The following is a 72,089-nucleotide window of genomic DNA, read 5'->3' as shown; positions in this document are numbered from 1 at the left end:
TCTCGCCGGCGCCTGGGATCGAACCCAGGACCACAGGATCACAAGTCCAGTGTGCTGTCCGCTCGGCCGACCGGCTCCCTGGAAGTGGACATACACGTGCTGGTGTGGACATACACGTGCTGGTGTGGACATACACGGTGCTGGTGTGGACATACACGTGCTGGTGTGGTCATACACGGTGCTAGTGTGGACATACACGGTGCTGGTGTGGACATACACGGTGCTGGTGTGGACATACACGGTGCTGGTGTGGACATACACGTGCTGGTGTGGACATACACGGTGCTGGTGTGGACATACACGTGCTGGTGTGGACATACACGTGCTGGTGTGGACATACACGTGCTGGTGTGGACATACACGGTGCTGGTGTGGACATACACGGTGCTGGTGTGGACATACACGGTGCTAGTGTGGACATACACGTGGTGCGGGTATTCTGGGTGATTATGTTGTTGCATCTGTGGGCCAGTTATCATCTGGTGTGGGACGTTGCCACTGAACTCGCTGGGCGAAATAAACAGCACATGACAAGTACTTTTGTCTTCGTCCTCGTCCTCGTCGTCGGTCTCAAGGCCGTTCTCGTCGACGTCGGTGGTGGAGAGCCTCCTGGCGTCGGTTGGTACCACATGATTGATGAAGATTAAGCCACCCAAGAGGTGGCACGGGCATGAATAGCCCCGTAAGGTCCCACATGATTGATGATTGATGAAGATTAAGCCACCCAAGAGGTGGCACGGGCATGAATAGCCCGTAAGTGGTGGCCCTTTCGAGCCATTACCAGTATCATAAGATGATACTGGAGATCTGTGGAGGCGCAACTGCACCCTGCGTGACGGGAGATGTCTCCCGGACCAAGTGTGGCGTCCCACATGATGACATGAGGCGTTATGTTGGTCTGGCCTGCATTGTGAAGGTGAGGTGGCTGCAAGGGTGAGCCACACTGTTATTGACGAGGGTGTGGTCTAGTCAACATGTCAAATGTGTGGTGGTGGGGCCGGCCAGTCAGTCTTCGTAATAGCACGTCGCATTTTGACGTACACTCTACCTTAGGCCAAAAAAATCACAGTTATTTGAAAATGGTAGCGGGTCGCGAAATTGACTAAATATCCCGTTTTCTTCTCTTGGGTTCTCTGGTAGGTTAGGATAAGGCACTTTAATACGACTTTCTGGACGCTGGGGACGCTCGCGAGGACAACCTGGACCCACACCTTGCCCAATAGGTGTCGTGTGTCGCCATAATTGGCCTTCCATATCCTGGTTCACATGGTTCTTCACTATGCAGTGGTCTGATCTGGAGGAAAACAAAATAAATTTTCCTGAATTGCCTTTCACCGGAGTATACCCTCGAGACGTGCTCTTGTGCCAACTCATCTCTGTCCATCCACTTGGGCTGGACGGTAGAGCAACGGTCTCCCTTCATGCTGGTCGGCGTTCAATCCCCGACCGTCCACAAGTGCTTGGGCACCATACCTTCCCCCCCCGTCCCATCCCAAATCCTTTTCCTGACTCCTTCAAAGTGCTATATAGTCGTAATGGCTTGGCGATTTCCCCTGATAGCTTCCCTTCGTCTCTGTCTGGACCCCCTTTACCTGTGGTCCCGTTAATCCAACTACAGGAAGCAGGACACATGGCCCCTAAACCTAATTCGTTACTCATCCCGAAGTTTCTTGTACTTGAAAGGCATGACAGACTTTCTTGCTTCTGTTTTGATGACCAGAGTGTTTTTGTCTAGCGACTCCTCCTGTGCGCTGCTCTCTCCTTCAATTTCAACTTTGGCCAAACTCGACGTACTTGTAAATAGCTGCAGTCTGCTGACAGCCTCTCCCGGTGGCTCACAAATAATGTCTTACTCTGATTCTCAAAATGGCTGTCTGCGTACAGATCGGAGATGACACAACCAGATGCTGGCGGGGGGGAGGGAGGGGAGTTTACAGCTTTATCTTTCTGTCTGTCTGTCTCTTTCTGCTTGTCTGTCTGTCGTTCTCTATACTCTCTCTCTTTATCTTCAAGCTTAACATTAACTCTTTGCATTTACATGCTTGTTTAAACAGTTAATGCCTCCATTATCAACTAGTAACTCTTTCGATGGTGGGGCACGCGAGAATTCATGCTCACACACACAAGAAAGAAGTGTAATAGTGGAGGCTGACTCCATACACAGTTTCACATGTAGATGTGATGGAGCTCCAGAAGCTCTAGAATCTGTACACCAGTGTATTGACTGTTGAGAGGCAGGACCAAAGAGCCAGAGCTCAACCACCACAAGCACAACTAGATGAGTACACACACACACACACAAACACATACGTAGAGGCTCGTAGAGCATCTGGAGGGAAACAGCTTTGTAACAAACCACCAGCATGGATTCAGAGATGGTAAATCGTGCCTCACAGGTTTAATGGAATCCTATGACCAAGCAACAAAAATTAGGCAAGTAAGAGAAGGGTGGGTAGACTGCATTGTCTTGAATTGTCAGAAAGCCTTTGACACAGTACCCCATAAAAGGCTGTTACAAAAGTTGGAGCAACAGCCAGGAGTAAAACGTAAGTTGCTCCAGTGGATAAGGGAGAATCTAAGCAACAGGAAACAGCGAGTAACGGTGAGGGGGAAGACATCAGAGTGGCGAGATGTCACCAGCAGAGTCCCACAGGGCTCTGTACTTGGACTCATCTTGTTTCTAATATATATGTAAACGATCTTCCAGAGGGTATAGATTTATTCCTCTCAATGTTTGCTGATGACGCAAAAATTATGAGAAGAATCAAGACAGATGAAGAAAGATGGAGACTACAGGACGACCTGGACAAACTGTATGAATGGTCTAGAAAATGGCAACTAAAGTTCAACTCAGTAAAGTGTAAAGTAAAGTTCAACTCAGTAAAGTGTAAAGTAAAGTTCAACTCAGTAAAGTGTAATGAAATTAGGCGAAGGGAGCAGAAGGGTGAACACAAGGTACCATCTGAGAGGTGAAATCCTGCAAGAGTCAAATAGAGAGAAGGATCTGGGGGTTGATATCACACCTAACCTGTCCCCGGAGGCAAACATCAAAAGAATATCATCAGCGGCATATGCTAGACTGGCCAACATAAGAACTACCTTTAGAAACTTGTGTAAGGAATCGTTCAGGACCTATATACCATTTATGTCAGACCAATCCTGTAGTATGCAGCTCTAGCCTGGAGTCTATACCTAGTTAAACACACGACAAAGTTAGAGAAGATTCAGCGGTATGCCACCAGACTCGTCCCAGAACTAAGAGGTATGAGCTACGAGGAAAGGGTAAAGGAGTTGAACCTCACGTCCCTGGAAAACAGGAAAGTAAGGGGAGACATGATAACCACCTACAAAATTCTCAGAGGAATTGACAGGGTGGACAAAGACAAACTCTTTAGCATGGGCGGGACACGAACAAGGGGACACAGGTGGAAACTTAGTACCCAAATGAGCCTCAGAGACATTAGAAAGATTTTTTCAGTGTCAGAGTAGTTAACAAATGGAATGCACTAGGGAGTGATGTGGTGGAGGCTGACTCCATTAACACTTTCAAATGTAGATATGATAAGGCCCAATAGGCTCAGGAACCTGAACATCAGTTGATTGACAGTTGAGAGACGGGACCAAAGAGCCGTAGCTCAACCTCCGCAAGCACAACTAGGTAATTACACACAAAGTTAGTTAGTAGTTAGTGACAGTTGAGAGGTGGACAGAAGGAGCATAGCTCAACCCCCACAAGCACAACTAGGTCAACTAGGTGAATACACACACACACACACACACACACACACACACACACACACACACACACACACACACACACACACACACACACACGCACACACACACACACACACACACACACACAGACACACACACACACACACACACACACACACACACACACACACACACACACACACACACACACACACACACACACACGCACACGCACACACACACACACACACACACACACACACACAGTTAATTGACAGATGAGAGGCGGGACCAAAGAGCCAAAGCTTAACCCCCGGCAAGCACAACTAAGTGAGTACACACAATCGATTCACTTTATAGCACTGGCGAACAGGAACAAGGGGACAAAGGTGGAAACTTTGTACCCAAATGGGCCTCAGAGACGCGAGGGGAAACAATTTTCCCCGTGTCAGAGTAGTTAACAAATGGAATGCATTCGCAAGCGATGTGGTGGAGGCTGACTCCATGAACGGTTTCAAATGTAGATATCACTGAACCCAAAAGGCTCAGACGCACCAATTGGTTGGCGGTTGAGCGGCGGGATCAAAGAGCTAAAGATCAACCTCTGAACGTACAACTTGGTGAGTATACCACACAGGCACAGTTTACCGGGGGGATACCAAGTAATAAAGGAAAGAAAGGATACAGAGAGGGGAAGGGAGAGAGGCACTCCTAATAAAGCGAAAGTGGAAGTTTTAGGAACTGGAAAATTGAAGACCAAACGGATGCACTGGCTCCGTTATTTGGACTCTGACAGCAGATTGTGGTCCTGGTAATTTACACTCCCCCACCAAACAATAGAATAATAATAATAATTATTATTATTATTATTATTATTTACAAAAAGGTACAATGGATTTGTGAGATTACATAAGATTGGTATTTTTACATTCTGAATTTACCTGCATTTACTTGAGGGGCCATTAATACTAGAGGCTCGACGAGGACAGGAAGCTGGTGGCTTGTCAGTGGTCCCCATTTTGCCCTGATGATCTTTTCTAGCTGTACAGTATTTGAAAACTCAGAAGAGTTTTGGCGTTTACGGCTTCGGCGGGTAGGCGGTTCCATGGCTTTACAACCCAGTGGGTGAAAAAGCATCTGCAGGCGATGAGTCACAATAACGTGGCTGAAGTATGTTGACCAGACCACACACTAGAAGTTGAAGGGACGACGACGTTTCGGTCCGTCCTGGACCATTCTCAAGTCGATTGAGAATGGTCCACAATCAACTTGAGAATGGTCCAGGACGGACCGAAACGTCGTCGTCCCTTCAACTTCTATTGTGTGGTCTGGTCAAAAAGCATCTCCTGTTTTCTGTTCTACATTGTGGCTTGTTGAGCTTGAACCCGTTGCTCCTTGTTCGTGTTACATCTGACCTTTTGAAGAAACTGTCCGGATCGACATTGTCCAAATTGTTCACTATTTTAAAGGTTTCGATGAGATCCGCCCTGTCATGTAGTGTTGTTAGACCTGTGGCCCTCAACCGTTCCTGATATGAGAGATGACTAAGCTCTGGGATGATTTTGTTGCCCGGTGTTGCACCTTCTCCAGAGCAGCTATGTCTTTCTGAAGATGAGGTCTCCAGGCCTGGACGCAATAATCCAGGTGGGGGCGCACCAGAGACTTATATAATTGAACCACTACTTGCTTGAAGGAAAAGGTATGCTTGATTATTTCCAGGATTTGGTTCGCTTTTTACTGCCGCTCCCGCTTGTTGTGCAACATTTAGTTCTGACTCCACGGTCCTTTTCTTCATCTATCTGTTGTAAGGTAGTACCAATTTGGTAGTTGTGACGGGGATTGTTATGCCCCATATGCAAAGTCTTGCATTTAACGACATTAAAAAGCATTTGCTAGTCATCTGACCATATGTGGAGTTCATGCAGATCTCTTTGTAAGGTCCCAATATCTCTTTCGCTTCCCACTTTACCGTAGATCTTAAGGTCATCTGCAAATTTGATGATTATTCTCATCCATGTCATTGATGTATATGACAAAAAGGGTTGGCCCCAAAATGGACCCCTGAGGCACCCCACTTAGCACATTTCTCCAATCAGATTCATTCCCATTTGACACGACTCTTTTTTTCTATGATTTAATCATTGTTTTATCCATTCACGTGGTACCTTGTCAAGAGCATTTTTGAAAAGCCACTGTTACGCATAGCGTTTCGCACAGGTTAGGAAGAAGGTCCTGACTGGAGTATAACGACAACAACAAGGCATGTATAGATGAAATGCAGAGGGCAGCAACAACAGTTCACAGAATTATAAAGAAACTGCTGCTCATGGGGGACCTAAACCACAGAGAGGTGGTCTGGCAGTGAGTCTTCCTTCTATGGTGGGGAAGGAACATTGGGAACAAAATTAGTGGAAGTTATAGACAGGAATCTTGTAATATGTGAAGGAAGACACAGGGTAAAGAAGAGGAGGATACACTAAGTCAATTAGACTTCATTTCCACCCAGAATGAAAAAGACATTACGAATCTGAAACATGAAATACCACAAGGAGCCAGTGGCCATTGTGTCCTAGTCTTCGACTATATGATCGAGCTTAAAACTGTGACCACGGGACAAAAGGTCTGAGAAAGGAGAATTGACTACAGGAGAAGAAGATTACAGGAGAATAAAAGAATATCTGGAAGTGCACTGGGAAGAACCTAGAGGAAAAATAGTAAAAGATATGATGGACCTAGTCGTCTGGAAATGCAAGGAGGCCAGAGAGAGTTTTATACTAACAGTAAGGTGAAAAAAATTAGGAGGGGAAACCCATGGTTTAATAGACAGTGTCAAGAAGTAATAAAGGGAAAGCGGGAGTGGAGGAAGTACAGAGAACAAGGGACAAAGGAAACTAGGAATAGATGTCAAAGAGCTGGGAACGAATACTTAAATATAAGAAGAGTATGGGAAAGAAATTACGAGAACGATATTACTATCAAAGCAAAAAAGCAACGTGAATTACTAGTCATATAAGAAAGAAAATGTCGGTGAATGATCAAGTGACGGGAGTAAGGAAAACAAAAGGTATATACAGAAAGCAACAAGGAAATCTACAAAGTACCGAATGCCAATTTCCATGGAACGTTCACAAGCGAGCCTGAATAGATACCATTGGTAGAGGAGGAGATGACCTAAGATGAGAAAATATTTGATATAGAAGTGACAGCAGAAGAGGCATTGAAACAGGTAACAACACTGGATGAAACTAAAGCAGTTGGACCAGACAAAGTATCACCGTGGATGTTAAAAGAGGCAGCGCAGGCCCTCAGAGTGCCTCTGGCAAGGATCTATAATGAGTCACTTATAACGAGTGTGAAGGGATGAGTTTACACCAGCTAAACCTTCTCCTCCGCGTGACGCTCGCAGAACATCGGTCACGTAAATGCACTCTGACTAGATTTGGTAACCCGTACTCGAAACATCCCGTATTTAGGCTCGCTGGAGAGCCTGGGTCATCAGCATGCCAAATATGTTACAAAGGCCGGTGTAGCGTATTTGAGGAAATAGTTAGAGCGTGTAGCAGTTTTAACTGTAAGAGTGAAGGAGACAGAAGCGAGAGGAGGGAAGCAGGGAAGCGGTGACGCAGCCAGCCGCCGCCGGTCCCATAGCAAGCCAGACAGAGCCTGGGGAGACGCCACAATTGGCGTCCGTCCCTGGGGGACAATCACAGCTCAATCCCTGCACGAAGCAGAGAGAGCTGTAATTGGTCAAGAGGTATTGGCCAAGGTGCGCTTCTCTCTGATTGGCTAGTTTGAGAAGGACCGATGAAAGCTGGTATCTTGCCGCCCGGGGCACCCTGGCGTCATTCTGCCCTAGTCACTTGACTTGCAGGACGTGGATTTCACTGGGTCGGCAAGCCAAGTGACACCACTGTTTCTAGTGGATTCTAGTACATCTTCATATCTACGCAACATCAACGTGGGTCTGCAGGGAACATAGCAGAATCATGGAACTCGTCGTATTTGCGGGTGATAGCAAGGAAGTATATTAACGGACAGTGCGAAGTGGGTAATTCATACGAGCAGAATGCAACAGACTGTCGAATATCCCCATCTCCAGTTATCAATCAGACTTCATCTGATCTGCTAGTGTCATTTAGCAGTCGAGAGACCTGGGAATATCTTGCAAGTGTTCAGGGCAGTTTTCCCATTGAAATTCGTGGGAATTTTGGTAGACAGAGACACTCAGTGTTTGCCGCCATTTTAAACGAATGCCACGCTTCGCCCTGAGTCAGGTGATGCGAAGCCGTCCAGGTGAGGGAGGGTAAGAATGGAGCCAAGCAGGGCGAGACTCCACCCGAGCTACTCACAGACTAGCCAAGCCTCCCTGCAGCCCGTCCTCCAAACAAAGATCCAAAAGTGATTCCATGCACCCGCCAAACCCCCTGTTTATGAATGAAAAGCGGTTTACACACGACTCACAACTGCTAACGTTCGAACATATCCGGAACAAGTGCTTCACTGACGAATTTTGTTCGAATCACAACGCTATAAATGCTTCACCCACGTACTACAAATACAAATAATCGCCAACAGAACCTAAACACCTAACCTAACCTATCCTATGCCTATATATACACAATATGCTGATATATTATAATATTAATTTATACTTGCGAAAATTCCCGTTTTGAATGAACAGCATGTTAAAATTGATGAATGCGTCTGTGGGGTTGACCGCTGAATGTAATGGACTTGAGTCGAGGACGTGTTGCTCCCTGAGGGCGTGGCCACCCACTACAAGTATTGCAGCAGTGTGTGTGTGCATGGTAGGAAGTGTGTAAGAGAGGCCGGCCATATAATTGAGTAAGTACCACCTGTGTTGTATTGGTGATATATATCTCTAAGCCTGAATTCGAGGTCAGGTGATCCGCCCGCATTGTCCTTATTAGAACCTGCTAGGTGAAGGGAAGCGCGGGCGCATTAGATTTTCACCCTTATCTACGTCTTGTCAGTCAAGGAGAGGACATGGACTGTTGTGTGCAGACGTTCGTGTGTGTGTGTGTGTGTGTGTGTGTGTGTGTGTGTGTGTGTGTGTGTGTGTGTGTGTGTGTGTGTGTGTGTGTGTGTGGACACGCGGGAAACACGCAGAGCATATTTAGGACGAGGACCGTAAGGGCCGTCCTAGAGTGTTTTATACTCCATTCTGGTGAGAATTTGATTTGTTAAATATCTGGGTGAATTATGCATGTCATGTCCCATGTCCATATGTCCATATGAGTAGTCGTTTGCAGGAGAGGAGGTCCCGAGCCAGTCGTCATTATTTTTACAGTAGAGTGACAGAGTTGTAACACCGGAGATTTCCTGGCATTTGATTATGGTGGTGTGATACCAGTGTGTGTTTTTATACAAGTGTTGTGTTTTCTAAGGCTGTGGTAAAGTGGAATTATATATATATATATATATATATATATATATATATATATATATATATATATATATATATATATATATATATTTTAGCAGCACCCGGCCACGCGTTGCTGTGGCCGGGTGCAACCATAGCACCCTTCCCTGTCCCCCAGTCCTCCCCATCATTTCCCCCTCCCCCGTCTCCTCGGCCTCCCGACCATTCCCCACTTCCCTGTCCTTTTGTCCTCCCGACCTTTCTTTATTCCCCCATCCCTTCGTCACCTCCATCCCAAACTCTCCCGTCCCTTCGTCCCTCCCCACCATCTCTCACTTCCGTTCCCTCGTCCTCCCCACCATTCCCTACTCCCTCGTCCAATGCCTTCCCAAATGGTCTGATGTTCCCATCAGAAAATTGGGAGCATCAAGTGATCTGATGTTCCCATCACTGAAATATCAGAAAAACAGTTAAAAATGAAATGAAAATATGAAAAAAATATAAAAATAAACTATACCACGAAATAAATGGTCTGGTAAACAACACAGCTCAATTCCAATGCAATTCACACAAAATAATTAAATCAAAATGAAAATAAATCAAAATCTATGAAAATTCAATTTATCAATGCAATCAGAAAGATTGAAATGGAATTGTAACATATCTTTTGTATCATGTGTGTGTTGCTCTTACATGCAACAGATGGCGCTGTTTTTCAAGAAAAGCATAGTTTTACCTGTCACAGATGTGGCATCTATACTTAGCTAAGAGAAAGAGGAAATGGAAGCAGCTTTCGGACGAGGAGGGACGGTGGACCGATGTGCAGCAGGCGCCGAAGAAAACTGCTATCGAGGCTTTACCACTTGCTTCTACCAGCAAGGCAGCAGACGTAATGGACCTAGAGAGGACAGCATCAGTCACACACCAGCCAGTGTCAGTCAATGCTTCTCTGTCCACAACACAGCCACAGGACGACAGTATGAGTCAGGAGAGGACACCACCTGTTTCACACCAGCCAGTGTCAGACAATGTACCTCTCTCGATAGCCCAACCACAGGACAACAGTATGAGACAGGTGAGGCCACCACCAGTCTCACACCAGACATCGCCAGCCTCTGCACATCTTCCAAAATTCAAGATAATGCAGACAGACCACTTTCCTACAGCATATGGAGTAGTAACGGCAATGGAAAAAGAACAACCTGAGCTCAAACTTTCCATTACAGTCAACCTGAAAGGAGAAATAATAATGACACCACAAGACCAACAGACTGCAAATTACTTAGAAAAAGTAAGAGTCCTGCAAGGGAAACCTGTATGCTTGGTAAAGCTGGACCCTTCAGAAAGACGCACACGAGTCGTGCTTTTGGGATACCCAATCGACTTTCCCCTGGATCCAGTACTAGAACACAAGCAAATCCTGAATGCGGAACGATGCCGCACAAACGTAGACAAGGCAGCGACACGTCAGGTTCTGGTGACCGTCATGGGACATGTGCCAGAAACATTCAGTCTTGGAAATTGGGGAACATACCGACAGAGGCCATACGTCCCGGAACCTCTACGCTGCTTCAGGTGTCAGAAATACGGCCACCATCAATCACGCTGCACCGGACAGGAGAGATGCGGAGTGTGCAGCCTGAGACATCCAACCAAAGACTGTATTGCCAAGCACAAGGCAAACCAGACCACAACAGCCAAATGTCCAAATTGTGGAGGCAAACATCATGCCTGGAGCACAACCTGCTCTGCACGGAAAAAAATGTGCAGTCAGCTCAGGCCAGGATCAACACACTGACCAGCAATACATACACCAACACCAACGTCTGGAACACTCGTGCACAGCCACAACAGACACCCACTCTCACAGAGCAAAATTTCCCGAATCTGTTAATTCCAAATCAGAAAATACACAAAAGTGTTGCAGAAATACAGCAAATGCAAAAGAGCAGAAAACGATTACTTTCGGAATCAACACACCAGATATACAGTTTTACCGAGGTCCAGCTGAAAAACATCGTGAAGATCATGGCAGAGACCATTATCAATTGCTTACAGATGACGCAGAACGCCCCACAACAACAGACTCAAGAAATCACTTGTGTGATAATGGACAAGATCGTGCAGCAGATCACAGTTACACAAGACATAGACAGTCTGAGACAAGACGGAGCACAAGAGGACAAACAACGCAACATGGACATGCAGACTACCAACAACAGTCGGGTAGTCAACACACCAGAACATCAACATTCACAAACGCAACTGCAAGAAGCAGTGACCACCCAAGATTAACAGAATCTTCCAACACAAGAGACAGACAACAACAGCCAATGCAGTCTAATATGCAGCAACGCCAACAAAGACGTATTGAACAGCAGAGATGCACAGGTTCCACCAACACATGAAACGGCCACGAGCAATCAATGCAGTCCGACATGCGGCAATACCAACAACAAAGTGATGGACCACAGTTATGCACAGATTCCAACAACGTCGGGGATGACCACGAACTATCAATGCAGTCCGATTTGCAGCGATACGACTTGCGAGGCGGAGAATATAGAGGTCGATTCCGAGGAGGAGTTCAAGTAGAACAAGCAACACCAACCGAACCCGTCGTCTGGCCATTACGAATTCTGCAGTGGAACATACAAGGTCTTGGAAATAAAAAACACACACTTCAGGAGGCTGCAATCAGCACGAAAGCAGATATAATCGTTTTGGAAAAAACTCTTTTCCCGGCCACGAAATCCTTCAGATTAGCTGGATATCAGCACTATGTTCTACCGTATGAGCAGGGGAGACTAAGAGGATTAATGACCCTAGTCAGAAACACCATACCCAGCAAGAAAATAGACTCAGTTTCATGTGGGGATGGAGTAGAGGTATTAGCAGTTACAGTGAATATGGCTAATTTTGAGCTTCTCATATACAACGTCTACAAGCCCCCTAGACGTAAACTAGAAGCAGAGGCAGTGCTTGCCTTGGCCACGCAGGAAAACTTAATTATTGCTGGAGATTTTAATGCTCATCATCCAGAGTTAGGTGCAACTGGGCCAGCCAATGCAGATGGGCGCCATTTAGCTGCAGCTCTGCGAGAAGTACCTGAAATTACACTTCTCAACACTGGGGAACCCACTCACATTCTAGGAGGTTCCCTTGATCTTACATTCATCTCAACAGCACTCCAGCACCAGGCGAAGTGGGAAGTAGACCCGGTGATCACCAGTGACCACTATGCTACTGTCACGACACTCAACCTGGCACGACCTCCTACACCTCCTGCGCAGCCTCGGTGGAATTTAGGAAAGGCCAATTGGAATGTATACCAGGAAGAACTTGAAAAATGGTATGCAACGTACACGCCACCTGAGGATTTGAACATTCACGAGACCAATCTGCAGGAAGCCGTTGCAGCTGCTGCGAACACAGCTATTCCAATCATTATCACAGGTAACACGAAACGAAAGAACTATTGGTTCTATAGTAATGACGTTAAAGAACAGAACCACAGAGTCAATATCTTCAGAAAACATCTAAAGAGAAACCCCACACCAGAAGGTAGAACTCTGCTACGAGCGGTGATATCTGAAGCAAGGCGAGTTTCTAGAGAAGTAAAGGAGGCAAGATGGTTTGAGTGGTGTCAAACTCTAAATGAACATAGTAGTCTTGGCAAGATATGGGGTCAGATTAAAACTATATCAGGTCGACCAGCCCGGCCACAGGCATGTATTCAACCATTGCAGGAGGCTGAGAGACTTGCTCTCCAATTTGCAGAAAGAACAGCTTCATATCAGCTTCCTGCAATGGTCCGAAGGCAGCAAGAACACTTAAAACAAGAGAGGATGACAGTCATTCATGAGGGCATAGCTATAAATGACGAATGTGACTGTCCCTTCACCGAACAGGAACTAAGCAGAGCCAAAAAAGGTGGTATGGACACTGCACCAAGTGCTGATAACATTACATACTCAATGATCGCACATGCAGGTCCTGCTGGAGAACAAGGAATATTGGACGTCATCAATGCATCTTGGCAGCAAGGCAAACTACCAACCTCTTGGAAGAAAGCAGACATCATACCGATTCCTAAGCCGAAAGAACCTGGCAATTACAGACCCATTTCATTAACATCATGCATTAGTAAAACTGCAGAACGGATGGTCTTAAATAGGCTACTGTGGAAGACTGGAGACCTTCATAAACACATATTTGGCTTCACTAGAGGAGTGGGTACTGCCAACTGCATAGCAACATTACTAGGAACAGTTAACTCGGGTCCAGCTATAGTGATCTTCCTTGATCTAGAAAAAGCATTTGAACTTGCAAGCCCGCAAGCAATATTACACACCTTAGTTAAAAAAGGTGTGAGGGGGAAAATGCTAGCATGGATTCAAGATTACCTAAGTCACAGGTATGCCAGAGTAAAGTTGCAAGGACAAGTGTCGGACTACCACTTGCACGAGAATGGGACTCCACAAGGAGGAGTCCTCAGTCCTAGTCTTTTTAACATCGTTGTGGAAAACCTTGTTACCATGACATTTACAGAAGGGGTTAAATTGCTAAGCTATGCTGATGATATAGCATTAGTCATTACAGGTCCTTCACTTCTAAATAAAGCTCAAGGTGCTTTAGATAAAGTAACATCTGAATGCAGTGTTTTAGGGCTAAAAATATCTGCACAGAAGTCTAAGGCAATGAGACTAGGTGGCAACACTCCAGACAGGCACCTACGCATTCAAGACATTAACCTTCAGTGGGTTACACAATATCGATATCTCGAAGTGTGGATTGATTTTAAAATGACATTCAATAAGCAAATTCAATATCTAAAGGAGAAAGCAAAATTACGAATAAATATAATGAGAGCAATCACAGGGCCCCGTCTAGGAGCGGGACACAGAGTGTTGAGAATGTTTTACATACACGCCGTTCGTTCCCTAGTTGATTATGCAGCGCCTGCCTTACTCACTCTTTCTCCTGGTCAGTAGGCAAACGTTGAGGCTCTTCAAAATGATGCATTGCGAATCATAACAGGAGCTCCCAGATGGACTAAAATACTGAACCTAAGACTAGAAACAAAGCTAACGTTGATTGAAATAAGGGTAAAAGGGATTGCTGCGTGCATGCTGACCAAGATATTGACTTGACCTAGAATCAGTTCACTTAAAGATATAATCACTGGAGCACTAACTCTGGACAGAAGAGCCTCCAATAGCAACAGGTGGACCCATTGTGCGATAAACACCTTCAATACATTCGATATGACAAACACAGTCACTGAAAGGGGTGTCGACGAAATACATGCAGACTTTGTTATGCTAGCCCCTTGGGAATCTCTGCCAGCAGACTTTAAGATTATGGCTCTTGAAGGAAAGAAGAACCAGACAAATCCTCATCTGCTACGTAACATTGCCCAGATGCATATAGAAGCAAACATGGCATCCGACAGCTTCACTTACTTCACAGATGGATCAGTAGACCAGCAGGGACAAGAAACCGGAGCTGCAGTTAAAGCAGGAAACTCTGTAAATAGTTGGAGGCTCTCAAATGGGTGTTCGACTTTACAAACAGAGATGCTAGCCATTCAAAAGGCTTTGGAACATGCTCTTGCTGAACACCGACAACATGTTATCATACATACAGATTCGAGAACCGCCATTGAAACCTTGCAACAAGACCACATATGTGATAACATCCATCTGATCACAAATGTCTTATCATTCATGCACACACTCAAACGACAAGGCCGACGGGTACTTATCAACTGGGTGCCAAGTCATGTGAGAATAATAGGAAATGACATTGCAGACGAAGCTGCAAAACTTGCTACTAAGAGGAGAAATGTAGACATTTACATGCTACAGAGTCTGTCACAGATGAAGAAAGTAATTCGACACAGAGCAATGCAAAAGATGTACAGTGACCACAACACAGCAGTTGCAACATCAGGATCTGCGGGTTGGTACAAGAATTCAACCAACTACGAACCACTTAGTTTGATGAAAGAGGGCAGTAGAACAACAGAAGTGCACTTACATCGCATCAGGCTTGGATACCCATGTGCATGGGAAATAGGCTTACAGGTTCCGGAAGATGAGAGGAAATGTCAACACTGTGGAGAAATGCCCGACAGACCACTGGAACATTATCTAACACGGTGCACAGTTACAAACCCATAAAGATTTCAACTTAGATTCAACAGAGCAGAAGAAGTTGTTAAACACATATGACAAAATCTTACTGAAGCGACCATACGAGTCATAAATACTCATACTCCGCCCAAGTAAAACAGACACAAGCAACACTTAGTGGGCCAGCCAGAGGCTTAGGGCCCGCGCAGGATTATCCCTGCAAAAAAGAAAAAAAAAAAAAAAAATCTTTACTTATACTTACGAAATGAACGGTATGGTAGACAAAACAGCTCAATTCCAACACAGAGTCACACAAAATACTTCACTAAAAATTAAAATAAATCGAAATCTATGAAAATAACATTTATCAATGCAATCGGAAACATTGAAATGGAATTTGTGACATATTTAGTATAGCGTGCAGGTTGCCATTATGCACAACAGATGGCGCTGTTTTTCAAAAACGCATGTTTTTACCTGTCACAGGTGTGGCATCTATATAGTAGGTATATAAAAAGACGCGCCTATTTGAATGCAACTTTGTGTCAAAATTTCAAGGCAATCGGTGAAGAACTTTCGGAGATTACAGCGTGTGTTGCTCTTACGTCCAACAGATGGCGCTGTTTTTCAAAAACGCATGATTTTTCCTGTCATAGGTGAGGCATGTATATAGTAGATATATAAAAAGACGTGCCTATTCGATTGCAACGTTGTGTCAAAATTTCAAAGCAATCGATAAAGAGGTTTCGAAGATTTCCCTCGCATGAAAAACACAGTTTTTCAGAAAAAGCATTTTTTTTACCTCTACAGACGTGACATCTATATATTATGTATATAAAAACCTGCTCGGATGCGAATGAAACGTTGTGTGAAAATGTCAACGCAATCAGTAAAGAACTTTCAGAGATTAGCGATTTTGAACAAACGAACATTTCCATTTTATATATATATATATATTAGTATATTTTGGTAGCAGTCTTTCCTGTAGACATATATTATTAAATATGACCGAAAAAGTAAGATTAATAATTCTAACACGAATTTTCTCTATGTTTCTTTTATTTTTTTTCACTGTTGATGGTAACTGAAAGATCAATTCTCCAAAATTCATTTTTATTTCTAGTCTGACGCAACACTTGAACGCGTTTCGTAAAACTTATTACATTTTCAAAGACTTTAGTTTCACACACACAACTGTAACTGAACAGAGTTCAAACAGCTTCGATTTTATACCTGCATTTGGGTGAGGTGATATGTTACAACAGTTTTGGATGAGGTGAAAACAAACTTTCAACACAAGACAGAACACGAAACAATGGGTATAATATTTTGTAAGTTAAAGGGAAGAATGGAAGTAACTGCAGAGGGCCTATTGGCCCATATTTCTTGATGCTTCTATATTGGTGCGGAATCTTGAAGTGGGTAGAATATAGTTGTGCATTAATTGATCGAAACTGTGAACACCAAGAAATCCGGACTCCACCTGCCAAAGATTATTGGGGAATATAAGCCTGGATACGCATATGGAAATGACAAGACACATAAGCCTGGAAACCCACTTCGGCCAATCATTAGCCAGATACTCACACCCAAGTACAGACTGGCGAAGCAACTCAACGGCTTGCTGACTCCTTATGTCCCTTGCACCTTCAGCCTGAAGTTTCCAAAGGAATTTGTTGACTTACTGCGGGGAACACGGGCCACAGGGATAAGAGCCTCGTTGGACGTAGAATCACTGTTTACCAATGTACCTGTGGATGAAACAATCGGGATGATAGCGGACAGAGTGTATCCTGATCCGGCCTGTACTCCTCTTGACATACCAGAAAACATTCTAAGGAAACTACTCCAAGCTTGTACTAAAGAGGCACCCTTCTTGAGCCCGGATGGGCACATGTATAAGCAAGTAGATGGGGTCGCCATGGGTTCTCCCCTAGGTGTCCTGTTTGCGAACTTCTACATGGGTACCATCGAACAAAAGGTCTTAGTCGACTTGAACTTGAAACTGGCCATATACTGCAGGTATGTTGACGACATTTTTACACAGGTACCTGATGTCAGACCTGATGTTTATGGATATTTGGCAGAAGACCCTCTATTCTCTCTACGATGCCCTGGTTGGAACATATTATTTCACATTTAGAAGGGTTCAGGGTGAGGCCTAAAACTGCACCTTGCTCCTGGATTTTTCTGATGTCCTCCAGGAGGGAGTCTTGGGAACCAGCTAGGGTACCATCATCCAAGAACCAGATGTTAAGCTCGCTGGACACGATCTCTGTGACTTGTTTGATGACTAAGCAGAAAAGGAGAGGAGCAAGGGTGTCACCCTGTTGGACGCCTTCTCACAAGTCAATTTCATGTTCCCCAAAAAGTAGCTTTAGATCCATACTGTAGCATGAATGTACAAAAGGGTAGAGGGAAGGGAAATGACTATGAACCACACGGAGTACAGCATCCCTCCGCACCAAATTGAAGGCATTTTTTAAATCTAGCTTGATAAGGGCCTTTTCGTCTGTTATGTTGGCGATGAAGGCTCGAGCTGCATGGGCTGCCGCCTCACACCCTTGTGGAATGCCGAACCCGAGCCGTTTTGGTTTCAGCATGTTGGCCGCTGCATCACTAACTGTTCTTGCAGCTGCCTTTGCGACGAGACGCCGGAGAGAATTGCCCACAGCTGTTGGCCTGATCTCTCCATCCTTTTTCTTTAGAGCACAGAGAGATGCTCCAAAAAAGATAGGTCTTATGGACGCTGGTATGTTGCCAGCTAGATATGTGTTGGTGAATCTGGTTAGTTCCACCAAGAGGTTCTTTGCAATGTCACCCAGTGCAGGGTTGAGCATTTGCTTGATGTCGTTGGGTTTTAGTCCTGTGAACCCACCTGCTGATCCTGTTGGGAAGGACAAGGCTGCTTTATGGACCACAGATTCAGCCACCCAGAGAGGTTCTGCTCCGGTAGCCCCCACTTGTACAATGTCGTCCTCACGCGGAGCCCTGGGTGGGTGTTTCTCCCTTAGGGCTTGAGCTGTTGCGGCATCTCTGTCGGCAATTGAGTCCTCACTGGTGATGACTCTTATATATATATACATATATATATATATATATATATATATATATATATATATATATATATATATATATATATATATATATATATATATATATATATATATATATATGTTGTACCTTGTAGCCAGAACGTCGTACTCGGCCTGCTATGCAAGGCCCGAGTTGCCTAATAAGCAAAGTTTTCATGAAATAATATATTTTCTCTATTTTTTTTCTTATGAAATGATAAAGCTACCTATTTCATTACGTATGAGGTCAATTTTTATTTATTGGACTTAAAATTAACGTAGATATATGACCGAACCTAACCAACCCTACCTAACCTAACCTAACCTATCTTTATAGGTTAGGTTAGGTATGGTAGCTGAAAAAGTTAGGTTAGGTTAGGTTAGGTAGGTTAGATAGTCGAAAAACAATTAATTCATGAAAACTTGGCTTATTAGGTTATTAGGCCAATCGGGCCTTGCATAGTAGGCTGAGAAGTGCGTTCTGGCTACTAGGTACGACACACACATATATATATATATACACATATATATATATATATATATATATATATATATATATATATATATATATATATATATATATATATATATATATATATATATATATATATATATATGTCGTACCTAATAGCCAGAACGCACTTCTCAGCCTACTATGCAAGGCCCGATTTGCCTAATAAGCCAAGTTTTCCTGAATTAATATATTTTCTCTAATTTTTTTCTTATGAAATGATAAAGCTACCCATTTCATTATGTATGAGGTGAATTTTTTTTTATTGGAGTTAAAATTAACGTAGATATATGACCGAACCTAACCAACCCTACCTAACCTAACCTATCTTTATAGGTTAGGTTAGGTTAGGTAGCCGAAAAAGTTAGGTTAGGTTAGGTTAGGTAGGTTAGGTAGTCGAAAAACAATTATTTCGTGAAAACTTGGCTTGTTAGGCAAATCGGGCCTTGCATACTAGGCAGAGAAGTGCGTTCTGGCTACTAGGTACAACATATATATATATATATATATATATATATATATATATATATATATATATATATATATATATATATATATATATATATATATATATATATATATTGTGACGGTGTTCCCCCCCTTGTAATTCTCCCACGCCTGCAGTAAGAGTCATGTCTACTTTGCCCAAGCATTCTCTACGTTGCAGGCTACAATTTGATATATAGGAGAGAGTGAAGTGTTCTCGGAGAGCCGAGAAATTTGTGAAATAGTAATATTTTGGCCGGTGGTTTAGGCCCTTTAGGGAGCCAAGATGGCGCTTGCCTCTCTGATCTCCCGCCAAAACCGTGTGACGTCAGTGGCACCGGATTGGTCACCGACAGCAGTGTGGCACCGGGAGCCAATGAAAACCTCCCGTGGCGAAAATGACGTCACGAAGGAAGGGGGTCCGGCCAGCGCGCCGGGCTGGCGCCAGCAGTCAGACACGACAAGTCATAGAGGTTGGACGTGCGACGAGTGGTCCTGTCAGTCGGACAGTTATTCCAGCTCCCGTGGATTTACGCGTCACCGGAAGTCCGCCAGTACTCTGAGAAGTCTTCCCTAGTTCATGTGTTGAACCAGAAGAGGGAATTGACGGTTATTTGAGCAACAAGTGCTCCAGTCAGGTACTGTGCCAGTAGCAGTGAAGCCGTGCAGTGACGTATGTTGACGTCTGTGGCAATTCACCAGTTCGTGACAGCGTAGTGGCTGACAGAGCCACTGGGTAGCCGAGGAAGAGAGGACTATTTGGGGAAACCGAACAACTGTAGCTGAGATGTAGGCGACAGCCGTTGCTGGGAGAAGACGACGGCCAGGAGACCGACTCCAACCTTCAAGAAGTCAAGAAGGAGGACGGACCTGCAGTGAGGAGGCACGGAGACGACGCGCTAAACGGTGGGACGACGAGAGGCTCTGGTAGGACACGACGACGTGTAGTGTGGGGGCGTTCCCGACACGAGGACCAGGAGCTACATCTCGACTCTCATCGTAAGGATAGGGTGAAGTAGGTGGTTCTAGTTCCCTCCCCATTCCCCTTTAGTTAGCTATATTATGTGGCTATATTATCTAGCCTGAAGATTTTATATGTCGTGAGCAAGTCTCACCCATGTCACGATAAAGCACCAGTGTGCTAGACAGTACTATCAAGAGTACTTGTAATATTCATGTTGATTATTGGTGTGTACAGGCGCCAGGAACCAGTGATAAATTTACTGTGTTGTGTATATCTTTCTATAGATTTTGATATGAACATATAGTGGTAAATTATATATAATATTATGCCAGTATTTGAAGGTTAGGCTATGTGCCCAGAAACTATTTATTTTCCATGTATTGATGATTGATTTACATACCATATATATGTCTATGTTCATTCAGTGAATAATCATTTGTGAGTATAGTGAATTATTGCGTTATCGCCCACGAGAGAAAGTATTGAAAACTCCAGTGTTAATAGTTCTTAATATATTGCTGAGCGAAGAACAATGTAAAGCCATTACAGTGAATCATTACAGCATTGATTGTAGAAAAGACTGTTTGAGCCTGAGTACAGTGTAACCAAGTGATACGTGTTGTAGTAGCCAATATCGTGTGTGCGAGTTCATAGTAATATTGGAGAATTTAATGAAACAGCGCGCGTGAATCTAGAAAACAAGCAAAGAGCTTCCGCGCGGAAAGGCCACGCGATCAGCTGGTTTTTGACACTTGATGAGGGGGGGGAGATGTTGCCCCCTGATGATCGCATAATATCCGTGGGAATTACCAGCCGCGTCAGGATCAGTTGATTTATTTGTTATTGTTTGGCCTTGTGACATCTTTCATACATTTTAAGTAAAATACAAAACTCTCTTTGTGTTTTTATCATCCCCTCCATTGATCTTGTGGCTATATTATACTGGTAAACATAGAGTGATAACAATAAGTACCTGCCTGATTCCTGATCTTTTGAGTGTGACCTTGCCAAGGCTACCACTAGTTCCACCAGTCCACTGATGGTGTTACTGGCCACCGAAAACACCAGTTGGCGACCTTGTGATTAACCGTAGAGCTCGATTGTTGGGGAGGGCACATGACAGTCAAGTGCACGAGTCGTGTTCCCACTCTTTCTTAATAAGAGGCCGTTAAGATTGACTGGGAGACTCTCCTGGCGTGCAGTGGCGCCGTGAGGATCGAGGGAAGACCGGCAGGGCTACGGTGAGTTACCTTGAGCATAACTATAGCTCACCCCAGAGTAGGGGTAGAGAATAATAGAGAGGAGAAACCCCAACAATATATATATATATATATATATATATATATATATATATATATATATATATATATATATATATATATATATATATATATATATATATATATATATGTCGTACCTAGTAGCCAGAACGCACTTCTCAGCCTACTATGCAAGGCCCGATTTGCCTAATAAGCCAAGTTTTCCTGAACTAATATATTTTCTCTATTTTTTTCTTATGAAATGATAAAGCGACCCATTTCATTATGTATGAGGTCAATTTTTTTTAATTGGAGTTAAAATTAACGTAGATATATGACCGAACCTAACCAACCCTACCTAACCTAACCTAATCTATCTTTATAGGTTAGGTTTGGTTAGGTAGCCCAAAAAGATACGTTAGGTTAGGTTAGGTAGGTTAGGTAGTGGAAAAACAATTAATTCATGAAAACTTGGCTTATTAGGCAAATCGGGCCTTGTATAGTAGGCTGAGAAGTGCGTTCTGGCTACTAGGTACGACATATATATATATATATATATATATATATATATATATATATGTCGTACCTAGTAGCCAGAACGCACTTCTCAGCCTAGTATGCAAGGCCCGATTTGCCTAATAAGCCAAGTTTTCCTGAATGTGCGTTCTGGCTACTAGGTACGACATATATATATATATATATATATATATATATATATATATATATATATATATATATATATATATATATAGATTGGGGTCCAAGCTCATTGACGTCACCAGAGACCCAAGGGCTTCCAGTTTTTTATTTCAGCGTCTCAGTGTGGCGATCCAGAGGGGAAATGCTTGCTGCGTCCTCGGTTCCTGTCCAGAAGCGGAGGAGCTTCAAGAGATCCATAACCTTTAGGCATTTGTCTTGTATGTTTTGTAACCTTTAAATACACAATAAAGGAAAAAAAAAAAATCACTATCACTTCCTTATGTCCGGTCGTGATGGTCAAGCGGATTAAGGCGTCCTGTAGTTACCAGTTGCGTTGCTCCTGGGAGTATAGGTTCGAGTCACTTCTGGGGTGTGAGTTTTCAGTCGCATATAGTCCTGGGGACCATTCAGGCTTGTTCGCATTTGTGTTCCTCACGTGTGCCCCAAAGAATGAGGTGATTTGATAAAATGCTATGCCCAAGATTACCATCCGAGTGCCGGCAGGGAAGTGGTTCAAATAGCTTCGGCTATCACTTCCTTATATCCGGTCGTGATGGTCAAGCGGATTAAGGCGTCCTGTAGTTACCAGTTGCGTTGCTCCTGGGAGTATAGGTTCGAGTCACTTCTGGGGTGTGAGTTTTCAGTCGCATATAGTCCTGGGGACCATTCAGGCTTGTTCGCATTTGCGTTCCTCACATGTGCCCCAAAGAATGCCGTAATTTGATAAAATGCTATGCCCAAGATTACCATCCGAGTGCTGGCGGGGAAGTGGTTCAAATAGCTTCGGCTATCACTTCCTTATGTCCGGTCGTGATGGTCAAGCGGATTAAGGCGTCCTGTAGTTACCAGTTGCGTTGCTCCTGGGAGTATAGGTTCGAGTCACTTCTGGGGTGTGAGTTTTCAGTCGCATATAGTCCTGGGGACCATTCAGGCTTGTTCGCATTTGTGTTCCTCACGTGTGCCCCAAAGAATGAGGTGATTTGATAAAATGCTATGCCCAAGATTACCATCCGAGTGCCGGCGGGGAAGTGGTTCAAATAGCTTCGGCTATCACTTCCTTATATCCGGTCGTGATGGTCAAGCGGATTAAGGCGTCCTGTAGTTACCAGTTGCGTTGCTCCTGGGAGTATGGGTTCGAGTCACTTCTGGGGTGTGAGTTTTCAGTCGCATATAGTCCTGGGGACCATTCAGGCTTGTTCGCATTTGCGTTCCTCACATGTGCCCCAAAGAATGCCGTAATTTGATAAAATGCTATGCCCAAGATTACCATCCGAGTGCTGGTGGGGAAGTGGTTCAAATAGCTTCGGCTATCACTTCCTTATGTCCGGTCGTGATGGTCAAGCGGATTAAGGCGTCCTGTAGTTACCAGTTGCGTTGCTCCTGGGAGTATAGGTTCGAGTCACTTCTGGGGTGTGAGTTTTCAGTCGCATATAGTCCTGGGGACCATTCAGGCTTGTTCGCATTTGTGTTCCTCACGTGTGCCCCAAAGAATGAGGTGATTTGATAAAATGCTATGCCCAAGATTACCATCCGAGTGCTGGCGGGGAAGTGGTTCAAATAGCTTCGGCTATCACTTCCTTATATCCGGTCGTGATGGTCAAGCGGATTAAGGCGTCCTGTAGTTACCAGTTGCGTTGCTCCTGGGAGTATGGGTTCGAGTCACTTCTGGGGTGTGAGTTTTCAGTCGCATATAGTCCTGGGGACCATTCAGGCTTGTTCGCATTTGCGTTCCTCACATGTGCCCCAAAGAATGCGGTAATTTGATAAAATGCTATGCCCAAGATTACCATCTGAGTGCTGGCAGGGAAGTGGTTCAAATAGCTTCGGCTATCACTTCCTTATGTCCGGTCGTGATGGTCAAGCGGATTAAGGCGTCCTGTAGTTACCAGTTGCGTTGCTCCTGGGAGTATAGGTTCGAGTCACTTCTGGGGTGTGAGTTTTCAGTCGCATATAGTCCTGGGGACCATTCAGGCTTGTTCGCATTTGTGTTCCTCACGTGTGCCCCAAAGAATGAGGTGATTTGATAAAATGCTATGCCCAAGATTACCATCTGAGTGCTGGCGGGGAAGTGGTTCAAATAGCTTCGGCTATCACTTCCTTATATCCGGTCGTGATGGTCAAGCGGATTAAGGCGTCCTGTAGTTACCAGTTGCGTTGCTCCTGGGAGTATGGGTTCGAGTCACTTCTGGGGTGTGTTTTCAGTCGCATATAGTCCTGGGGACCATTCAGGCTTGTTCGCATTTGCGTTCCTCACATGTGCCCCAAAGAATGCGGTAATTTGATAAAATGCTATGCCCAAGATTACCATCCGAGTGCTGGCGGGGAAATGGTTCAAATAGCTTCGGCTATCACTTCCTTATGTCCGGTCGTGATGGTCAAGCGGATTAAGGCGTCCTGTAGTTACCAGTTGCGTTGCTCCTGGGAGTATGGGTTCGAGTCACTTCTGGGGTGTGAGTTTTCAGTCGCATATAGTCCTGGGGACCATTCAGGCTTGTTCGCATTTGCGTTCCTCACATGTGCCGCAAAGAATGCGGTAATTTGATAATATGCTATGCCCAAGATTACCATCCGAGTGCTGGCGGGGAAGTGGTTCAAATAGCTTCGGCTATCACTTCCTTATGTCCGGTCGTGATGGTCAAGCGGATTAAGGCATCCTGTAGTTACCAGTTGCGTTGCTCCTGGGAGTATAGGTTCGAGTCACTTCTGGGGTGTGAGTTTTCAGTCGCATATAGTCCTGGGGACCATTCAGGCTTGTTCGCATATATATATATATATATATATATATATATATATATATATATATATATATATATATATATATATATATATATATATATATGTATATATATATATATATATATATATATATATATATATATATATATATATATATATATATATATATATATATATATATATGTGTGTGTGTGTGTGTGTGAGAAAGCTGCATGAACGCGCCAGCCATAGTTCACTAAGAACGCTTTGACCCGGTAAGGATTCGAACCCATGCCGTCCAGGATCACCCCTAAACGTACACAGTACCGTGACCACCGGTACGATCATTGGTGCGGTGGTCACGGTACTGTGAACGTTTAGGGCTGATCCTGGACGGCATGGGTTCGAATCCTGGCCGGGTAAAAGATTTCTTAGTGATATATATATATATATATATATATATATATATATATATATATATATATATATATATATATATATATATATATATATATATATATATGTCGTACCTAGTAGCCAGAACGTACTTCTCAGCCTACTATGCAAGGCCTGATTTGCCTAATAAGCCAAGTTTTCCCAAATTAATATATTTTCTTTAGTTTTTTTCTTATGAAATGATAAAGCTACCTATTTCATTACGTATGAGGGCAATTTTTTTTTATTGGAGTTAAAATTAACATAGATATATGACCGAACCTAACTAACCCTACCTAACCTAACCTAACCTATCTTTGTAGGTTAGGTTAGGTTAGGTATCTGAAAAAGTTAGGTTAGGTTAGGTTAGGTAGGTTAGGTAGTCGAAAAAACATTAATCATGAAAACTTGGCTTATTAGGCAAATCGGGCCTTGCATAGTAGGCTGAGAAGTGCGTTCTGGCTACTAGGTACGACATATATATATATATATATATATATATATATATATATATATATATATATATATATATATATATATATATATATATATATATATATACCCTAGAAGGGGTACCACCTCTGGTGCAAATGTAGGGACCCATAGCCTCGGAGAAGAAAATAAAGAGTACTCAGAGAAGACCTTGTGGATCCTCACTGAACACTTTGATATTTTCTTCTCCTACCACCCTTATTCTTTTGTTAAGTGTGTATATTTATCTAACTTTATTTGAAAATGTCATTACACAAAAAAAGTTTCAATATTGATTACATACAGGGTACAAGGCTGCTTGTCACAAGTTGAATAGCTCCTCCAGCTCCTCAGATGGCGGGCAGGAACCATGGATGTAGTGAGCATTTCCTCTCTGGATTGCCACACTAAGGCGCTGAAAAAGAAAACTGGCAGCTCTGGGGTCTCTAGTTGTTTCGATTAGCTTAGACCCCAACTCCTTTAAAAAGCTAGCAGCACTTTTACCCCAGGCACCAAGTGTCTCTGAGGCAATGGGGACAAAATTGTAGTGGTGCTCAAGGTCTCTGTATTTACGTGACTTGGCCGCTTCCCGGTGATTGGCAGCTCCTCCTGCTTGTGTAGCACTGAAGTCAACATAGGTACTGGCCAAAGTTGAAACGCAAGTGTAGTCCCACACCAACTGTACCATTCTGTCTACCATTCTGTATATATATATATATATATATATATATATATATATATATATATATATATATATATATATATATATATATATATATATATATATATATATATATATATATATATATATATATATATGTCGTACCTAATAGCCAGAACGCACTTCTCAGCCTACTATGCAAGGTCCAATTTGCCTAATAAGCCAAGTTTTCATGAATTAATTGTTTTTCGACTACCTAACCTACCTAACCTAACCTACCTTTTTCGGCTACCTAACCTAACCTAACCTATAAAGATAGGTTAGGTTAGGTTAGGTAGGGTTGGTTAGGTTCGGTCATATATCTACGTTAATTTTAACTCCAATAAAACAAAATTGACCTCATACATAATCAAATGGGTAGCTTTATCATTTCATAAGAAAAAATTAAAGAAAATATATTAATTCAGGAAAACTTGGCTTATTAGGCAAATCGGGCCTTGCATAGTAGGCTGAGAAGTGCGTTCTGGCTACTAGGTACGACATATATATATATATATATATATATATATATATATATATATATATATATATATATATATATATATATATATATATATATATATATATATATATGTCGTACCTAGTAGCCAGAATGCACTTCTCAGCCTACTATGCAAGGCCCGATTTGCCTAATAAGCCAAGTTTTCATGAATTAATGTTTTTTCGACGACCTGACCTACCTAACCTAACCTAACCTAACATTTTTCGGCTACCTAACCTAACCTAACCTATAAAGATAGGTTAGGTTAGGTTAGGTAGGGTTGGTTAGGTTCGGTCATATATCTACGTTAATTTTAACTCCAATAAAACAAAATTGACCTCATACATAATCAAATGGGTAGCTTTATCATTTCATAAGAAAAAATTAAAGAAAATATATTAATTCAGGAAAACTTGGCTTATTAGGCAAATCGGGCCTTGCATAGTAGGCTGAGAAGTGCGTTCTGGCTACTAGGTACGACATATATATATATATATATATATATATATGTCGTACCTAGTAGCCAGAACTCACTTCTCAGCCTACTATGCGAGGCCCGATTTGCCTAATAAGCCAAGTTTTACTGAATTATTATATTTTCTCTAATTTTTTTCTTATGAAATGATAAAGCTACCCATTTCATTATGTATGAGGTCAATTTTTTTTTATTGGAGTTAAAATTAACGTAGATATATGACCGAACCTAACCAACCCTACCTAACCTAACCTAACCTATCTTTATAGGTTAGGTTAGGTTAGGTAGCCGAAAACGTTAGGTTAGGTTAGGTTAGGTAGGTTAGGTTGTCGAAAAAACATTAATTCATGAAAACTAGGCTTATTAGGCAAATTGGGCCTTGCATAGTAGGCTGAGAAGTGAGTTCTGGCTACTAGGTACGACATATATATATATATATATATATATATATATATATATATATGTCGTACCTAGTAGCCAGAATGCACTTCTCAGCCTACTATGCAAGGCCCGATTTGCCTAATAAGCCAAGTTTTCATGAATTAATGTTTTTTCGACGACCTGACCTACCTAACCTAACCTAACCTAACATTTTTCGGCTACCTAACCTTACCTAACCTATAAATATAGGTTAGGTTAGGTTAGGTAGGGTTGGTTAGGTTCGGTCATATATCTACGTTAATTTTAACTCCAGTTAAAGAAATTTACTTCATACATAATGAAATGGGTAGCTTTACCATTTCATACGAAAAAAATTAGAGAAAATATATTAATTCAGGAAAACTTGGCTTATTAGGCAAATCGGGCCTTGCATAGTAGGCTGAGAAGTGCGTTCTGGCTACTAGGTACGACATATATATATATATATATATATATATATATATATATATATATATATATATATATATATATATATATATATATATATATATATATATATATATATATATATATATATATATATATATATATAAAGAAAACAGAATAATAATTCTCTCCCAGATATTGAACTAAGCCACACACAGAGAGATCCTAACAAAGGCAAGCCTCTTTACCTCCACCTGAAAGAACGTGAAATTAAAATATTGGATTGTATTCGACCTGAACACATTTAAAGACCAGGATAGTTGTCTGACATTCGTACTGACAGTGTACTTAGGAATGAGAGAGCTCTCTGACAGTGTAGTGAGGCGTGACAGACCTTCTGACAGTGTAGTGAGGCGTGACAGACCTTCTGACAGTGTAGTGAGGCGTGACAGACAAACTGACAGTGTAGTGAGGCGTGACAGACATTCTGACAGTGTAGTGAGGCGTGACAGACCTTCTGACAGTGTAGTGAGGCGTGACAGTCCTTCTGACAGTGTAGTGAGGCGTGACAGTCCTTCTGACAGTGTAGTGAGGCGTGACAGACCTCTTGACAGTGTAGTGAGGCGTGACAGACCCTCTGACAGTGTAGTGAGGCGTGACAGACCATCTGACAGTGTAGTGAGGTGTGACAGACCTTCTGACAGTGTAGTGAGGCGTGACAGACCCTCTGACAGTGTAGTGAGGCGTGACAGACCCTCTGACAGTGTAGTGAGGCGTGACAGACCCTCTGACAGTGTAGTGAGGTGTGACAGACCCTCTGACAGTGTAGTGAGGCGTGACAGACCCTCTAACAGTGTAGTGAGGTGTGACAGACCTTCTGATAGTGTAGTGAGGCGTGACAGACCTTCTGACAGTGTAGTGAGGCGACGTGACAGTCCTTCTGACAGTGTAGTGAGGCGGCGTGACAGTCCTTCTGACAGTGTAGTGAGGCGTGACAGAACTTCTGACAGTGTAGTGAGGCGTGAGAGACCTTCTGACAGTGTAGTGAGGTGTGAGAGAACTTACAAATAAGAATAGGACAGTTTACAGCATCGCGTGATTAACAGGTAGCTTGGGTTGACAGACTCCTTTACTAATCACACTTTACTACTGATTTACTTATACTTAAATTAACATAAATTTATTGTGAATATTTTATCCATTTCAACATGAATGACTATATTGGCTCATTGTTTTCTTTATATAGGAGTTAAAATTATATCAAATATGACTAGAGATATACAATGTCTTATGGAGTATGAGGCTTAAGGGAAGGATAAGAGGAGACTCACGAGCTGGAAAGTGATGGGATGGGAAGAGGATGTGGGGATGGGAAAGGGGTAAAAGGAACTGAACCCATAACGAAGGATGGAATACTAACCATCAACAAGATATTGGTTAAGATGTCGTCCCCTTTCCCAAGAAGATAAGAAGAAGATAGGGAAGAAGATAGCAACACGGAAGATCTCAACAAGGAAGATCTCAACAAGGAAGATCTCAACAAGGAAGATCTCAACAAGGAAGATCTCAACAAGGAAGATCTCAACAAGGAAGATCTCAACAAGGAAGATCTCAACAAGGAAGATCTCAACAAGGAAGATCTCAACAAGGAAGATCTCAACAAGGAAGATCTCAACAAGGAAGATCTCAACAAGGAAGATCTCAACAAGGAAGATCTCAACAAGGAAGATCTCAACAAGGAAGATCTCAACAAGGAAGATCTCAACAAGGAAGATCTCAACAAGGAAGATCTCAACAAGGAAGATCTCAACAAGGAAGATCTCAACAAGGAAGATCTCAACAAGGAAGATCTCAACAAGGAAGATCTCAACAAGGAAGATCTCAACAAGGAAGATCTCAACAAGGAAGATCTCAACAAGGAAGATCTCAACAAGGAAGATCTCAACAAGGAAGATCTCAACAAGGAAGATCTCAACAAGGAAGATCTCAACAAGGAAGATCTCAACAAGGAAGATCTCAACAAGGAAGATCTCAACAAGGAAGATCTCAACAAGGAAGATCTCAACAAGGAAGATCTCAACAAGGAAGATCTCAACAAGGAAGATCTCAACAAGGAAGATAGGCAAATATTTCTTGATTGGGGGGGGGGGATTCACATGTATGTTAGCCAGTGGCTGAGCGGACAGGAAACTGGACGCGTGATCCTTTGATCCCGGGTTCGATCCCGTGCACAGGCGGGAAACAATGGGCAGAATTTCTTTCACCCTGATGCCTCTGTTACCTAGCAGTAAATAGGTACCTGGGAGTTAGTCAGCTGTCACGGGCTGCTTTCTGGGGGTTAAGGCCTGGTCGAGGACCGGGCCGCGGGGACACTAAAGCCCCGAAATCATCTCAAGATAACCTCAAGATAAGGGGGAGAAGGAGAGGGGGTGGGTAGGGGTTTCAACTCCAAAGATACAAGAAATAGAATTAAAATCTGTTTCCGGGACCAAAGGATGGTGACAGGATGGATAGAAGGAAGGGTTGGACGCGCGGGATGGATAGAAGGAAGGGTTGGACGCGCGGGATGGATAGAAGGAAGGGTTGGACGCGCGGGATGGATAGAAGGAAGGGTTGGACGCGCGGGATGGATAGAAGGAAGGGTTGGACGCGCGGGATGGATAGAAGGAAGGGTTGGACGCGCGGGATGGATAGAAGGAAGGGTTGGACGCGCGGGATGGATAGAAGGAAGGGTTGGACGCACAGGATGGATAGAAGGAAGGGTTGGACGCACAGGATGGATAGAAGGAAGGGTTGGACGCGCGGGAAAGGGATCAACCCCATTCCGTGGCTCTGAGTGGGTGGACGCGATATTTGCCGAGATACAAGTCAGTTATTAGATGAATATAAAGTACCTGCCTTTAATAGGGAACAAGGCTCAGAGTGACAGGGTACACCACGAGAGTGGCGTTGGTTGTGGACGTGTCTGCGTTGGTTGTGGCTGTGTCTCCGTTAGTTGCGTTGGTTGTGGACGTGTCTGCGTTGGTTGTGGCTGTGTCTGCGTTAGTTGCGTTGGTTGTGGACGTGTCTGCGTTGGTTGTGGACGTGTCTGCGTTAGTTGCATTGGTTGTGGACGTGTCTGCGTTAGTTGCGTTGGTTGTGGACGTGTCTGCGTTGGTTGTGGCTGTGTCTGCGTTAGTTGTGGCTGTGTCTGCGTTAGTTGTGGCTGTGTCTGCGTTAGTTGCGTTGGTTGTGGACGTGTCTGCGTTAGTTGCGTTGGTTGTGGACGTGTCTGCGTTAGTTGTGGCTGTGTCTCCGTTAGTTGCGTTGGTTGTGGACGTGTCTGCGTTAGTTGCGTTGGTTGTGGACGTGTCTGCGTTAGTTGTGGCTGTGTCTGCGTTAGTTGCGTTGGTTGTGGACGTGTCTGCGTTAGTTGTGGCTGTGTCTGCGTTAGTTGCGTTGGTTGTGGACGTGTCTGCGATAGTTGTGGCTGTGTCTGCGTTAGTTGCGTTGGTTGTGGACGTGTCTGCGTTGGTTGTGGCTGTGTCTGCGTTAGTTGCGTTGGTTGTGGACGTGTCTGCGTTGGTTGTGGCTGTGTCTGCGTTAGTTGTGGCTGTGTCTGCGTTAGTTGTGGCTGTGTCTGCGTTAGTTGCGTTGGTTGTGGACGTGTCTGCGTTAGTTGCGTTGGTTGTGGACGTGTCTGCGTTAGTTGCGTTGGTTGTGGACGTGTCTGCGTTAGTAGCGTTGGTTGTGGACGTGTCTGCGTTAGTTGCGTTGGTTGTGGACGTGTCTGCGTTAGTTGCGTTGGTTGTGGCTGTGTCTGCGTTAGTTGCGTTGGTTGTGGCTGTGTCTGCGTTAGTTGCGTTGGTTGTGGACGTGTCTGCGTTAGTTGCGTTGGTTGTGGACGTGTCTGCGTTAGTTGCGTTGGTTGTGGACGTGTCTGCGTTAGTAGCGTTGGTTGTGGACGTGTCTGCGTTAGTTGCGTTGGTTGTGGACGTGTCTGCGTTAGTTGCGTTGGTTGTGGACGTGTCTGCGTTAGTAGCGTTGGTTGTGGACGTGTCTGCGTTAGTTGCGTTGGTTGTGGACGTGTCTGCGTTAATGGCGTTGGTTGTGGACGTGTCTGCGTTAGTTGCGTTGGTTGTGGACGTCTCTGCGTTAGTTGCGTTGGTTGTGGACGTCTCTGCGTTAGTTGCGTTGGTTGTGGCTGTGTCTGCGTTAGTTGAGTTGGTTGTGGACGTGTCTGCGTTAGTTGCGTTGGTTGTGGACGTGTCTGCGTTAGTTGCGTTGGTTGTGGACGTGTCTGCGTTAGTTGCGTTGGTTGTGGACGTGTCTGCGTTAGTTGCGTTGGTTGTGGCTGTGTCTGCGTTAGTTGAGTTGGTTGTAGACGTGTCTGCGTTAGTTGCGTTGGTTGTGGCTGTGTCTGCGTTAGTTGAGTTGGTTGTGGACGTGTCTGCGTTAGTTGCGTTGGTTGTGGACGTGTCTGCGTTAGTTGCGTTGGTTGTGGACGTGTCTGCGTTAGTTGCGTTGGTTGTGGACGTGTCTGCGTTAGTTGCGTAGGTTGTGGACGTGTCTGCGTTAGTTGCGTTGGTTGTGGACGTGTGTGCGTTAGTAGCGTTGGTTGTGGACGTGTCTGCGTTAGTGGCGTTGGTTGTGGACGTGTCTGCGTTAGTGACGGAGGTTGTGGGCGTGTCTGCGTTACTGACGTAGGTTGTGGACGTGTCTGCGTTAGTGACGTTAGTTGTGGACGTGTCTGCGTTAGTTGCGTTGGTTGTGGACATGTCTGCGTTAGTTGCGTAGGTTGTGGACGTGTGTGCGTTAGTAGCGTTGGTTGTGGACGTGTCTGCGTTCGTTGCGTTGGTTGTGGACGTGTCTGCGTTAGTGGCGTTGGTTGTGGACGTGTCTGCGTTAGTGACGGAGGTTGTGGGCGTGTCTGCGTTACTGACGTAGGTTGTGGACGTGTCTGCGTTAGTGACGTTAGTTGTGGACGTGTCTGCGTTAGTTGCGTTGGTTGTGGACGTGTCTGCGTTAGTTGCGTTGGTTGTGGACGTGTCTGCGTTAGTTGCGTTGGTTGTGGCTGTGTCTGCGTTAGTTGCGTTGGTTGTGGACGTGTCTGCGTTAGTTGCGTTAATTGTGGACGTGTCTGCGTTAGTAGCGTTGGTTGTGGACGTGTCTGCGTTAGTTGCGTTGGTTGTGGACGTGTCTGCGTTAGTTGCGTTGGTTGTGGACGTGTCTGCGTTAGTTGCGTTGGTTGTGGCTGTGTCTGCGTTAGTTGAGTTGGTTGTGGACGTGTCTGCGTTAGTTGCGTTGGTTGTAGCTGTGTCTGCGTTAGTTGAGTTGGTTGTGGACGTGTCTGCGTTAGTTGTGTTGGTTGTGGACGTGTCTGCGTTAGTTGCGTTGGTTGTGTCTGCGTTAGTTGACTTGGTTGTGGACGTGTCTGCGTTAGTTGCGTTGGTTGTGGTTGTGTCTGCGTTAGTTGAGTTGGTTGTGGACGTGTCTGCGTTAGTTGCGTTGGTTGTGGCTGTGTCTGCGTTAGTTGAGTTGGTTGTGGACGTGTCTGCGTTAGTTGCGTTGGTTGTGGACGTGTCTGCGTTAGTTGCGTTGGTTGTGGACGTGTCTGCGTTAGTTGCGTAGGTTGTGGACGTGTCTGCGTTAGTTGCGTAGGTTGTGGACGTGTGTGCGTTAGTAGCGTTGGTTGTGGACGTGTCTGCGTTAGTGGCGTTGGTTGTGGACGTGTCTGCGTTAGTGACGGAGGTTGTAAGCGTGTCTGCGTTACTGACGTAGGTTGTGGACGTGTCTGCGTTAGTGACGTTAGTTGTGGACGTGTCTGCGTTAGTTGCGTTGGTTGTGGACATGTCTGCGTTAGTTGCGTAGGTTGTGGACGTGTGTGCGTTAGTAGCGTTGGTTGTGGACGTGTCTGCGTTAGTTGCGTTGGTTGTGGACGTGTCTGCGTTAGTGGCGTTGGTTGTGGACATGTCTGCGTTAGTGACGGAGGTTGTGGGCGTGTCTGCGTTACTGACGTAGGTTGTGGACGTGTCGCCGTTAGTGACGTTAGTTGTGGACGTGTCTGCGTTAGTGACGTTGGTTGTGGGTGTGTCTGCGTTAGTGCCGTTGGTTGTGGACGTGTCTGCGTTAGTGACGTTGAATGTGGACGTGTCTGCGTTAGTGACGTAGGTTGTGGACGTGTCTCCGTTAGTGGCGTAGGTTGTGGACGTGTCTGCGTTAGTGACGTAGGTTGTGGACGTGTTTGCGTTAGTGGCGTAGATTGTGGACGTGTCTGCGTTAGTGACGTAGGTTATGGACGTGTCTGCGTTAGTGACGTAGGTTGTGGACGTGTTTGCGTTCGTGGCGTAGGTTGTGGACGTGTCTTCGTTAGTGACGTTGGTTGTGGACGTGTCTGCGTTAGTGACGTAGGTTGTGGACGTGTCTGCGTTAGTGGCGTAGGTTGTGGACGTGTCTCCGTTAGTGGCGTAGGTTGTGGACGTGTCTCCGTTAGTGGCGTAGGTTGTGGACGTGTCTGCGTTAGTAGCGTCGGTTGTGGACGTGTCTGCGTTAGTAACGTCGGTTGTGGACGTGTCTGCGTTAGTAACGTTGGTTGTGGACGTGTTTGCGTTAGTGGCGTAGGTTGTGGACGTGTCTCCGTTAGTGGCGTAGGTTGTGGACGTGTCTCCGTTAGTGGCGTAGGTTGTGGACGTGTCTGCGTTAGTAGCGTCGGTTGTGGACGTGTCTGCGTTAGTAACGTCGGTTGTGGACGTGTCTGCGTTAGTAACGTTGGTTGTGGACGTGTCTGCGTTAGTAACGTCGGTTGTGGACGTGTCTGCGTTAGTAACGTTGGTTGTGGACGTGTCTGCGTTAGTAACGTTGGTTGTGGACGTGTCTGCGTTAGTAACCTTGGTTGTGGACGTGTCTGCGTTAGTAGCGTTGGTTGTGGACGTGTCTGCGTTACTGACGTTGGTTGTGGACGTGTCTGCGTTAGTAGCGTTGGTTGTGGACGTGTCTGCGTTAGTAGCGTCGATTGTGGACGTGTCTGCGTTAGTGGCTTTGGTGTAAATAACGGATGAAGAAGGATAACGAACAAAGATGACCATTAATGGCTGCAAATTTAACATATAAATTCTTTCCTGTAGGGGTAAAAGTAAGAAACTTTTCTTAGTAAAAACAACGCACAGGAAAAATGGCAACGAAAGTTATCATTTGAATGTAGAAAACTTGGCGCATAATAAGTGGTTGGACCATAGGCATAAACATAAGAACGCACTAAAGGTGTACTACAAATAATTTAAGTAATGAACAATAAAATGACTTAAATGCACTTATTTGCACAGAAACAGTAGCATATTTGCACTCACAGAAACATGGATGAATGTTGAAAATGAAGAACTATTAGAGGAATAAAAATAAAGGGAAAGAAAATACTTCACGCTGATAGACAGCTTAGAAGAGGAAGGAAGCAGCAATATATATATAAATATATATATATATATATATATATATATATATATATATATATATATATATATATATATATATATATACATATATATATATATATATATATATATATATATATATATATATATATGTATATATATATATATATATATATATATATATATATATATATATATATATATATATATATATATATATATGTATATCACGAAAATAAACACGTGATTAAGAATGTGACAATGTCAGAACCACGGAGGAAAAATGAAACAGGAAATTTCCTTAAGTACTTTCGTATATTAAATACATCTTCAGAAGGTCCTTCTGAAGATGTATTTAATATACGAAAGTACTTAAGGAAATTTCCTGTTTCATTTTTCCTCCGTGGTCTGACATTGTCATATATATATATATATATATATATATATATATATATATATATATATATATATATATATATATATATATATATATATATATATATATATATATATATATATATGTCGTACCTAGTAGCCAGAACGCACTTCTATGCCTACTATGCAAGGCCAGATTTGCCTAATAAGCCAAGTTTTCATGAATTAATTGTTTTTCGTCTACCTAACCTACCTAACCTAACCTAACTTTTTCGGCTACCTAACCTAACCTAATCTATAAAGATAGGTTAGGTTAGGTTAGGTTAGGTAGGGTTGGTTAGGTTCGGTCATATATCTACGTTAATTTTAACTCCAATAAAAAAAAATTGACCTCATACGTAATGAAATGGGTAGTTTTATCATTTCATAAGAAAAAAATTAGAGAAAATATATTAATTCAGGAAAACTTGGCTTATTAGGCAAATCGGGCCTTGCATAGTAGGCTGAAAAGTGCGTTCTGGCTACTAGGTACGACATATATATATATATATATATATATATATATATATATATATATATATATATATATATATATATATATATATATATATATATATATATATATATGTCGTACCTAATAGCCAGAACGCACTTCTCAGCCTACTATGCAAGGTCCAATTTGCCTAATAAGCCAAGTTTTCATGAATTAATTGTTTTTCGACTACCTAACCTACCTTTTTAGGCTACCTAACCTAACCTAACCTATAAAGATAGGTTAGGTTAGGTTAGGTAGGGTTGGTTAGGTTCGGTCATATATCTACGTTAATTTTAACTCCAATAAAACAAAATTGACCTCATACATAATGAAATGGGTAGCTTTATCATTTCATAAGAAAAAATTAAAGAAAATATATTAATTCAGGAAAACTTGGCTTATTAGGCAAATCGGGCCTTGCATAGTAGGCTGAGAAGTGCGTTCTGGCTACTAGGTACGACATATATATATATATATATATATATATATATATATATATATATATATATATATATATATATATTATTAAATATGACCGAAAAAGTAAGATTAATAATTCTAACACGAATTTTCTCAATCTTTCGTACATTACGCTTCACTGTTGGAGGTAAATCAAAAATCACTTCTCCAAAATTCATTTTTATTTCTAGTCTAGAAATAAAAATAATAGACTAGAAATAAAAATGAATTTTGGAGAAGTGATTTTTGATTTACCTCCAACAGTGAAGCGTAATGTACGAAAGATTGAGAAAATTCGTGTTAGAATTATTAATCTTACTTTTTCGGTCATATTTAATAATATATGTCTACAGGAAAGACTGCTACCAAAATATACTAATATATATATATATATATATATATATATATATATATATATATATATATATATATATATATATATATATATATATATATATATATATATATATATATAAAGAAAACAGAATAATAATTCTCTCCCAGATATTGAACTAAGCCACACACAGAGAGATCCTAACAAAGGCAAGCCTCTTTACCTCCACCTGAAAGAACGTGAAATTAAAATATTGGATTGTATTCGACCTGAACACATTTAAAGACCAGGATAGTTGTCTGACATTCGTACTGACAGTGTACTTAGGAATGAGAGAGCTCTCTGACAGTGTAGTGAGGCGTGACAGACCTTCTGACAGTGTAGTGAGGCGTGACAGACCTTCTGACAGTGTAGTGAGGCGTGACAGACAATCTGACAGTGTAGTGAGGCGTGACAGACATTCTGACAGTGTAGTGAGGCGTGACAGACCTTCTGACAGTGTAGTGAGGCGTGACAGTCCTTCTGACAGTGTAGTGAGGCGTGACAGTCCTTCTGACAGTGTAGTGAGGCGTGACAGACCTCTTGACAGTGTAGTGAGGCGTGACAGACCCTCTGACAGTGTAGTGAGGCGTGACAGACCCTCTGACAGTGTAGTGAGGTGTGACAGACCTTCTGACAGTGTAGTGAGGCGTGACAGACCCTCTGACAGTGTAGTGAGGCGTGACAGACCCTCTGACAGTGTAGTGAGGCGTGACAGACCCTCTGACAGTGTAGTGAGGCGTGACAGACCCTCTGACAGTGTAGTGAGGTGTGACAGACCTTCTGATAGTGTAGTGAGGCGTGACAGACCTTCTGACAGTGTAGTGAGGCGGCGTGACAGTCCTTCTGACAGTGTAGTGAGGCGGCGTGACAGTCCTTCTGACAGTGTAGTGAGGCGTGACAGACCTTCTGACAGTGTAGTGAGGCGTGAGAGACCTTCTGACAGTGTAGTGAGGCGTGAGAGAACACTCTGGTAATGAAGTGAGGCGTGACAGAACCTACAAATAAGAATAGGACAGTTTACAGCATCGCGTGATTAACAGGTAGCTTGGGTTGACAGACTCCTTTACTAATCACACTTTACTACTGATTTACTTATACTTAAATTAACATAAATTTATTGTGAATATTTTATCCATTTCAACATGAATGACTATATTGGCTCATTGTTTTCTTTATATAGGAGTTAAAATTATATCAAATATGACTAGAGATATACAATGTCTTATGGAGTATGAGGCTTAAGGGAAGGATAAGAGGAGACTCACGAGCTGGAAAGTGATGGGATGGGAAGAGGATGTGGGGATGGGAAAGGGGTAAAAGGAACTGAACCCATAACGAAGGATGGAATACTAACCATCAACAAGATATTGGTTAAGATGTCGTCCCCTTTCCCAAGAAGATAAGAAGAAGATAGGGAAGAAGATAGCAACACGGAAGATCTCAACAAGGAAGATCTCAACAAGGAAGATCTCAACAAGGAAGATCTCAACAAGGAAGATCTCAACAAGGAAGATCTCAACAAGGAAGATCTCAACAAGGAAGATCTCAACAAGGAAGATCTCAACAAGGAAGATCTCAACAAGGAAGATCTCAACAAGGAAGATCTCAACAAGGAAGATCTCAACAAGGAAGATCTCAACAAGGAAGATCTCAACAAGGAAGATCTCAACAAGGAAGATCTCAACAAGGAAGATCTCAACAAGGAAGATCTCAACAAGGAAGATCTCAACAAGGAAGATCTCAACAAGGAAGATCTCAACAAGGAAGATCTCAACAAGGAAGATCTCAACAAGGAAGATCTCAACAAGGAAGATCTCAACAAGGAAGATCTCAACAAGGAAGATCTCAACAAGGAAGATCTCAACAAGGAAGATCTCAACAAGGAAGATCTCAACAAGGAAGATCTCAACAAGGAAGATCTCAACAAGGAAGATCTCAACAAGGAAGATCTCAACAAGGAAGATCTCAACAAGGAAGATCTCAACAAGGAAGATCTCAACAAGGAAGATCTCAACAAGGAAGATCTCAACAAGGAAGATCTCAACAAGGAAGATCTCAACAAGGAAGATCTCAACAAGGAAGATAGGCAAATATTTCTTGATTGGGGGGGGGGGGATTCACATGTATGTTAGCCAGTGGCTGAGCGGACAGGAAACTGGACGCGTGATCCTTTGATCCCGGGTTCGATCCCGGGCACAGGCGGGAAACAATGGGCAGAATTTCTTTCACCCTGATGCCTCTGTTACCTAGCAGTAAATAGGTACCTGGGAGTTAGTCAGCTGTCACGGGCTGCTTTCTGGGGGTTAAGGCCTGGTCGAGGACCGGGCCGCGGGGACACTAAAGCCCCGAAATCATCTCAAGATAACCTCAAGATAAGGGGGAGAAGGAGAGGGGGTGGGTAGGGGTTTCAACTCCAAAGATACAAGAAATAGAATTAAAATCTGTTTCCGGGACCAAAGGATGGTGACAGGATGGATAGAAGGAAGGGTTGGACGCGCGGGATGGATAGAAGGAAGGGTTGGACGCGCGGGATGGATAGAAGGAAGGGTTGGACGCACAGGATGGATAGAAGGAAGGGTTGGACGCGCGGGATGGATAGAAGGAAGGGTTGGACGCGCGGGAAAGGGATCAACCCCATTCCGTGGCTCTGAGTGGGTGGACGCGATATTTGCCGAGATACAAGTCAGTTATTAGATGAATATAAAGTACCTGCCTTTAATAAGGAACAAGGCTCAGAGTGACAGGGTACACCACGAGAGTGGCGTTGGTTGTGGACGTGTCTGCGTTGGTTGTGGCTGTGTCTGCGTTAGTTGAGTTGGTTGTGGACGTGTCTGTGTTGGTTGTGGCTGTGTCTGCGTTAGTTGAGTTGGTTGTGGACGTGTCTGTGTTGGTTGTGGCTGTGTCTGCGTTAGTTGAGTTGGTTGTGGACGTGTCTGCGTTGGTTGTGGCTGTGTCTCCGTTAGTTGCGTTGGTTCTGGACGTGTCTGCGTTGGTTGTGGCTGTGTCTCCGTTAGTTGAGTTGGTTCTGGACGTGTCTGCGTTGGTTGTGGCTGTGTCTCCGTTAGTTGCGTTGGTTGTGGACGTGTCTGCGTTGGTTGTGGCTGTGTCTCCGTTAGTTGCGTTGGTTGTGGACGTGTCTGCGTTGGTTGTGGCTGTGTCTGCGTTAGTTGCGTTGGTTGTGGACGTGTCTGCGTTGGCTGTGGCTGTGTCTGCGTTAGTTGCGTTGGTTGTGGACGTGTCTGCGTTGGTTGTGGCTGTGTCTGCGTTAGTTGCGTTGGTTGTGGACGTGTCTGCGTTGGTTGTGGCTGTGTCTGCGTTAGTTGCGTTGGTTGTGGACGTGTCTGCGTTGGTTGTGGCTGTGTCTGCGTTAGTTGCGTTGGTTGTGGACGTGTCTGCGTTAGTTGCGTTGGTTGTGGACGTGTCTGCGTTAGTTGCGTTGGTTGTGGACGTGTCTGCGTTAGTTGCGTTGGTTGTGGACGTGTCTGCGTTAGTTGCGTTGGTTGTGGACGTGTCTGCGTTAGTTGCGTTGGTTGTGGACGTGTCTGCGTTAGTAGCGTTGGTTGTGGACGTGTCTGCGTTAGTTGCGTTGGTTGTGGACGTGTCTGCGTTAGTTGCGTTGGTTGTGGACGTGTCTGCGTTAGTTGCGTTGGTTGTGGACGTGTCTGCGTTAGTTGCGTTGGTTGTGGATGTGTCTGCGTTAGTTGCGTTGGTTGTGGACGTGTCTGCGTTGGTTGTCGCTGTGTCTGCGTTAGTTGAGTTGGTTGTGGACGTGTCTGCGTTAGTTGCGTTGGTTGTGGACGTGTCTGCGTTAGTTGCGTTGGTTGTGGCTGTGTCTGCGTTAGTTGCGTTGGTTGTGGCTGTGTCTGCGTTAGTTGCGTTGGTTGTGGACGTGTCTGCGTTAGTTGCGTTGGTTGTGGACGTGTCTGCGTTAGTTGCGTTGGTTGTGGCTGTGTCTGCGTTAGTTGCGTTGGTTGTGGCTGTGTCTGCGTTAGTTGCGTTGGTTGTGGACGTGTCTGCGTTAGTTGCGTTGGTTGTGGACGTGTCTGCGTTAGTTGCGTTGGTTGTGGACGTGTCTGCATTAGTAGCGTTGGTTGTGGACGTGTCTGCATTAGTAGCGTTGGTTGTGGACGTGTCTGCGTTAGTTGCGTTGGTTGTGGACGTGTCTGCGTTAGTTGCGTTGGTTGTGGACGTGTCTGCGTTAGTAGCGTTGGTTGTGGACGTGTCTGCGTTAGTTGCGTTGGTTGTGGACGTGTCTGCGTTAGTGACGGAGGTTGTGGGCGTGTCTGCGTTACTGACGTAGGTTGTGGACGTGTCTGCGTTAGTGACGTTAGTTGTGGACGTGTCTGCGTTAGTTGCGTTGGTTGTGGACGTGTCTGCGTTAGTTGCGTTGGTTGTGGATGTGTCTGCGTTAGTTGCGTTGGTTGTGGACGTGTCTGCGTTGGTTGTCGCTGTGTCTGCGTTAGTTGAGTTGGTTGTGGACGTGTCTGCGTTAGTTGCGTTGGTTGTGGACGTGTCTGCGTTAGTTGCGTTGGTTGTGGCTGTGTCTGCGTTAGTTGCGTTGGTTGTGGCTGTGTCTGCGTTAGTTGCGTTGGTTGTGGACGTGTCTGCGTTAGTTGCGTTGGTTGTGGACGTGTCTGCGTTAGTTGCGTTGGTTGTGGCTGTGTCTGCGTTAGTTGCGTTGGTTGTGGCTGTGTCTGCGTTAGTTGCGTTGGTTGTGGACGTGTCTGCGTTAGTTGCGTTGGTTGTGGACGTGTCTGCGTTAGTTGCGTTGGTTGTGGACGTGTCTGCATTAGTAGCGTTGGTTGTGGACGTGTCTGCATTAGTAGCGTTGGTTGTGGACGTGTCTGCGTTAGTTGCGTTGGTTGTGGACGTGTCTGCGTTAGTTGCGTTGGTTGTGGACGTGTCTGCGTTAGTAGCGTTGGTTGTGGACGTGTCTGCGTTAGTGGCGTTGGTTGTGGACGTGTCTGCGTTAGTGACGGAGGTTGTGGGCGTGTCTGCGTTACTGACGTAGGTTGTGGACGTGTCTGCGTTAGTGACGTTAGTTGTGGACGTGTCTGCGTTAGTTGCGTTGGTTGTGGACGTGTCTGCGTTAGTTGCGTTGGTTGTGGACGTGTCTGCGTTAGTTGCGTTGGTTGTGGCTGTGTCTGCGTTAGTTGCGTTGGTTGTGGACGTGTCTGCGTTAGTTGCGTTAATTGTGGACGTGTCTGCGTTAGTAGCGTTGGTTGTGGACGTGTCTGCATTAGTTGCGTTGGTTGTGGACGTGTCTGCGTTAGTTGCGTTGGTTGTGGACGTGTCTGCGTTAGTTGCGTTGGTTGTGACTGTGTCTGCGTTAGTTGAGTTGGTTGTGGACGTGTCTGCGTTAGTTGCGTTGGTTGTAGCTGTGTCTGCGTTAGTTGAGTTGGTTGTGGACGTGTCTGCGTTAGTTGTGTTGGTTGTGGACGTGTCTGCGTTAGTTGCGTTGGTTGTGTCTGCGTTAGTTGAGTTGGTTGTGGACGTGTCTGCGTTAGTTGCGTTGGTTGTGGCTGTGTCTGCGTTAGTTGAGTTGGTTGTGGACGTGTCTGCGTTAGTTGCGTTGGTTGTGGACGTGTCTGCGTTAGTTGCGTTGGTTGCGTTGGTTGTGGACGTGTCTGCGTTAGTTGCGTTAGTTGTGGACGTGTCTGCGTTAGTTGCGTAGGTTGTGGACGTGTCTGCGTTAGTTGCGTAGGTTGTGGACGTGTGTGCGTTAGTAGCGTTGGTTGTGGACGTGTCTGCGTTAGTGGCGTTGGTTGTGGACGTGTCTGCGTTAGTGACGGAGGTTGTAAGCGTGTCTGCGTTACTGACGTAGGTTGTGGACGTGTCTGCGTTAGTGACGTTAGTTGTGGACGTGTCTGCGTTAGTTGCGTTGGTTGTGGACATGTCTGCGTTAGTTGCGAAGGTTGTGGACGTGTGTGCGTTAGTAGCGTTGGTTGTGGACGTGTCTGCGTTAGTTGCGTTGGTTGTGGACGTGTCTGCGTTAGTGGCGTTGGTTGTGGACATGTCTGCGTTAGTGACGGAGGTTGTGGGCGTGTCTGCGTTACTGACGTAGGTTGTGGACGTGTCTGCGTTAGTGACGTTAGTTGTGGACGTGTCTGCGTTAGTGACGTTGGTTGTGGGTGTGTCTGCGTTAGTGCCGTTGGTTGTGGACGTGTCTGCGTTAGTGACGTTGAATGTGGACGTGTCTGCGTTAGTGACGTAGGTTGTGGACGTGTCTCCGTTAGTGGCGTTGGTTGTGGACGTGTTTGCGTTCGTGGCGTAGGTTGTGGACGTGTCTGCGTTAGTGACGTAGGTTGTGGACGTGTCTGCGTTAGTAGCGTCGGTTGTGGACGTGTCTGCGTTAGTAGCGTCGGTTGTGGACGTGTCTGCGTTAGTGACGTAGGTTATGGACGTGTTTGCGTTCGTGGCGTAGGTTGTGGACGTGTCTGCGTTAGTGGCGTAGGTTGTGGACGTGCCTGCGTTAGTAGCGTCGGTTGTGGACGTGTCTGCGTTAGTGGCGTAGGTTGTGGACGTGCCTGCGTTAGTGACGTAGGTTGTGGACGTGTCTGCGTTAGTGGCGTAGGTTGTGGACGTGTCTCCGTTAGTGGCGTAGGTTGTGGACGTGCCTGCGTTAGTAGCGTCGGTTGTGGACGTGTCTGCGTTAGTAACGTCGGTTGTGGACGTGTCTGCGTTAGTAACGTTGGTTGTGGACGTGTCTGCGTTAGTAACGTCGGTTGTGGACGTGTCTGCGTTAGTAACGTTGGTTGTGGACGTGTCTGCGTTAGTAACGTTGGTTGTGGACGTGTCTGCGTTAGTAACGTTGGTTGTGGACGTGTCTGCGTTAGTAGCGTTGGTTGTGGACGTGTCTGCGTTACTGACGTTGGTTGTGGACGTGTCTGCGTTAGTAGCGTTGGTTGTGGACGTGTCTGCGTTAGTAGCGTCGATTGTGGACGTGTCTGCGTTAGTGGCTTTGGTGTAAATAACGGATGAAGAAGGATAACGAACAAAGATGACCATTAATGGCTGCAAATTTAACATATAAATTCTTTCCAGTAGGGGTAAAAATAAGAAACTTTTCTTAGTAAAAACAACGCACAGGAAAAATGGCAACGAAAGTTATCATTTGAATGTAGAAAACTTGGCGCAAAATAAGTGGTTGGACCATAGGCATAAACATAAGAACGCACTAAAGGTGTACTACAAATAATTTAAGTAATGAACAATAAAATGACTTAAATGCACTTATTTGCACAGAAACAGTAGCATATTTGCACTCACAGAAACATGGATGAATGTTGAAAATGAGGAACTATTAGAGGAATAAAAATAAAGGGAAAGAAAATACTTCACGCTGATAGACAGCTTAGAAGAGGAAGGAAGCAGCAATATATATATATATATATATATATATATATATATATATATATATATATATATATATATATATATATATATATATATATATATATATATAAACGACAACCAAACTTCAATAGAACAAAAGCAAAACATGAAAGGAGTCGGTGGAGCTATCAGGATAAAGCGCCAAGCCATTACGGGAATAAAGCCCTTAGAAGGGATGAGGATAATGATATGGGATGGGACCTGGGAAATGGGAAGGAATTTTGCCGAACCACTTCGACGGTCGGGGGATTGAACGCCGACCTGCATGAAGCAAGAACGTCGGTTTACCGTCCAGCCCAAGTGGCTGGAATGGCCGGTTGTACTGGACAGTTCTGTGGTGTGTGGAGTGTGGTGAGGTCTCATGAACAATACCGGAGACCCCAAGGTCTAGCAGTGTGTTATACCCGACCTTAATATTAAGAATTAAATGGACCAACAAAACAGGAAATGCAAAAAGGGTTTTTGTTGAGAAAGTGTTGACGACAACTCCCAAAACAAAGTGATAAGGAGCCAACACGGAAAGATACGGTCTTAGACTCTGTTTTATATATTGCTTTATATATTTATATATATATATATATTTTATATATATATATATATATATATATATATATATATATATATATATATATATATTTATATATATATATATATATATATATATATATATATATATATATATATATATATATATTTTATATATATATATATTTATATATTGATAAATAACATCGAAATGGGAAGTAGTGACCCATGGAACAGATTTACCTTAGCATGGTAAGGTTATGCGAGGGAAAACTGTAAATGCCAGAGTTCCGTGAAGGAAATGTTGAACAATTAAGGTGTTTGGGGAGGCGAACAACATGTAATGTGGCTTGATTGGGCGGTCATCATCTGAGGTGACTTGATTATTCAGATCCCAACATGGGAGGTGTGTTGATTGGTCAGATCTCAACATGGGAGGTGGGTTGATTGGTCAGATCCCAACATGGGAGGTGGGTTGATTGGTCAGATCACAACATGGGAGGTGGGTTGATTGGTCAGATCCCAACATGGGAGGTGGGTTGATTGGTCAGATCCCAACATGGGAAGTGGGTTGATTGGTCAGATCACATCATGGGAGGAGGGTTGATTGGTTAGATCCCAACATGGGAAGTGGGTTGATTGGTCAGACCCCAACATGGGAGGTGGGTTGATTGGTCAGATCCCAACATGGGAGGTGGGTTGATTGGTCAGAACCCAACATGGGAGGTGGGTTCATTGGTCAGATCCCAACATGGGAGGTGGGTTGATTGGTCAGATCACAACATGGGAGGTGGGTTGATTGGTCAGATCCCAACATGGGAGGTGGGTTGATTGGTCAGAACCCAACATGGGAGGTGGGTTCATTGGTCAGATCCCAACATGGGAGGTGGGTTGATTGGTCAGATCACAACATGGGAGGTGGGTTGATTGGTCAGATCCCAACATGGGAGGTGGGTTGATTGGTCAGATCCCAACATGGGAGGAGGGTTGATTGGTCAGATCCCAACATGGGAGGAGAGTTGATTGGTCAGATCCCAACATGGGAGAGGGGTTGATTGGTCAGATCCCAACATGGGAGGAGGATTGATTGGTCAGATCCCAACATGGGAGGTGGGTTGATTGGTTAGATCCCAACATGGGAGGAGAGTTGATTGGTCAGATCCCAACATGGGGTAATGAGTAAGTGTGTACTCACCTATTTGTGCTTGCGGGTGTTGAGCTTTGGCTCTTTGGTGGTGATGAATGTTTGTTGCTCGTGGTGATGAGTGAGTGTGTGTGGCTGGGGGTGATGAGTGTGTGTGTGGGGCTGGTGGTGATGAGTGAGTGTGTGTGTGTGGCTGGTGGTGATGAGTGAGTGTGTGTGGCTGGTGGTGATGAGTGAGTGTGTGTGGCTGGTGGTGATGAGTGAGTGTGTGTGGCTGGTGGTGATGAGTGAGTGTGTGTGGCTGGTGGTGATGAGTGAGTGTGTGGGGCTGGTGGTGATGAGTGTGTGTGTGTTGCTGGTGGTGATGAGTGAGTATATGTGGCTGATGGTGATGAGTGAGTGTGTGTGGCTGGTGGTGATGAGTGAGTGTGTGTGGCTGGTGGTGATGAGTGAGTGTGTGTGTGTGGCTGGTGGTGATGAGTGAGTGTGTGTGGCTGGTGGTGATGAGTGAGTGTGTGTGGCTGGTGGTGATGAGTGTGTGTGTGACTGGTGGTGATGAGTGTGTGTGGCTGGTGGTGATGAGTGTGTTGCTGGTGGTGATGAGTGAGTGTGTGTGGCTGGTGGTGATGAGTGTGTGTGTGTGGCTGGTGGTGATGAGTGAGTGTGTGTGGCTGGTGGTGATGAGTGAGTGTGTGTGGCTGGTGGTGATGAGTGTGTGTGTGGCTGGTGGTGATGAGTGTGTGTGGCAGGTGGTGATGAGTGAGTGTGTGGGGCTGGTGGTGATGAGTGAGTATATGTGGCTGGTGGTGATGAGTGAGTATATGTGGCTGGTGGTGATGAGTGAGTGTGTGTGGCTGGTGGTGATGAATGAGTGTGTGTGGCTAGTGCTGATGAATCAAGGTGTTTCATATCGATATTGAATGACGTTTAACTCATGCACCTGTGACAGGTTGCACTACCCATAATGACTACGTATTGCCTCACGCTCCTCCACTATTTTCAACAGTTCTCCTGTTGAAATTTGCAAACAATTCTATTCACAAGCCAACCTGAATTATCTGTGAACCACACATCCTAAAGTTAACACAATTTTGAAACTAGACTTTTCACTAAAATATACCAATTTTGATCACTAGACACAAACATATAAAAGCCTGCTCTTATATAAAAATAACTTAGACGAGGAAATCAAGGAGGTTTATATCTAGTGATTAACAGATGACATTTTCCTCTCATATTTTATATCACATATTTCCTCTCATATATGGTTCATATTTTTTCTTGGGGAGCTTCAAACATAATTGTACGAAATTCTGTACTTTACTGAACATGTAATTGTACTGAATTACAGGTCACGAATGACTGATATTTAAACAACTGGGCACGTCACCTTGATTATTGGCCCTGCAGAAGAAAAATGTTCAAATTGCAGGCATTAAAAATGGAGATCTATATAAGAATGGTGAGGGTAATAACAGACTGTGTTATGCTAATGGGCTCTGTCATTATTAGTATAGAAATGGACTGTTATAACAAGGGTAATAATGGGCTGTCTCATGGTTATGGAAATACTGAGCTGTTGTGGTAGTGGTAATAATGGACCCTGTTATGATGCAATGGGAACAGGTGCCACGATATTATACCTGGAGCATATCTGGAGCATATCTGGAGCTACCTGGAGCATATCTGGAGCATATCTGGAGCATATCTGGAGCATATCTGGAGCTACCTGGAGCATATCTGGAGCATATCTGGAGCATATCTGGAGCATATCTGGAGCTACCTGGAGCATACCTGGAGCATACCTGGAGCATATCTGGAGCATACCTGGAGCATATCTGGAGCTACCTGGAGCATATCTGGAGCATACCTCGAGCATACCTGGAGAGGGTTCTGGTAGTTCTACTCCCCGAGTCCGGCCGGAAGCTACAGCGGCTCGACTTGTGATAACTTGGTCCAACAGGCTGTTGCTGTGAGCGGCCCCACAAGGCCCACATGCAGCCTGGTTGATCCAGCACTTCTTGGAAGAGCCGGATCAAGTTTTAGTTCAAACTAGAAGGAGAGTACACACTGAAGGGAAAGTAACTCGCTGTAACGACTCGAGAGAGAGACCTGACAGTGGACTTAACACCAAACCTAACTCCAGAGGCTAAAAAAAATAAGTAAATAGGCTAAAATCAGCAGTATACTCTATGCTAGCAAAAGTTAGAACCTCATTCAGGAACACAAATATGGGAGCATCTAGAAAACTATAGACTACTTACGTGAGACCGGTTTTAGAGTATGCAGCCCATCGTGAATCCATCATCTAAAAACACATAAGGAAACTAGAAAAGGTCCAAAGACATGGATGAGAGTTAGATGAGTCATAGCGATGTTAGACAGTTTTCTTTTAGCGTAAGGGAAAGGTAGTTGGAAAATGGAATAAACGAAAGGAGCACATTGTGGAAGCCAATTCTATTCATGATTTTGAAAGCAGATATGATAGAGGAATAAGATAGACGTCATTGTATAACACAAAAAGCGTCATTGTATAACATACACGACGCGGGCGGTGACGTCACGTCACGTGAAGAGCGTGTACTAAACTGCCCGCGCTCCATGACGGCCAACCAATCACAATTCTATCTTTCCTGGAGACTTAGTATCCCGTTTTCCGTTTACTTTCGGCGGGAAACTCTAGCTTTTGAGCAAGAGTTTGTCAGCCATTTGGTCTGGGCTCCTGACCCATCTTCACCCAACCTGTAACTGCCTTAACATGAAATTCTGAGTTCATTCCCGTCCCTAAACGTTACCAAATGAAGCTTATGGACAATGTACAGGGGGAAGTGGGATTATTTATAGGCGGGAGAGGAGTGTGTCTTGCCGGTATAAGTAACACTGGTCATTGTCACCCTTGACCAGCCCTTGACACCCTTGACTAGCCCTTGACACCCTTGACCAGCCCTTGGCAGCCTTGACTAGCCCTTGACACCCTTGACCAGCCCTTGGCAGCCTTGACTAGCCCTTGACACCCTTGACTAGCCCTTGACACCCTTGACTAGCCCTTGACACCCTTGACTAGCCCTTGACACCCTTGACTAGCCCTTGACACCCTTGACTAGCCCTTGACACCGTTGACTAGCCCTTGACACCCTTCACTAGCCCTTGACACCCTTCACTAGCCCTTGACACCCAAGACTAGCCCTTGACTAGCCCTTGACACCCGTGACTAGCCCTTGACACCCTTTACTAGCCCTTGACACCCTAGACTAGCCCTTGACACCCTTCACTAGCCCTTGACACCCAAGACTAGCCCTTGACACCCATGACTAGCCCTTGACACCCATGACTAGCCCTTGACACCCTTGACTAGCCGTAGACACCCATGACTAGCCCTTGACACCCTTGACACCCTTGACTAGCCTTTGACACCCTTGACTAGCCCTTGACACCCGTCATTAACCCTTGACACCCTTGACTAGCCCTTGACACCCGTCATTAACCCTTGACACCCTTGACTAGCCCGTGGCCCTGAACACCTGTACCCTTCGGTCCCTGGCCGCCGGCTAGCCTGTCACCCTGGACAGCCTTGGACTCAGCGCCTTGTCTGGCCGTCCCGTCCGGTCGTTCGTAGGCAAGATCGTATTCCGCATCACCATTTGCAATAATTGAATGGCCTGTGTGCCAGACTACCATCGCTGCCGCCCTGTCGTAGAGGCCGGAGTTGGCGCCCACTGTACCGGCTCATCCGCCTTATGAACAAGAGTGTCTTAGCATTCTCTTACCCAGATCCTGAACGTAGTTTCAGTCCGGTATTGGTCTTTTTGTTGGATTGGCAACGTCCTGAATTACGTTTATTTTGTTGTAGGTTATGAAAGTCCACAACGTCCAAAACTGTACCGTTTAGAAATGGATGTTGGAGAGAGACGCTGGCATGAATAGCGGCATGACTCGTTACTGAGTGATGGGGGCCCAGGAGCTGTGATGAGGGCCGGGATGCATCGCACTAACACTCACAGTTTGATGGATCGCGTCGGTTGGGCTCTTAGAAGTGTAATGGACAATTTACATTCACGTCATTACTGCTCCCTACCTGCAGTGTGTGTGTGTGTGTGTGTGTGTGTGTGTGTGTGTGTGTGTGTGTGTGTGTGTGTGTGTGTGTGTGTGTGTGTGTGTGTGTGTGTGTGTGTGTGCGTGTGTGTGTGTGTGTGTGTGTGTGTGTGTGTGTGTGCGTGTGTGTGTGTGTGTGTGTGTGTGTGTGTGTGTGTGTGTGTGTGTGTGTGTGTGTGTGTGTGTGTGTGTGTGTGTGTGCGTGTGTACTCACCTAGTTGTGTACTCACCTAGTTGTGCCTGCAGGATCGAGCACTGACTCTTGGATCCCGCCTTTCGAGCATCGGTTGTTTACAGCAATGACTCCTGTCCCATTTCCCTATCATACCTGGTTTTAAAATTATGAATAGTATTTGCTTCCACAACCTGTTCCTGAAGTGCATTCCATTTTCCCACAACTCTCACGCTAAAAGAAAACTTCCTAACATCTCTGTGACTCATCTGAGTTTCAAGCTTCCATCCATGTCCCCTCGTTCTGTTACTATTCCGTGTGAACGTTTCGTCTATGTCCACCCTGTCAATCCCTCTGAGTATCTTATACGTTCCTATCATGTCCCCCCTCTCCCTTTTTCTTTCTAGTGTCGTAAGGCACAGTTCCCTCAGGCGCTCCTCATACCCCATCCCTCGTAGCTCTGGTGTGTGTGTGTGTGTGTGTGTGCGTGTGTGTGTGTGTGTGTGTGTGTGTGTGTGTGTGTGTGTACTCACCTAATTGTGCTCACCTAATTGTGCTTGCGGGGGTTGAGCTCTGGCTCTTTGGTCCCGCCTCTCAACCGTCAATCAACTGGTGTACAGATTCCTGAACCTATTGGGCTCAATCATATCTACATTTGAAACTGTGTATGGAGTCAGCCTCCACCACATCACTTCCTAATGCATTCCATTTACTAACTACTCTGACACTGAAAAAGTTCTTTCTAACGTCTCTGTGGCTCATTTGGGTACTCAGCTTCCACCTGTGTCTCCTTGTTCGCGTTCCACCAGTGTTGAATAGTTCATCCTTGTTTACCCGGTCGATTCCCCTGAGGATTTTGTAGGTTGTGATCATGTCCCCCCTTACTCTTCTGTCTTCCAGTGTCGTAAGGTGCATTTCCCGCAGCCTTTCCTCATAACTCATGCCTCTTAGTTCTGGGACTAGTCTAGTAGCATACCTTTGGACTTTTTCCAGCTTCGTCTTGTGCTTGACAAGGTACGGGCTCCATGCTGGGGCCGCATACTCCAGGATTGGTCTTACATATGTGGTGTACAAGATTCTGAATGATTCCTTACACAGGTTCCTGAACGCCGTTCTGATGTTAGCCAGCCTCGCATATGCCGCAGACGTTATTCTCTTTATGTGGGCTTCAGGAGACAGGTTTGGTGTGATATCAACTCCTAGATCTTTCTCTCTGTCTGTTTCATTAAGTACTTCATCTCCTATTCTGTATCCTGTGCCTGGCCTCCTGTTTCCACTGCCTAGTTTCATTACTTTGCATTTACTCGGGTTGAACTTCAGCAGCCATTTGTTGGACCATTCACTCAGTCTATCCAGGTCATCTTGTAGCCTCCTACTATCATCCTCTGTTTCAATCCTCCTCATAATTTTTGCATCGTCGGCAAACATTGAGAGGAACGAATCTATACCCTCTGGGAGATCATTTACATATACCAGAAACAGTATAGGTCCAAGGACTGACCCCTGTGGGACTCCACTTGTGACGTCTCGCCAATCTGAGACCTCACCCCTCACACAGACTCGTTGTCTCCTGTTGCTTAGGTACTCCTCTATCCACCGGAGTACCTTCCCTCTCACTCCAGCCTGCATCTCCAACTTTCGCACTAGCCTCTTGTGTGGCACTGTATCAAAGGCTTTCTGACAATCCAAAAATATGCAGTCTGCCCACCCTTCTCTTTCTTGCCTTATTTTTGTTGCCTGGTCGTAGAATTCAAGTAACCCTGTGAGGCAGGACCTGCCATCCCTGAACCCATGTTGATGCTGTGTTACAAAGTTCCTTCGCTCCAGATGCTCCACTAGTTTTTTTCGCACAATCTTCTCCATCAGCTTGCATGTTATGCAGGTTAGGGACACTGGCCTGTAGTTCAGTGCCTCCTGTCTATCCCCTTTCTTGTATATCGCGACTACGTTAGCTGCTTTCCAAATATCTGGCAGTTCCCCTGTTGCCAGTGATTTGTTATACACTATGGAGAGTGGTAGGCTCAGTTCTCTTGCTCCTTCCTTTAGAACCCAAGGGGAGATTCCATCTGGGCCTATAGCCTTCGTCACGTTCAACTCTAGTAAACACTTCATTACTTCCCCACTGGTAATCTCAAACTCTTCCAGTGGTTCCTGGTTAGCTATTCCCTCACTTACCTCTGGAATTTCTCCTTGCTCTAAGGTAAAGACCTCCTGGAATTTCTTATTCAATTCCTCACACACTTCCTTGTCATTTGTAGTGAATCCTTCCGCCCCTATCCTTAATCTCATAACCTGTTCCTTTACTGTTGTTTTTCTCCTAATGTGGCTATGCAACAATTTAGTCTGAGTCTTTGCCTTGCTTGCGATGTCATTTTCGTATTGTCTTTCTGCCTCTCTTCTCATCCTGACATATTCATTCCTGGCATTCTGGTATCTTTCTCTGCTCTCCAGTGTCCTGTTATTCCTATAGTTTCTCCATGCCCTTTTACTTTGCTGCTTAGCTAGCCTACATCTTTGATTAAACCATGGGTTTCTCATCTTCATTTCTCTGTTTTCCTTTTGGACTGGGACAAACTTGTTTGCTGCGTCCTTGCACTTCTGCGTGATGTAATCCATCATATCTTGGGCCGTCTTTCCCCTGAGCTCTGTTTCCCATGCTATATCTGTTAGGAATTTTCTTATCCCCTCATAGTTTCCCTTTCGGTATGCTAACCTTTTGGTTTCGGTATCCCTCCTCGAGTTCAATAACCCTTCTTCAATCAAGTACTCAAACACCAGTACACTGTGGTCGCTCATTCCTACTGGGTCCTCAAAACCGATTTCTCTTATGTCGGAGTCGTTCAGAGTGAAGACTAGGTCGAGTCTCGCTGGTTCGTCATTGCCTCGCATCCTTGTGGGTTCTCCGACATGCTGGGTTAAAAAGTTGCTTGTCACCACCTCCAATAGTTTGGCTCTCCACGTATCCTCGCCTCCATGCGGTTCCTTGTTCTCCCAGTCAATCTTTCCGTGATTGAATTCGCCCATGATGAGCAGGTGGGATCTATTTCTACAGGCAGCAGAGGCTGCCCTCTCAATTATAGTGTTAACTGCCTTGTTGTTGTTTTCATACTCTTGACTGGGTCTCCTGTCATTTGGTGGAGGGTTGTATATTACTGCTACTACTATTCTTGGTCCTCCCATTGTTATGGTGCCTGCTATGTAGTCTCTGAACTCCTCACAGCCCGGGATGGCCATCTCCTTAAAACTCCATTCCCTTCTCATGAGTAGGGCCACTCCGCCTCCTCCCCTACCTTCCCTCTCTTTCCTTATTACTGTATACTCCTGGGGAAACACGGCATTCGTTATGATTCCAGAGAGTTTTGTTTCAGTGAGTCCGATTAGGGGGGGTGAGTGGGGGGAGGGGGATGGGTGGGGGGAGGGTGCCCTAGGTGGCTACTTAGTGGGGGGCTGACAGGGGATGGGGCGGGTTGGGTGTCTGTTGGGTAGAATGTGGGGGTGGTGCCCCAATCCCTGTGGCTGTTGCACTGTTTGAGGAGGGTTCTCCACTTCGCTCTGGGATTGTAGGGTTCTGGGTTGTGGTACTCTGATTTCCTTCTCTCTCCCTGCGCTCCTTCCTCGCGTCTGCTGTCCGTATTCTCTCTTCCCTTGTCATATCCCTCTGCAGGAATATTTTCTTGAACTTCTCTACACCTTTTAGACAACACTTCCTTGCTAGCAGTTCCTCTTTCGCGATTTCGCTCATGAAAACCACCTTTATCATTCGGTCTCTGTCCTTGTTGTACTTTCCAAGCCTGAAAACCTTTTCAACATTTCGCTCAGCTCCCTCCATCCTTACCTCTTTAAGGATCTCTTTAATCATGTTTTTGTCCTTGTCTCTCCGCTCCTTTGGTCTGGTCCCTGTTTGTTCTTTAATGCCTGCTACTACTACTACTCTATTTCTCTCTATCAGCCGGCTAGTACATCTAGCTGCTTCCTGAGAGGAAGCCACTTCCATGGCAACTTCCTTAACCGCAGACCTAGCTTCAGGGCTCTTTTTAAGCATTTCAGCAAATGAGATCTGGGTTGTGGTGGTCCCCTCCACAGTAGCATTCCCATCTCCCTGGGGTACGGTTTGTGCCTGGTATTGTGGAAGAGTCTCCTTTAGGTATCTTATCTCCTCCTTTGCTGCCCTTAAATCATCTTGCAGGTTGGCTACTGTCTCCCTCATTACCCTCAGTCCTTCACTGAATTCATTCTTCATTTGCTGGAGTACTTCCTTCATCCAGGCTTCCTGTTCCATCCCATCCTCTGTGTTTGTTCCAGTTGTGAATGTCCTGCGTTTGGCAGTCAGAGTTCGTCTCCCTTCCATGATTTCCCTATGAGTGTGTGTGTGTGTGAGAGAGAGAGAGAGAGAGAGAGAGAGAGAGAGAGAGAGAGAGAGAGAGAGAGAGAGAGAGAGAGAGAGAGAGAGAGAGAGAGAGAGAGAGAGACAGAGCCAGAGAGAGAGAGGGGGGGAGGGAGAGAGAGGGGGGGAGGAAGAGAGAGAGGGGTGGGAGCGAGAGAGGGGAGGGAGAGAGAGAGGGGAGGGAGAGAGAGAGGGGAGGGAGAGAGAGAGGGGAGGGAGAGAGGGGGTGAGGGAGAGAGAGGGGGAGGGGGAGAGAGAGAGGGGGGAGAGAGAGAGGGGGAGGGGGAGAGAGAGGGGGGAGGGGGAGAGAGAGGGGGGAGGGGTAGAGAGAGGGGGGAGGGAGAGAGAGGGGGAGGGAGAGAGAGGGGGAGAGAGAGGGAGAGAGAGGGGGAGAGGGAGAGAGAGGGGGAGAGGGAGAGAAAGGGGGAGGGAGGGAGAGAGAGAGAGAGAGAGAGAGAGAGAGAGAGAGAGAGAGAGAGAGAGAGAGAGAGAGAGAGAGAGAGAGAGAGAGAGAGAGAGAGAGAGAGAGAGAGAGAGGGGGGAGAGAGAGAGAGAGAGAGAGGGAGGGAGAGAGAGAGAGGAGGTGTGTGAGTATATGGGGAGAGGTGGAAGGTGGAAGTGTTGTGTGTGTGTGTGTGTGTGTGTGTGTGTGTGTGTGTGTGTGTGTGTGTGTACTCACCTAATTGTACTCACCTAATTGTGCTTGCGGGGGTTGAGCTCTGGCTATTTGGTCCCGCCTCTCAACCGTCAATCAACTGGTGTACAGATTCCTGAGCCTATTGGGCTCTATCATATCTACATTTGAAACTGTGAATGGAGTCAGCCTCCACCACATCACTTCCTAATGCATTCCATTTGCTAACTACTCTGACACTGAAAAAGTTCTTTCTAACGTCTCTGTGGCTCATTTGGGTACTCAGCTTCCACCTGTGTCCCCTTGTTCGCGTCCCACCAGTGTTGAAAAGTTCGTCCTTGTTTACCCGGTCGATTCCCCTGAGGATTTTGTAGGTTGTGATCATGTCCCCCCTTACTCTTCTGTCTTCCAGTGTCGTGAGGTGCATTTCCCGCAGCCTTTCCTCATAACTCATGCCTCTTAGTTCTGGGACTAGTCTAGTAGCATACCTTTGGACTTTTTCCAGCTTCGTCTTGTGCTTGACAAGGTACGGGCTCCATGCTGGGGCCGCATACTCCAGGATTGGTCTTACATATGTGGTGTACAAGATTCTGAATGATTCCTTACACAGGTTCCTGAACGCCGTTCTGATGTTAGCCAGCCTCGCATATGCCGCAGACGTTATTCTCTTTATGTGGGCTTCAGGAGACAGGTTTGGTGTGATATCAACTCCTAGATCTTTCTCTCTGTCTGTTTCATTAAGTACTTCATCTCCTATTCTGTATCCTGTGCCTGGCCTCCTGTTTCCACTGCCTAGTTTCATTACTTTGCATTTACTCGGGTTGAACTTCAACAGCCATTTGTTGGACCATTCACTCAGTCTATCCAGGTCATCTTGTAGCCTCCTACTATCATCCTCTGTTTCAATCCTCCTCATAATTTTTGCATCGTCGGCAAACATTGAGAGGAACGAATCTATACCCTCTGGGAGATCATTTACATATACCAGAAACAGTATAGGTCCAAGGACTGACCCCTGCGGGACTCCACTTGTGACGTCTCGCCAATCTGAGACCTCACCCCTCACACAGACTCGTTGTCTCCTGTTGCTTAGGTATTCCTCTATCCACCGGAGTACCTTCCCTCTCACTCCAGCCTGCATCTCCAACTTTCGCACTAGCCTCTTGTGTGGCACTGTATCAAAGGCTTTCTGACAATCCAAAAATATGCAGTCTGCCCACCCTTCTCTTTCTTGCCTTATTTTTGTTGCCTGGTCGTAGAATTCAAGTAACCCTGTGAGGCAGGACCTGCCATCCCTGAACCCATGTTGATGCTGTGTTACAAAGTTCCTTCGCTCCAGATGCTCCACTAGTTTTTTTCGCACAATCTTCTCCATCAGCTTGCATGTTATGCAGGTTAGGGACACTGGCCTGTAGTTCAGTGCCTCCTGTCTATCCCCTTTCTTGTATATCGGGACTACGTTAGCTGCTTTCCAAGTATCTGGCAGTTCCCCTGTTGCCAGTGATTTGTTATACACTATGGAGAGTGGTAGGCTCAGTTCTCTTGCTCCTTCCTTTAGAACCCAAGGGGAGATTCCATCTGGGCCTATAGCCTTCGTCACGTCCAACTCTAGTAAACACTTCCTTACTTCCCCACTGGTAATCTCAAACTCTTCCAGTGGTTCCTGGTTAGCTATTCCCTCACTTACCTCTGGAATTTCTCCTTGTTCTAAGGTGAAGACCTCCTGGAATTTCTTATTCAATTCCTCACACACTTCCTTGTCATTTGTAGTGAATCCTTCCGCCCCTATCCTTAATCTCATAACCTGTTCCTTTACTGTTGTTTTTCTCCTAATGTGGCTATGCAACAATTTAGGCTGAGTCTTTGCCTTGCTTGCGATGTCATTTTCGTATTGTCTTTCTGCCTCTCTTCTCATCCTGACATATTCATTCCTGGCATTCTGGTATCTTTCTCTGCTCTCCAGTGTCCTGTTATTCCTATAGTTTCTCCATGCCCTTTTACTTTGCTGCTTAGCTAGCCTACATCTTTGATTAAACCATGGGTTTCTCATCTTCATTTGTGTGTGTGTGTGTGTGTGTGTGTGTGTGTGTGTGTGTGTGTGTGTGTGTGTGTGTGTGTGTGAGTGTGTGTGTTTGTCTTACCTTCTTCTGTTTCCTTCCACCTGCCACCCCACCGCCCACTGCCCTCCCCCTCCCCCCCCCCCCACCACATCACCACCACAGTTAGTACACACATCCCCGAATGAGAAGGGTCCAGAGACTACATCGCAGGCACTACGACAATGGAAGGACCAAGAACCATGGCAGTAATCACCTACAGCTCCTCGTTAAATAACAGAACACCCAGACAGGAGTTTGACAGGAGAAAACATGGCAACCATTAATATAATAGAGAGAAAAGCTTCTATTGCCCGCTGATTGTTAATCTTGGGTGACTTAAACCATGAAAAGATAGCACATATAGACTTGTGTTGGAGAGTCTATATGTGCATCGAGAACCTATAAGTGCATAGATGGGCAAGATTGAGAACTTCTCGGAGGTATAGCAACATGGAGAGCTAAAATATCAGACGTTGCGCCAAGAAACTTTCTAAGCACACATGTCAAGAAAGAGAAGAACTGACAAACCATCCAGACTTGATCTGATATTCCCCCTGGATGAGTGATATGTAAGGAAAGTGAAATTACAACCCCTCCCCCCCCCAATAGAAACGCGCGGCCACAGTGTACTGATATTTGAGTATTTGCTGGAAATAGGAGTAAGCTGCCCAAGGAAGAGAAACGGTGATGAGATGAGAAAATTCCAAATAGGAATACCAGGGGAAACATAGAAACGTCTGAACAAAACACGATGGACCATATCGACCACAGCCAAAAAAGGAAAAAAAGACAAGAAAAAGGAGAATCTGAGGTTCAATCAGGCATGTAAGTAAGCAAGGCAAATAAATATGGAGAAATGGAGACTACAGAGATAACGAAACACCATAGAATAGATGGAGATACCAGAGGGCCAGAAAGGAAGGCCAGTTTGAGAAGACAAATGTAGATACAGTATGAAAATAACATAGCAAATAGAGCAAGACAACCAAAATTGATCCACACCCACACTGAGAAAGGAAGAGGATGGGTACAAAAAGAATGTGAAATTGTGTGAAGAACTCAAAAAGAGTATCCAGGAGGTCTTCATAAAAGAGCAAGGAGAATTCTCTAAACTGATAGACGTGGCAATAATCCAAGCAGCCTTGAAAATATTTTAAAACACCATAGAAAAGGTTTGGAAGTATCTGCCAGCAATAGACGCAACTAAGGCCGTTGGCCCTGATGAAATATCATCGTGGATACTAAAAGAGGGCAGAGAACCAGTCTGCAGGCCCATCGCTGAGGAATACAATAAGGCATGGAAAAAGGAGATCGTCTAGAACGTCAGAAGACAGCTAACGTAGTCCCAATACACGAAATGCATAACAAGCAAGAGGCACTAAACTACAGGCCAGTGCCCCTGGATTATGTACCATACAAGGTGATGGAGAAGATCGTGAGAAAAAAGGCTTATGGCACATATGAAGAGAAAGGACTTTGTAACACACCACCAGCATGGGTTCAGGGATGGTAAATCGTGCCTCACAAATTTATAGGATTCTATGACAAGGTGACAAACATTAGGTAAGAAAGAGAAGGGTGGGCAGATTGCATTTTATTGGACTGTCAGTAAACATTTGATACAGTACCTCATAAGCGGGTGTTACATAAGTTTGGGAAACAGGGAGGAGTAACAGGAAATGTGCTCCAGTTACTGTGAGAGGTTGAAACTTCAGAATTGCGAGATATCACATCAAACGGATATCATCAAAAGGATACCCAGCATCAATAGGATATCATCAGCGGCATATGCATGGCTGGAAAACATAAGAATTTGCTTTAGAAACTTGTGTAAGGAGTCATTCTGAACCTTCTGTACCTCATATGTCAGATCAATACTGGAGTATGCAGCTCCGGCGTGAAAGGCATATCTAGTCAAACACAAGAGAAGTTAGAAAAAGTTTATAAATTTGCCACCCCGAACTAAGAGGTATGATCTGTGAGGAAGGAATATTAGAACTAAACCTAACGTCACTAAGATAGAACAGATAAGAGAGACATGATTTCCATCAACAAAATTCTCAGAGGAATTAAGAGGGCAGATAAAGACAAACGATTTACCACAGTGATATACAAACAAGGGAACACATGTGAATCAGTTTAGTACCATAATGGGCCACAGAGATACTAAAAAGAATTTGTTCAGTGTCAGAGTAGTTAACGAATGGAATGCATTAGGCAGTGATGTGGTGGAGGCTGACTCCATACACAGTTTCAAATGTAGATATAATAGAGCCAAGTATATGCTCAGGAATCTGCACAACATTTGATTGACATTTGAGAGGCGGGACGCAAGAGCCGAAGATCAACCCTCGCAAACATAACTAGGTGAGCGCACACCACTCACCACTTACAAAACCACTCGCCACACCTCCACCGTGTATATATATTTACACGGTGGAGTAAATATACAAGAAATACTGCTGCCAATATATATATATATATATATATATATATATATATATATATATATATATATATATATATATATATATATATATATATATATATATATATATATATATATATATATATATATATATATACAAACATATACATATATTGGTAGCAGTCTTTCTTGTAAACATATGTTGTTGAATATGACCGAAATGGTAAGATTAAGGATTCTAACACGAATCTTCTCAATATTTCTTAAGTTTTCTTCACTATCGGGGGTAATTTAAAAATTAACTCTTCAAATTTCAATTCACATTTTTATTTGTGGTCTGACTCCTAAAAGCGTTTCACAAGGACTTTTCACATTTTCAATCTGTCTGAAGATTGAAGATTTACTGTCAAAGACAATAAAAATCAGTCTCTGAAAATGTGAGAAGTCCATACAAAACGCTGGGAAAAGGAAATTGGCAGTTCAAGGGTCCCTTGTTGTTTCAATTAGCCTAGACCCTAGTTCCTTCAAAAACCTGATAGCACTCTTACCCCAAGCGCCGAGTGTCCCAGAAGCAATGGAGACAAAATTGTAGTGATACCGTTCTCTGAACTTAAGGGATTTGGTTGATTCCTTGTGGGTGGCAGCGCCACCTGGTTGTGCAACACTAAAGTCAATGTAGGTGTTAACCGAGGTTTTATGCACGTGTAGTCCCATACTAACTGCTTGCCATTCTTCCAGGGGTTCACTGTGATAAAATCTGGGCTACCAATAAGAGCATCAGAGTTACAGGCGTTAGATAACGAGGCTCTCTTTCAGCTGGACATCCAGATGTGGTGAGGCTCTGCTTCTTCTTTTATATTATATATATATATATATATATATATATATATATATATATATATATATATATATATATATATATATATATATATATATATATATATATATATATATATGTGTGTAACTGAAAACTCACACCCCAGAAGTGACTCGAACCCATACTCCCAGGAGCAAACGCAACTGGTATGTACAAGACGCCTTAATCCACTTGACCATCACGACCGGACATAATGAGGTGATAGCCGAGGCTATTTGAACCACCCCACCGCCGGCACTCGGATAGTAATCTTGGGCATAGCATTTTACCAAATCACCTCATTCTTTGGGGCACACGTGAGGAACACAAATGCAACTGAAAACTCACACCCCAGAAGTGACTCGAACCCATACTCCCAAGAGCAAACGCAACTGGTATGTACAAGACGCCTTAATCCACTTGACCATCACGACCGGACATAATGAGGTGATAGCCGAGGCTATTTGAACCACCCCACCGCCGGCACTCGGATAGTAATCTTGGGCATAGCATTTTACCAAATCACCTCATTCTTTGGGGCACACGTGAGGAACACAAACTGTTCCTCACGTGTGCCCCAAAGAATGAGGTGATTTGGTAAAATGCTATGCCCAAGATTACTATCCGAGTGCCGGCGGTGGGGTGGTTCAAATAGCCTCGGCTATCACCTCATTATGTCCGGTCGTGATGGTCAAGTGGATTAAGGCGTCTTGTACATACCAGTTGCGTTTGCTCCTTGGGAGTATGGGTTCGAGTCACTTCTGGGGTGTGAGTTTTCAGTTGCATATTGTCCTGGGGACCATTCAGGCTTGTTCGCATATATATGTGTATATCACGAAAATAAACACGTGATTAAGAATGTGACAATGTCAGACCACGGAGGAAAAATGAAACAGGAAATTTCCTTAAGTACTTTCGTATATTAAATACATCTTCAGAAGGTCACCTTCTGAAGATGTATTTAATATACGAAAGTACTTAAGGAAATTTCCTGTTTCATTTTTCCTCCGTGGTCTGACATTGTCATATATATATATATATATATATATATATATATATATATATATATATATATATATATATATATATATATATATATATATATATATATATATATATATATATATATATATATATATATCCTTACATTACATATATATCCTTATATATATATATATATATATATATATATATATATATATATATATATATATATATATATATATATATATATATATATATATATATATATATATATATTGGGTATTACCTCCGGTGCCAATGTGGGGACCCAAAGCCTCGAAGAAGAAAATAAAAAGTATTCAGAGAAGACCTTGTGGTTTCTCACTGAACACTAATATTATCTTTTCCTACACCCCTATTCTTTTGTATGTACACATATATATTTGTTTTATTTGAACTTTGTTACAAAAACAGGAGTTACATATAGGGTACAAAGATGGTTATCATAAGTTGTCGAGTTCCTCCAGCTCCTCAGATGGCGGGCAGGAACCCTGAATGCGGTGTTCATTTCCCCTCTGTATCGCCACACTGAGGCGCTGGAAAAGAAAGCTGGCAACTCTAGGGTCCCTTGTTGTTTCAATGAGCTTAGAACCCAGTTCCTTCAAAAAACTGGTAGTACTTGTACCCCAGGCGCCGAGTGTCTCAGAAGCAATGGGGACAAAATTGTAATGGTGATCCAGTTCTCTGTACTTACGGGATTTGGCTGCTTCCCTGTGGGTGGCAGCGCCACCTGGTTGTGCAACACTGAGGTTAATGTAGGTGTTAGCCAGGGTTGATACGCACATGTAGTCCCATACCAACTGCTTGCCATTCTTCCAGGGGTTCACAGTGATACCATCCGGGCGACCAATAAGAGCATCAGAGCATCCAGCTGTGGTGAGGCTCCTCTTGATGATGTCGTTAACTTCACTGTGCCTCGAGTGCCATCCCCCTGTGCTTTGGCAGAGTAGGCCATGGTGGCCGTACCTGTCAGCCACCACCTCGCCGCAAATACACCTATATCTGGTGTGGATTGGGGCAGCAAGGCGGAGGGCCACAGCATTTCGGAGGGCGTGTGGTGTGGGACGCGTGCCAGTTGCCGACATTGGGGGTTGCTAACAGGAAATCCCCTGCATGTGGGGCTGCTACTGCTGTGAGGAGAACAATGTCGTGTTGTGTTGTTGCAGCACCCAGGCACTCTGCAGCAACTTGGTCTACAATGGGGCCATCCCAGCTGGATTGCTTGTGTGCTTTCGGGGATGGTAGTTGAGGTGATGGGCCTGCACGAGAGGCCCACTCTGTGGCACAGCGTGTAAAATTGGGATCATGTACACCTGCCAGCTGATGTAAGTATGCAGGTAGCATTTCCTTCACAAGGTCGTCGGATGCAGATAAGGAGGACAGGAAGGCTGGAACAGCGATTTGCGTTGCTGTTCGAACTCCGAGGCCCCCAAGTCTTACGGGAAGAGAGGCTTGTTTCCACTGTAGGTCATCAAGAGAGAGGTTAATGGCTTTTTCTAGCATTGATTTCAGTAACCGGTCATACTCACCTAGTTTTTGGCTATTGTAAGAAGGTGAATACCTCAGAAAGTAGGTTAACCTGGGGAGGGACAGACATCTGGTGATGAGGTAGAGTGCATCATGAGCATCAATATCCTCAATCCTCCCACCCATCTTCTTAAGGTCGGCAATTTCCTTATCAAGGACCTCATTGATGACTTTCAACCCCAGGGTGGCTCCTAGGAGTGTGCTGTCTTCAGGTTTAGTTTTATGGATATTTGACAGAAGACCCTCGATTCTCTCTACGATGCCCTGGTTGGAACATATTATTTCATATTTAGAAGGGTTCAGGGTGAGGCCTAAAATTGTACCTTGCTCCTGGATTTTTCTGATGTCCTCCAGGAGGGAGTCTTGGGAACCAGCTTACGGTACCATCATCCAAGAACCAGATGTTAAGCTCGCTGGACAGGACCTCTGTGACTTGTTTGATGACTAAGCAGAAAAGTAGAGGAGCAAGGGTGTCACCCTGTTGGACGCCTTCTCACGAGTCAATTTCATGTTCGCCAAAAAGTAGCTTAAGGTCCATACTGTAGCATGAATGTACAAAAGGGTAGAGGGAAGGGAAATGTCTATGAACCGCACGGAGTACAGCATTCCTCCGCACCAAATTGAAGGCATTTTTTAAATCCAGCTTGAAAAGGGCCTTTTCGTCTGTGATGTTGGCGATGAAGGCTCGAGCTGCATGAGCTGCCGCCTCACACCTTTGTGGAATGCTGAACCCGAGCCGTTTTGGCTTCAGCATGTTGGCCGCTGCATCACTAACTGTTCTTGCAGCAGCCTTTGCTACGAGACGCCGGAGAGAATTACCCACTAATATATATATATATATATATATATATATATATATATATATATATATATATATATATATATATATATATATATATATATATATATATATATATATATATATATATATAAATATATATATATATATATAGATATATATATATATATATAAATATATATATATATATATATATATATATATATATATATATATATATATATATATATATATATATATATATATATATATGTCGTACCTAGTAGCCAGAACTCACTTCTATGCCTACTATGCAAGGCCCGATTTGCCCAATAAGCCAAGTTTTCATGAATTAATTGTTTTTCGTCTACCTAACATACCTAACCTAACCTAACCTAACTTTTTCCCCTACCTAACCTAACCTAACCTAAAAAGATAGGTTAGGTTAGGTTAGGTAGGGTTGGTTAGGTTCTGTCATATATCTACGTTAATTTTAACTCCAATAAAAAAAAATTGACCTCATACATAATGAAATGGGTAGCTTCATCATTTCATAAGAAAAAAATTAGAGAAAATATATTAATTCAGGAAAACTTGGCTTATTAGGCAAATCGGGCCTTGCATAGTAGGCTGAGAAGTGCGTTCTGGCTACTAGGTACGACATATATATATATATATATATATATATATATATATATATATATATATATATATATATATATATATATATATATATATATATATATATATATTTATATATATATATATATGTCGTACCTAGCAGCCAGAACGCACTTCTCAGCCTACTATGCAAGGCCCGATTTGCCTAATAAGCCAAGTTTTCATGAATTAATTGTTTTTCGACTACCTAACCTAACCTAACCTAACTTTTTCGGTTACCTAACCTAACCTAACCTATAAAGATAGGTTAGGTTAGGTTAGGTAGGGTTGGTTAGGTTCGGTCATATATCTTCGTTAATTTTAACTCCAATAAAAAAAAATGACCTCATACATAATGAAATCGGTAGCTTTATCATTTCATAAGAAAAAAAATATAGAAAACATATTAATTCAGGAAAACTTGGCTTATTAGGCAAATCGGGCCTTGCATAGTAGGCCGAGTACGACGTTCTGCCTACTAGGTACAACATTATATATATATATATATATATATATATATATATATATATATATATATATATATATATATATATTAGTATATTTTGGTAGCAGTCTTTCCGGTCGACATATATTATTAAATATGACCGAAAAAGTAAGATTAATAATTCTAACACGAATTTTCTCAATCTTTCGTACATTTCTTTTCACTGTTTGAGGTAATTCAAAAATCAATTCTCCAAAATTCATTTTTATTTCTAGTCTAGACTAGAATTACTAGACTAGATTACCTCCAACAGTGAAAAGAAATGTACGAAAGATTGAGAAAATTCGTGTTAGAATTATTAATCTTACTTTTTCGGTCATATTTAATAATATATGTCTACAGGAAAGACTGCTACCAAAATATACTAATATTAAAGCGCACGACCCAGCAGCAAGGAATCAAGCCTTCACGATAAAATATCGCCAGGATCTGATTCGTGATCAGATATACAAGGCAGAGAATTAAATCAAAGACAACAAAACGCAACTACTTCATGCTACAAACGAGTGGAGAAATAGCAACATCGACGAAAGTATCCGTACCCGCATTGAACAACACCTCGACATCCTCACAGACAGACATCACCTCAGCACTGAAACAAGGATTATCAAGAAACTAACAACATTATATGGAGGACCTATGGCAATTCCACGACCAAGAGATGGCTTCCTGAACCTTGCACGAATTAACCTCACTGAGGACCAAGTCACTCTCCTAAATCTGGGCATAAACTGTCACGTTATGTCCAGACCGAGTGAAATGGCCCGGAAAGTAGAGTTGGAAATTCTGTTGGACGACATATTCGACCTCGAGACACAAAAGAAGGTCACTGCCAAAGATACCTTACAAGCAGAACTTATTGCAGAAGGAGGAAAGAATCGAGGCAATTACAGAAGCACCATACTGTCCCCCGAGCTCAAAGCAGCAGCTAAAAGCCTTCGTGAGAACAAGGAGATAGTTGTCAGGAGAGGTGACAAGTCGCCAATATATGTCATTCTTAAAAAAGACGAATATCTGGCGAAAATGAACCTCATACTCTCTGACCAAACTAAGTTCCAAAGGGTAACGAAGGACACTACAGCCGAATTGAAAGCAAAGGTCAACAAACTGATCGAAACTGTGAACGCCAAGAAATCCGGACTCCACCTGCCAAAGATCATTGGGGAATATAAACCTGGATATGCGTATGGAAATGTTAAAACACACAAGCCTGGAAACCCACTTCGGCCAATCATTAGCCAGATACCCACACCCACGTACAGACTGGCGAAGTGACTCAATGACCTGCTGACTCCTTATGTTCCTTGCGCCTTCAGCCTGAAGTCTCCAAAGGAATTTGTTGACTTACTGCGGGGCACACGGGCCACAGGGATAAGAGCCTCGTTGGACGTAGAATCGCTGTTTACCAACGTACCTGTGGACGAGACAATCGGGATGATAGCCGACAGAGTGTATCGTGATCCAGCCTGTACTCCTCTTGACATACCAGAAAATATTCTGAGGAAACTACTCCAAGCTTGTACTAAAGAGGCACCCTTCTTGAGCCCGGATAGGCACATGTATAAGCAAGTAGATGGGGTTGCCATGGGTTCTCCCCTAGATGTCCTGTTTGCAAACTTCTACATGGTTACCATCGAGCAAAAAGTCTTAGTCGACATGAACTTGAAACCAGCCATATACTACAGGTATGTTGACGACATTTTTACACAGGTACCTGATGTCAGACATCTGCAGGAGCTGAAGGAGGCATTTGAGCAGAGTTCCGTGCTGCGTTTCACTTACGAGATGGAAAAGGATGGGAAGCTGCCCTTTCTAGATGTAACAGTCATGGAAAAGAGCAGAGGTTTCCACACTGCAGTCTACACTAAGGAAACGAACATAGGAATGTGCCTAAATGCCAACAGCGACTGCCCAGACAGGTACAAGAGGAGTGTTGTTAACGCATATGTCGACCGTGCTCTCAGCCACAGCTCAGAATGGAAGCAAGTCGACGAAGAGGCAAGGCAGGTCCTAGTCAACAACGGCTTCTCCAATGGTTTCGTCGAAGACATCATAAGAAGGAAAGTGAAACGCCATGCAACCTTTGAAGAGACAACTAACACAACACCTATACCCCCTATTAGACTATTTTACAGGAACTTCTTTTCCACAGCTCATAAAACGGAGGAAAGGGTCCTGAAACATATTGTTAATAGAAACGTTATCCCTACAGACAAAAATCAGAGGATACAATTGACGATTTACTATAAAACCAGAAAAACGGCCAGACTAGAAATAAAAATGAATTTTGGAGAATTGATTTTTGAATTACCTCCAACAGTGAAAAGAAATGTACGAAAGATTGAGAAAATTCGTGTTAGAATTATTAATCTTACTTTTTCGGTCATATTTAATAATATATATATATATATATATATATATATATATATATATATATATATATATATATATATATATATATATATATATATATATATATATATATATATATATATATATATATATATATATATATATATATATATATATATATATATATATATATATATACTGGTGTATACTGGCAGCAGGTTTTCTTTTAAACATGTCTCATTGAATATCACCGCATATTCAGTATTTACTATCTTCTGGTTTAGGGCTTCTATCCCTCTAACTATTTTTCTAGCATCAGGGCTTAGCTGAAAGTTCTCCAAACTTCATTTTCGTTATTTCAAGGTGAAGAAAAAAGTGAATTACTATAGAATGTATTACACTTATTTATACCATTTGCACAACGTTTTGAACCTCCATGGTTCATTCTCAAGTGAAAAGAAATTACAGAACTCGTTGATTTATACCCGTACGGGGTCATGTGATAAAGGTAAAAACAAGGGGGATAAATGGGGGACGAAGCACATAAGAACATAAGAATAAAGGTAACTGCAGAAGGCCTATTGGCTCATACGAGGCAGCTCCTATCCCAAAGATTAATCAGGTGTAATTGGCCTGTTATGTTGAACAGTGTCTTCTGTGTTGGCATCGTTATGTTCTGGTCTTGTCCTTACTCTCATGGTGGGTAGAGTAAATAGTTCCGTGATTTGGGTGTTCATGGTAGGTTGTTCTATTCTTATGTGAATATATTCTTATATTCTTATGTGAATATATTCTTATATTCTTATGTGAATATATTCTTATATTCTTATGTGAATATATTCTTATATTCTTATGTGAATATATTCTTATTACTGCAGATATGTTATATATCTTGAGGTTATCTTGAGATGATTTCAGGGCTTTTTAGTGTCCCCGCGGCCAGGTCCTCGACCAGGCCTCCACCCCCAGGAAGCAGCCCGTGACCGTTGACTAACACCCAGGTACCTATTTTACTGCTAGGTAACAGGAGCATAGGGTGAAAGAAACTCTGCCCATTGTTTCTCGCCGGCGCCTGGGACTGAACTCAGGACCACAGGATCACAAGTCCAGCGTGCTGTCCGCTCGGCCGACCGGCTCCCAAACCTGATGTCAGACATTTGCAGGAGCTGAAGGATTCATTCGAGAAGAATTCTGTGTTGAGTTTCACTTACGAGATGGAAAAGGATGGGAAGCTGCCCTTTCTGGATGTAACAGTCACGGAAAGGAGCGGAGGTTTCCACACTGCAGTCTACACTAAGGAAACAAGCATAGGAATGTGCCTAAATGCCAACAGTGACTGTCCAGACAGGTACAAGAGGAGTGTTGTCAATGCTTACGTCGACCGTGCTCTCAGCCACAGCTCAGGATGGAAGCAAGTCGATGAAGAACTCTGTAGGGTAAGGCAGGTCCTAGTCAACAACGGCTTCTCCAATGGTTTCGTTGAAGACATCATAAAAAGGAAGGTGAAATGCCATGCAACCTCTGAAGAGACAACTAACACAACACCTGTACCCCCTATTAGACTATTTTACAGGAACGTCTTTTCCACAGCTCATAAAACGGAGGAAAGGGTCCTGAACGATATTGTTAATTGGAACGTTATCCCTACAGACAAAAATCAGAAGATACAATTGACGATTAATATAAAACTAAAAATAGGGCCAACCAACTCATGAAAAACTCTCCAGACACAAAGCAGAATGCCTTTAAAGAGACCAACGTCGTCTATGCCTTCAAATATATATATATATATATATATATATATATATATATATATATATATATATATATATATATATATATATATATATATATATATATATATATATATATATATATATTAGTATATTTTGGTAGCAGTCTTTCCTGTAGACATATATTATTAAATATGACCGAAAAAGTAAGATTAATAATTCTAACACGAATTTTCTCAATCTTTCGTACATTACGCTTCACTGTTGGAGGTAAATCAAAAATCACTTCTCCAAAATTCATTTTTATTTCTAGTCTGACGCGACATGGGCGCGTTTCGTAAAACTTATTACATTTTCAAAGACTTCACAAATACACAACTGATTAGAACTTGCGTTTCCCTGATTTTATATCTACATTTGAGTGAGGTGGGAAGGGTGATGTGGCATTACATTTGAGTGAGGTGGGAAGGGTGATGTGGCATTAACACAAGACAGAACACTAGGGGATATTAATAGGGTATTAAAAGTATCAACACAAGACAGAACAGAAACAATGGGTATTGAATAGAAGTGTTTGTAGAAAGCCTATTGGTCCATCTTTCTTGATGCTTCTATATTGGAGCGGAGTCTTGAGGTGGGTAGAATATAGTTGTGCAATAATTGGCTGTTGATTGCTGGTGTTGACTTCTTGATGTGTAGTGCCTCGCAAACGTCAAGCCGCCTGCTATCGCTGTATCTATCGATGATTTCTGTGTTGTTTACTAGGATTTCTCTGGCGATGGTTTGGTTATGGGAAGAGATTATATGTTCCTTAATGGAGCCCTGTTGTTTATGCATCGTTAAACGCCTAGAAAGAGATGTTGTTGTCTTGCCTATATACTGGGTTTTTTGGAGCTTACAGTCCCCAAGTGGGCATTTGAAGGCATAGACGACGTTAGTCTCTTTTAAAGCGTTCTGTTTTGTGTCTGGAGAGTTTCTCATGAGTAGGCTGGCCGTTTTTCTGGTTTTATAGTAAATCGTCAGTTGTATCCTCTGATTTTTGTCTGTAGGGATAACGTTTCTATTAACAATATCTTTCAGGACCCTTTCCTCTGTTTTATGAGCTGTGGAAAAGAAGTTCCTGTAAAATAGTCTAATAGGGGGTATAGGTGTTGTGTTAGTTGTCTCTTCGGAGGTTGCATGACTTTTCACTTTCCTTCTTATGATGTCTTCGATGAAACCATTGGAGAAGCCGTTATTGACTAGGACCTGCCTTACCCTACAGAGTTCTTCGAGTGAAGAACTCTGTAGGGTAAGGCAGGTCCTAGTCAATAACGGCTTCTCCAATGGTTTCATCGAAGACATCATAAGAAGGAAAGTGAAAAGCCATGCAACCTCCGAAGAGACAACTAACACAACACCTATACCCCCTATTAGACTATTTTACAGGAACTTCTTTTCCACAGCTCATAAAACAGAGGAAAGGGTCCTGAAAGATATTGTTAATAGAAACGTTATCCCTACAGACAAAAATCAGAGGATACAACTGACGATTTACTATAAAACCAGAAAAACGGCCAGCCTACTCATGAGAAACTCTCCAGACACAAAACAGAACGCTTTAAAAGAGACTAACGTCGTCTATGCCTTCAAATGCCCACTTGGGGACTGTAAGCTCCAAAAAACCCAGTATATAGGCAAGACAACAACATCTCTTTCTAGGCGTTTAACGATGCATAAACAACAGGGCTCCATTAAGGAACATATAATCTCTTCCCATAACCAAACCATCGCCAGAGAAATCCTAGTAAACAACACAGAAATCATCGATAGATACAGCGATAGCAGGCGGCTTGACGTTTGCGAGGCACTACACATCAAGAAGTCAACACCAGCAATCAACAGCCAATTATTTCACAACTATATTCTACCCACCTCAAGACTCCGCTCCAATATAGAAGCATCAAGAAAGATGGACCAATAGGCTTTCTACAAACACTTCTATTCAATACCCATTGTTTCTGTTCTGTCTTGTGTTGATACTTTTAATACCCTATTAATATCCCCTAGTGTTCTGTCTTGTGTTAATGCCACATCACCCTTCCCACCTCACTCAAATGTAATGCCACATCACCCTTCCCACCTCACTCAAATGTAGATATAAAATCAGGGAAACGCAAGTTCTAATCAGTTGTGTATTTGTGAAGTCTTTGAAAATGTAATAAGTTTTACGAAACGCGCCCATGTCGCGTCAGACTAGAAATAAAAATGAATTTTGGAGAAGTGATTTTTGATTTACCTCCAACAGTGAAGC

At 43.8% G+C, this 72,089-nt stretch overlaps 3 protein-coding genes across 3 annotated transcripts; 1 reads left to right on the top strand and 2 right to left on the bottom strand.

Moving 5' to 3' along the window:
• Positions 1–31,238: 31,238 nt before the first annotated feature.
• Positions 31,239–35,402, bottom strand: LOC138370820 (mucin-22-like). Its single transcript, XM_069335425.1, has one exon. The coding sequence runs from the start codon at positions 35,400–35,402 to the stop codon at positions 31,239–31,241; it is 4,164 nt and encodes a 1,387-aa protein (XP_069191526.1).
• Positions 35,403–35,404: 2 nt separating this feature from the next.
• Positions 35,405–39,621, top strand: LOC138370819 (otolith matrix protein OMM-64-like). The gene is made up of 2 exons (XM_069335424.1): positions 35,405–35,449; positions 38,938–39,621. The coding sequence occupies exons 1-2, from the start codon at positions 35,405–35,407 to the stop codon at positions 39,619–39,621; spliced, it is 729 nt and encodes a 242-aa protein (XP_069191525.1).
• A 583-nt stretch (positions 39,622–40,204) lies between these two features.
• Positions 40,205–64,522, bottom strand: LOC138370818 (mucin-22-like). The gene is made up of 6 exons (XM_069335423.1): positions 64,424–64,522; positions 63,821–64,032; positions 59,793–59,844; positions 48,818–48,861; positions 48,197–48,380; positions 40,205–44,503 (listed from the first exon to the last, which is right to left on the bottom strand). The coding sequence occupies exons 1-6, from the start codon at positions 64,520–64,522 to the stop codon at positions 40,205–40,207; spliced, it is 4,890 nt and encodes a 1,629-aa protein (XP_069191524.1).
• Positions 64,523–72,089: the final 7,567 nt, after the last annotated feature.

The sequence above is a fragment of the Procambarus clarkii genome, chromosome 33 (genome assembly GCF_040958095.1).
Source record: "Procambarus clarkii isolate CNS0578487 chromosome 33, FALCON_Pclarkii_2.0, whole genome shotgun sequence".
In the NCBI taxonomy this organism is placed as follows: domain Eukaryota; kingdom Metazoa; phylum Arthropoda; class Malacostraca; order Decapoda; family Cambaridae; genus Procambarus; species Procambarus clarkii.
Note: the sequence above shows the minus strand (reverse complement) of the source record. Positions and strands in the feature narration are given on the sequence as shown.

Bases quoted from the DNA above. Each gene is read 5' to 3' on its own strand.
- LOC138370820 (XM_069335425.1), bottom strand. From the start codon at position 35,402: ATGGTCATCTTTGTTCGTTATCCTTCTTCATCCGTTATTTACACCAAA.
- LOC138370819 (XM_069335424.1), top strand. From the start codon at position 35,405: ATGGCTGCAAATTTAACATATAAATTCTTTCCTGTAGGGGTAAAA. The intron at 35,450-38,937 runs GTAAGAAACTTT...GATCTCAACAAG, and splicing joins TCTTTCCTGTAGGGGTAAAA to GAAGATCTCAACAAGGAAGA.
- LOC138370818 (XM_069335423.1), bottom strand. From the start codon at position 64,522: ATGCTGAAGCCAAAACGGCTCGGGTTCAGCATTCCACAAAGGTGTGAG. The intron at 48,862-59,792 runs GTACAGAAGGTT...ATGTGTTTTTAG, and splicing joins GTATTGATCTGACATATGAG to ATGATGGATTCACGATGGGC. The intron at 44,504-48,196 runs GTATAATATCGT...TTAAATTTGCAG, and splicing joins ATGCTCCAGATATGCTCCAG to CCATTAATGGTCATCTTTGT.